The following is a 72,089-nucleotide window of genomic DNA, read 5'->3' as shown; positions in this document are numbered from 1 at the left end:
CCAAATTAATCTAAAATAAAAACAAATTATTGTAATTTCTCAATTTTCTTTAGACTACCTGGACACTCGGCATTCAGAATGGCTTCAAATCTGTAAGTAACCAAGAAAAGAAAAGGCAAAATGTGTCTCCCTAGTAGAAAAAGAACCCTCCCGGAGACAGGCCTGTCAATCTGCTCACAGAAGTTACGGCACCTTTTAACTGGCACAGCTCTTAAAGGGCCAGCGGCTTCTCACCAAAGCCAACAGGTGTGGAAGAAAATAAAGAAAAAATGAAATAAAATAGGCAGAGGATATTTAAGGACGATCATAAAATCCCAGTCTAAGTACTAACTCTACTGCTACATCTGTGTGATCTTGGGCAAGTCACTTAAGGTCTCTGAGCCTCAATTTTCTCATCAATAAATAAGAAAATAGCTGTGTTCAAGGGCTTGGGGACACAAGCCCATGGCAGTGTTCGGGAAGAGCTTCTGACCCAGTGGCAGTCAGGAAGTGTTTCCGTGTTTTTGTGATGACAAATTACTTTTCCTTGGCAGCTTTATAGATTTAATTAGAGAGAATCGCTGTAGATAGTAGATAGATTATACAGAGAGGTTAAGGCTAGGAGGTACTTGCAGTCTACAAGCTGGGAGCCCTCTAATGCAAGGGAGGTTGGTATTTTAAACCCACTGTGTACTCCTTAAGACAGAGAGGACAAACAGGCTTCACTCTGAGTGGCTAACTCAGACTAACCATTAACAGATGCCTGCAGGGCTTTGGTGGGAAGGATTCTGAAGCTGAGTCTTGAATCCAAAGGTAGAAGGGATGTGGCTGACTGCAATGTGTGCCCTGATCGCAGGACAGGAAGTGATGGCACGTTCCTTTCCGGGTCTTCTATGCACAAAGGACTCACCTGCCGTGACTGTGGTAGCCAACTTCACAAGAGAAACTCAGACACGTAATAGTACTTCTTAAATCAAGAAGTAATTTGGTAAAGAATGACTTCATTTAAAAAATATCTAACAAAAATGCCAACAGTGATCAGATCCAATGGCATGACAAAGACAACCTGAAACCAGAGGAAGAGGCCGGGACGGGAGACTCTGTTGGACAGCCCAGGGGCTGACTTTTAACCTTTGTTAAGTTTCATGTCCACTAGGAAGCTTGAAGAAATAAGAACCCGCTCCCCTGCTCCTCTAACCGCCCCTTACTATATATTATGCACAGAGAAATCAGTAGTTCAAAGCCCACAGTATTTTCCCACAAAGAACATTCCCAAATACCACTCCCAATGCTAGGGAGAGTTCAGATCAGAGTGGCCTACCACAGACTTCTTAGCCTGGGGCTGCTCTAGCACAGGCCTCTGCTTGCACCCTCCTGGCCTGTGGGCAGTGTTTGTTGATGCAAATCTTCAAAGGCTTCATTCTGATAATAATATTCCACAAATCCTTCTCTACTCCACCCTACTTTTTAAAAAAATTTTCTTATGTTTATGCTATTACAGTTGTCCCAATTTTTCCCCTTTTGCCCCCCTCCACCCAGCCCACCCCTCTCGCCCTCAGTCAATCCCCTCTCCATTGTCCATGTCCATGAGTCATTCATACATGTTCTTTGACTAGTCCCTTCCCCTTCCTTCCATCCTTTCCCCCTCCCTCTTCCTCTCCTACAACTCTCTGTCCCATGTTTCCATGCCTCTGGTTCTATTTTTCTCATTACTTTATTCTGTTCATTAGATTCCAGTTATAAGTGAGGTCATATGGTATTTCTTTCACTGATTGGCTTATTTCACTTGGCATACTGTTCTCCAGTTCCAATCATGCTGTCCCAAAAGGTAGGACTTCCTTCTTTCTGCTGCATAGTATTCCATTGTACAAATGGACCACATTTTTATAATCCACTCATCTACTGATGGGCACTTGGGCTGTTTCCAACACTTGGATTTGTAAATAGTGCTGCTATGAACATAGAGGTGCATAAGTTCTTTTGAACTGGCGTTTCAGGATTCTCAAGAGTATATTCCCAGCAATGCAATCACTAGGTCACATCCACTCTACTTTCTTAATCAGCTGACAATCGTAATTGCACTCTCTAATTGTAGGTTTATATCTTTAATAACCTGGCCAAACTTAAAACACACAGAGAAGGGCTCTGTATCTACACACAGTAATACCTATCTCTTCCTTCCAAATCCTATGTGGAATCTGATCGAGTGCCTTAGGAATTCCTAGAATAGAGCAGGAATGTGTCCTTCATGTGTCCCTGGCTAGGGCACTACCTCTTTTGGCCAAGAGTAACAAAGACTGGGTTTACCCTCCTGCCTTAAACAACTAAGGAACTTCAGAAATTATATGAAATCATGATCTTTTTAGACACTGAAAAATAATCAGCACAGGACTCTGACTTCCCTGAGGGAAGGGAAACAAGGCCAGGGCAGGTCCTGGACTGTTCCAGCTTACTGCTTAGCAGCAGTTCCCAGAGCACAAGATAGGGAGGAAAATTTCTAAGAGTTCTGGGAGGCCAGGATGGCTAGAATTTGGGATAGGAACAGTACATGTTTCCACAAGCCACAGTGCCGCCATGCTATAGAAGTGGCATTCTCAGAAGGGTGCTGCCTTATTGAGGATAGATTAGCACTAAAGACTGCTCTGGACCTGGCGTAACAAAGCTTAAAGGCAGGTCTTAAAAGGAGGAAACTGATTCCAAGTAATTTAACTGCTCACCAGAACAAATCTCAACACTATGTAAAAGAATACAGTGAAATCTAACACCCAACAGGGTAAAAGTCACAGTATCTGATATCTAGTAAAAATTACCAGGCATACAACAAGGCAGGGAAATATTACCAATAACCAGGAGACAATGCAATAAACAGAAACAGATGCAGGCCCTACAGTATAATGGTTAGCATTCTGGACGCTGAAACAGACACAGAAATCACAAAGATGCTGAAATTATCCAGCAAAGGTATTTCCACAGCTAGTAAAAATACACTGCATATATCTAAGAAAGTAGAAGAAAACATGACATAAGCATGACGAAGAGAGAAATTGAAGATATAAAAAAGATCCAAATGGAACCTCTAGAAATGAAAAATATTATATCTGAACTGCAAAACACATTAATAGCAGTTGAGACAAAGATGTTAAAATAGAAGGAACAAAGACAAGAATAGATAAACTATTCTCCCAGAGGTGGAGAGAAATTCTTCTTTTTAAGAAGACATAATTCTCTCTGAATTGCCATTAAAGTTTGAGAATAATGGACTTAATGTTAGGATTAGCAGTAAGGAAGGGATATGATAATCACTGATTGTTTTCTCTAGATTTGATCTTTGCAGGACTTGACTGAACATGAGACCCAAGACCAGACCGTCCCACAGAAATATAATGCGGTCACATATGTGAGTTTAAGTTTCCTAGTAGCCATATTAAAAAATAGTAAGAAACAGGTAAAATTAATTTTAATATTATAGTCTATACCAAAATATTAAAATTTCACTCATTAATATTTAAATTTTTAATATTTTACATTTCTGTACTAGATCTTTACTTTATGCTTAGAACACATCTCATTCTGACTGGCCACAGTTCGGGTGCTCGATTGCCACATGGAGCTGGTGGCTAACCCTGGACAGCGCGGGCCTAAGCAGTTGTCTCAGTCAGGGTAATGCTAGCCATTCCGACAAACACAAAAATTTCAGTGGCTTAACACCACCCAAGACTTATTTTTAATTCAGGTTACAGTCCAAGGAGGCTGACAGGGAAAAGAACTCTGCTTCATCCACAAACTCGAGCTTCTGCTTGATCAAACTCATGGCTCCAGTGTCTCCTTTCTGAGGACTTTCACTGGACTTCCTTTGTCGGGCCACCTGGTGAACTAACGGGGAGGGCGTACGCTGAGGAGCAGCAGCAACCAGCTCCTACTCTCCTAGGGGCAGATCACAGTTACTGTGAGAGCCAAGACCTCGGCTCGCTCACATTACATTACCAAAGAATGGGAGGGGAAGGAGAAGAGGAATGAAATGTGCTGACCAAAGAACTATCACATCTTGTGGGTGGTTCAGGATGAAGAGTCTTTGGAAAAGAGAAAAATTACAGCTACGCATGACGTGTGTGTCCTTCGACACAGGCAGTGATAGTCTTGCCGCCCCTGTCTTCTCCAAAGAACGTGCAACATAGATTAATATAATTACTACAGATTAATAATAAAATCGGCCAAAAACAATGGTCACTATGGGAAATGACAAACTTCAATACTAGGGGCCTCTTCATGACCTACAACTGTTTAGAAAACCCTTTATTAAAACTGTAAAATAAACCATAGATACATTACACCACACTATACAAATGAGTAACTTAATAAATTAAGGGGGAAAATGCTATAGTACCACACAGATAAAAAAGCCCCTTAGAGTGCCCAATGCCAATCACAATCACCTCCCTACCCCGCAAAGTAATACTACCTGGGCATTTATTACGATCACGTCCTTGTATTTCTTTTAGTTTTAATACCCAACTGTGCACCCGTAGATACCATGGTCTCGCCCAGTTTTTAGAAACTTGGTATGTCCCTTTTAATCTGAAATTCCTCTTCAGGCCTTTCTTTCCCTATCTGTTGAAGAACCCAGGCCATTTGGCCCCTAGGATTTTCCAGTCTTGAATTCTGCTGATTGCGAACTTGTGTTGCAGTTAAACTTATTCCTCTGTCCTATGTATTGAGTTACAAGCTGGCAATTCAGTCTAAAGACTTGAACAGACTCACATTATTCTACCACTTTGGATAAAACCATAGGTGATCTGTAGTCTTTCATCAAGAGACCAAAACATCTGCTTGCCTTTCTTTGTGGCATTAACAGTCCCTGACTGGTGTTCAATGCCTAGATCCAAAACACACTGAACACTGCAAAGTGCAGACACTCTATCATTTGTTTTCATTTACTGGCAGGAATACTTTAAGAAATGCTTCTCTTCATCTGCTGTTTTGCTACCCAGGGATTTAATCTCTTTATTTGCTAGTTTTCAAGACCATGAATTTATTTCCTACAATCAATCCTCCACTGAAGCTCAAATTATGCCATTTTTGGGTTTAAAAAAATTTATTTATGTATTCCCTTTTACTGAATTTACTGGGGTGACACTGGTTAGCAGAATTAAATAGGTTTCAGGTGCACATTTCTACAATACGTCACCTGTACACTGTATTGTGTTCATCACCCGAGTGAAGTCTCCATCCAAATTACATCATTTTTGGCCAGTGGGAGTCCCTTCAACTTAGCTACTGTGTGTCCTTCCTCATGACTTTAGTAGTCTTTGACGGATTCTTTGCTACTAGGAATAAAAGACATCCCAGGCTCATTTTGTTATAATTTCTGCCCCAGACCTAGAATGAATCATTTCTCCAAGAAGCCCTTGTTTCTTTTAGTGGGAAATGGTGTTACAGTAATTCAGGACTATACTCTTGGTGGTAGGTGGTACAGCAAGTGTGTATAAAATGAGAACTACATATAAAATGAGAACTACATGTAACTGTCTACTTTGTTTCAGAGAATCCTGGTCTCAAGGATACCGATTGTGACAAAATTGAAATATCCTATAATTACTCATTTGTTTTATCCCACATTAGCCCTAGATAATACTACCATTACCAATTACTAAAAATATTTTTAAAATTTTACATATGCCTTTTCTGTTTCCCCCTATTTTTCAATTGTTCTGTATCTACGTAAGTTTTTCTGAGTATAAAATCCTTAGTTCACATCTTTCCTGGAGAATCTAAAATGTATTATTCTATTTTCTTCTTGTGTAAAGCAAGGGTCAAAAAGTCTGATAATTATTTAAGTTTTCTTTATAAGTCATTTGCTTTTTTTTCTTAGATGGCTAACAATTTTTTCTATTTTAAAAATGGTTCTGTATTCTTACTAGAATGTCTTGTCTTGGTGTCTGTCCACTGAGATCCTCAGGTCCTTCTAGTTTCAACTCATTTTTTAAAATTGCACTTTTAGGAATGCTTCCTGAAATTATTGTGTTCCATAGTTGTTTTGGTTCTGTGCTTTGAATTTCTTTTAGAAGCTCCTACAATCCATATGTTGGACCTGCTTTGCCTATCTTCAATATTTGATACTTTGAATATTTACCACCATTTCACTTCATTTGAGTTCATATGGCTCTAATTTATGTTGTTCTTCCTCCTTCCATTGGTCCTCTTCCCCCTACAGAATTTGTATGGGATTTGACCATGGTATCTTTTTGTTGTTTTTATGTCTATAAAATTAGTTTTCCTAAATATTTTGAAGGCATGATTCAGAAAAACTTTTCTAACTTTACAAAGATTTGGGGGGTTTTTTGCCCCCTATCATGTTAAAATATAATGGCTACTTGCTTTCTGATGTTGTCTGGTTCTGCTAAACTTCCCCACTTTTGCCTGGACCGTCTCTTCCCTTTATCTTTATCACCCCCTCTTTTATTCTGTTCTCAGAAGGATGTTAAAAACTGACACAGAAACTGATAGGTCGTGACCACACAAACTACCATGTGCATTACCTCATTTCACTATCCTATAAGGTATTCTTATTATCCCCATTATACAGACTGGAAACTGGGACACTTGGAGTATTGAAGTAATTTTCCCAAAGGTACAAATTACTAGTAAGTGGAGCCAGGAATCAGATTTGACAATATGACATTAGAGCCTATGTATCCTGCTCAATTTTGACACTTCTCCAAGCAGGTTCTACTCAGTATGTTGTCTTTTTCTGGAAAAGCAGCATAACTAGTTAGTTTAAAGAGTTTGTATGGCATAGAATGCTCCAGATCTTACTGTGACTTGCACGCATTCCTATGAATTGTGCAAAATCCTGTCCAGTTTTAGATGCAAACCTCAAACTGACCCGCTGTGCTTTCCACAGACCTGCTGGCTATTCTCAGGTCTATCAGACAACCATTGTTTCCCTTTGCTTCCTCCTTCAGAGACCCAAATAATATGCATGTATTTTTGGCTTTGGTGACTTGTTACCCATCTGCTTGTATTTTGAGGCTCATGGGGTTGCTTTGTCACTTAGTTTTGCGGAAAAAATTTTATGCGGGTTTTGGCTTTGTTATCTAGTTTCTCTGCCCATTTATATGTGGAGATTCAGAGAAACTCAAACCGTAACTGCTACTGCCGCCATCTCCCCAGGACCTACAACTTTTTATATACTCACATAAGATTCCTCCCCCAGACCTGCCCAATTTTTCCAAAAATGCCCTTACTTAACCTCCCAAACACTCAAGAGTGCATTACTTTCAATCAGTTTCAATTGCAGGAAAGGGTATGGAAAAAACTCAATCACAAACCACCCCGTTGAAGAAGAGCAGGGCGGGAGAGCATCTAAAACAGTAGTTCCCAGACTCGGCTGTGCACCGCAACTACCTGTGAGTTTAACGTTACTGAAGCCTGGGTCCCAGCCCCTCAGACACTCTGCTTTAATGGTTTACGGTATGGGATTTTAAAAGGTCCCCAGGCTCATGGACAGCATGGTGATTACAGTTAGTAATACTGTATTATATACTCAAAATTTGCTAAGATCCATGCGTTCTCACCATACACACAAAAATTAACTATGGAGTGATGGATGTATTAATTAACTTGACTATGGTAAACATTGTACAATATGTATATTACAACCTATATATAAACAATTTTTATTTGTTAACTGATGCTTTTTTCCCATACCACGAAGCAATTCTCTAGTTCTCTCAGCAGACATACTACACTGGGTGTCTTACAAATAAACTCAATTCTTACACTATCTACCTGGAGACAGCATTGATCTTATAAGTTAAAGGCTCAGTCCCACATCAGACGGCTCAGTGACTACTCCTACTTCAGATGCCAATTCCCAGTCTGGGTTGTTACCTGTGCTTCTGACCAACTGGCTATAAACTGGAAGGCCCCACACCCCCCTTTTCAGGTTCAATTAATTTGCTAGAGTGGCCCACAGACTTCTGGGTAACATTTACTTACATTTACCAATCTGTTATAAAGGATAATATAAAGGTTACAGATGAACAAACAGCCAGACGAAGAGGTATATTAGGTGAGAAACAGAAGGGTCCTGAGTGCAGAACTTCTGTCCCCATGGAACCGGGATGTACCCTCCTCCCAGGATGTGGATGCCTTCATCAACATGGAAGCTCATCAAACCCCACTGTTCAGGATTTTTGTAGAACTTAATCTCCAGCCTCAAACCTTCCCCCTTCCTGACATCAGTGGCTGGGGCTGAAAGTTCCCTAATCACTTGGTCCTTCTGGTGACCAAACTCATTCTGAGGCTACAGAGCGGCCCCACTTTGTCACCTCATTAGCATAAACTCAGGTGTGCTTAAAAAGGCCCCTTATGAGTAATAAAAGATACTCATCACTTCTGTAGATGAAGACTGGCCCAATGTTTGGGTTGAAATCATTTCATCTTTCCCGTAGTTCACAATAACTCTTATATTTAACCCCATCAACCTTTAATCAGTTAACTACGATGAAAAAAATCAATTTTTAAAAAAATTTTTATTTATTGTTGTTCAAGTACAGTTGTCTCCATTTTCCCCCCCCAACTGCCCCCCCCCGCCTCACCCATGCCCACCTCCCACCCTCAAAGCCTCTGGCTTTGTCCATGTGTCCTTTATACATGTTCCTTGACGACCCTTCCCCTTTTTGCCCCGCTAGCCCCAACCCCCTCTCCTCTGGTTACTGTCAGTTTGTTCTTTGTTTCAATGCCTCTGGTTATATTTTGCTCACTTGTTTTGTTGATTAGGTTCCACTTATAATAAAATCAGTTCTTATACCCTGATATCTATCATCAGTGGGGACCAGCTTGTTCCAAACACTGGTTGTGCCCTTACCTTCATTAAAATACATGCTAACTGTTCAGATCAAATGCCTCTCCCTAAGAATATCTATACCTTGCCTCTGTTCCTACTTGTCACATAATACAAGGGGGTTGAGGAGATGAACAAAGAAATAGATTTCTAATAACTTTTTTTCTCATTGAAATACAAATAATCTCTGGGCTCCAGTCTCTATCCATTTGGCACATGTCCTGCCAGACCCCATTAGGGAGAAACTTCCTGAGGTCAGCCATTTAGTCACATTGGCAATTTAAGGTTTTGGGGAAGGAAAAGTACTCATCCGCTTAGGAAAACAGTTTAAAATAACGAAAGTAAATTGATTCCTTCCCTTGGAACAAAGCCCACAGTGGAGCTGCAACAACTTACAAGGACCCACTGTCTTTTCAGCATTACAGGCGCTCTAAGCAACTCGCATCTTTTGACATCATCTGTACCTTCCCCACATCCAGGATTATCCTCAAGTTCCCAGGGCTCTCTAGGACTCATTTCTTAGGTACCCTTCCATCTTGGATTCATGCATCTACCATAAAGTTTCCCATGTGGTACAAATGAAACACATTTCCTTTAAGTAACTCCTTTTCCTCATGCTTTATCCCAGAGGGCCTGTTCTTTCCCGACTTTACTGACACTTCTCACTTTACTAATGTCAATATAGTTGTCTCTCCCATTACCATAGAGCTGACTTTTCTAAACAAAGGGGTGATGCTAACTGAGCTGGTAAATATGCCTTGCCATACCCATTAGCTCCCTATCTTTACCTTTACCTTTAACTTCTCACCAACTGCCTACTGCTTTCTGTCCTAGCACAAGTTTTTCCAGACCAGTAAAACTTCATGGACCTCTGCCATATTCAGAAAAGTCCCCATCCTCCAAGTCATAATTTCTATCCATAATCACATTATATTTGAAGAGAGAGCTCTTTAATAGCAGGTCTCAGCCTTCAGACTGGTATGGGTCTCATCAAGCAATCATGTTTCCTCTCTGCAAATTGGCACAAGCTGTATTCACTGGACCCTTTCCCACTGACTTCTATCTGTGGACTAGATCAGATCACTTTATTCCTGAGAGAGGCACAGTACTACTAAAATTAATCCCTAGATATCACTTGGTTTCAGATAACTCATTTTGAGGGGACAGATCTCTTTAGTCCTTTGTCCAATAAACCAACTGCCTATTACTGAGTGCCTATTAGTACCAGGCAAAAGGGACATGAACATACACAGATGGTTCCTAACCACAGAAAGCTCACCGTCTCTCAATATGCACACACACAAACAAATAACTTTCATTCAACCGCTAACCCTGGTCCATGTGGCTGCAGGCCAGCCTCCTTTCAAGACCCCCTCTCTTTTCAAGTACTGCAGTGGCTTTCATGCATTTAAACCATCAGTGCTCCAAACATGGAGCTTCAAGTCTCAGAACTTTTTTCCTGCTATACATTATAGCCCATGAGAGGCATACACAGTGAGCCGTAAAGGCCATTTCTGACCTAGCTTTGTGTTTTAGGATATACAACACAGAGATGGCCAGGAAATTCAGTGTTTGGTCACTAAGGCTCCATCTGACTTACCATGTTTCTTCCATCTAACGGCATCTGCAGGTGGAATAAACAGTAAGGAGAGGGCATTAAGGAAACAGAACTCTGGAGCATTCTGGTCAAGATAGCAGCGTAGGCAGACATGGCTCACCTCTTTACACAACCACATCAAAATTACAACTAAATACAGAACAACCATCACTCAGAACCATCAGAAATTGAGCTGAATGGAAGTCTGGCAGCTATAGATTAAAGAAACCACATCCATCCATCCAGACTAAGCCAGAAGCTGGTGGCATATCTGAGATTCCATCAACCTGGCTAACACTGGCCCACCTTGGAGGTCCCCAGAGATTCAGTCCCACCAACTTACAGGCCCACCCAAGCCGCTTTTCCATATGAATGGCTGGTCTTGGCTCCTGCAGCACAACTTCCTAAATCCTCTCAAAAAACCAATAGTTGGCTTCAGTGAGCCCCAGGCCCAGCACTAGCAGCAGCCAGCTTAGATGCACAGCTTGGCTTTACCTGGGAATCTCCAAGCCCAGCACAAGTAGCAGCCATCTCATATTGCTTTATAGCTCAGGCAGTGTGACCTTAAGCAAAACACAGGTGGGGGACTGAGCTTGACCTGCACCACCTGGGAAACGCCAGGGCCAGAGCACCCAGCAGGCACCTAAAGACCATGTTGGGGCACCACCACCCAGCCCCTGCACATTTGATCCGCCATGGAGGGTGGAGTTTGGTAATAAATGGTCACAGCCAAACCTTGCAGCTGACTGGCCTGTGTAAATCCATCCCACTGATCTGCCAACAGCAACCAAGGCTCAACTACAAGCAGAGGGCGTACTCAGCCCACGCAAAGGGTGCACCTCGAGTACCCAGCTTGAGTGACAGGGGAGGCTGTGCCACCAGACCCTACAGGACACCTACTACATTAGGCCATACTACCAAGACATGGAGTCAAAGCAGCTCTACCGAACACACAGAAACAAACACAGGGATGCTGCCAAAATGAGGAGGCAAAGAAACATGTCCCAAATGAAAGAATAGATTAAAACTCCAAAATGGAGATAAGCCATCCATTAGATGCAGAGTTCAAAACACTGGCTATAAGGATGCTCAAGGAATATAGTGAGGACCTCAACAGCATAAAAACATCCAGCCAAAAACGAAGGGTACACTAAGTGAAATAAAGAACAATTTTCAGGGAAACAACAGTAGAGTGGATGAAGCCAAGAATCAAATCGATGATTTGGAACATAAGGAAGAAAAAAACCACCAATCAGAACAATAAGGAGAAAAAACAATCCAAAAAAATGAGGAAAGTATAAGCAGCCTTTGGGACAACTTCAAGAGGTCCAAAATTCATACCATAGGGGTGCCAGAAGGAGAGGAGAAAGAGCAAGAAATTGGAAATCTATTTGAAAAAATAATGAAACAAAACTTCCCTAATTTGGTAAAGGACATAGACATACAAATCTAGGAAGCACAGAGTCCCAAACAAGATGGATGCAAAGACACCACACCAAGACACATCATAGTTCAAATGCCAAAGGTTAAAGATAAAGAGAGAATCTTAAAGCAGCAAGAGAAAAGCAAATAGTTACCTATAAAGGAGTTCCCGTAAGACTGTCAGCTGATTTCTCAAAAGAAACTCTGCAGCTAGAAGAGACTGGCAAGGAGTATTCAAAGCGATGAAAAGCAAGGACCACAACCTAGGTTACTCTATCCAGCAAAGCTATCACTTAGAATTGAAGGGCAGATAAAGTGCTTCCCAGACAAGGTAAAACTAAAGGTTTTCATCATTAACAAGCCATTATTTTATGAAATGTTAAAAGGACTTATTTAAGAAAAAGAAGATCAAAACTATGAAAAATAAAATGGCAAAAACACATATCTAACAACTGAATCTAAAAAAACAAACTGAGCAAACGAAGAAAAGAGACAGAATCATGGATATGGAGAGCACTTTGATGGTCATCAGATAGAGGGGGAGGGGAAGAATGGGTGGAGAGGTGAAGGGATTAAGAAGTACAAATAGGTAGTTACAGAATAGCTATGGGGATATAAAGTACAGTATAGGAAATGGAATAGACAAAGAACATATATGTATGACCCATGGACAAAAACAATGATGGGGGGATTGCCTGAGGGAGTGGGGGGTGCTAAGTGGAGGGGGCCAGAGGGGGAAAGAAAAATCAGGACAACTTGTAATAGCATAATCAATAAACTATAATTACAAAAAAAAAAAAACAGAAACAGAACTCTGGAATGCTCTGGTCAGGCTAGAATGAAAGCAGGGGACATAGACAGGCACCCGAAGATCAGTCCACACTCTGACCCGCCTGAAGCCCACAGACTTCCCTCAGAACCTAATGTAAAAACAGCAGTTCTTTATTTTTAACAACCAGTTAGACCAGATTCTTATGGGCGTTATTGCATAAATTACTCTTTCCATCCCATTCCAATTGTTTTTGCTCTTTTTAGTTAATGCTTGTCAAGTTACTAAATAGTACTAATTATTCAGCTATTTAGATAATAAGGAATATAGAGACCAAAGAACAGCATAGATCACTTTGCATTTATTACATGTTTAACTGAATTACTTCAAATTACAGAATTCAACTTCAAAATAAAATAATTAATGCTTGTTATTAATTTGCATTTTTCCCTCCTAAAATTTTAACACAGCAAAACACCTTAAAGACATGTGGATAGGTTCAGTGCACTTTTAGTGGCTCACAATTTTGAGACAAAGACTAAATTTATCCATAAAAATTAAGACAAATAGCTCAATATTTAAAAATATTGACATGAAATAAAGAAAAAATAAAATACTGCATTTTTACCACAACTGTTTTGATAGATGACAGAAAAATATTGTTTAAAATAATGCTCCTCGGCAGAGCCTTTGCTGTGGTTGGCATGGTTGGCACATAGCACTTGGTAACTGCTCAGTTTCCATCCCCAGTATTTTATAAGGACCCTTACTTGGGCCCACTTTCCCCTGAGCCTGATCTGCCTGCCTCCTCAGGGACTACTCTGGGGGGAGCCTGATCATTCTTCTTCCATTTGCTCTGAAGACTTTGCTCTCTTCCCTTTATTCTCCCCAGATTCACACTTGCTGCCACCTGCATTCTGCAGCAAAAGATGCCTGGCACAGAACTCACCCTGCCGCCCCAGCTCTTATTCCAGATGATGTCCCTTCACTTGACAAAATTATGACTATAATGTAAGAAGATGACCTACCGACAGTAATCATTCTCCCTAGTATAGTCACATCTCCTACAACACAAAAGAAGTTAGTGATGTCTGATTTAAAACTTAAAACATTAATTAGTTTAGGCAGAATATATACTGCTCTGAAGTTCTTTCCGACTATTGTTTTTAAAACCATAAAATATAAAAAATTGTAAACATTCTACTGAACATTTCAGTAGAAATTCTGTAACCCTACTTTTTGTGGGTTCAGAAAGAACAGAAGTGATACCACATTCCCTCTGGATGACCCAAAACCATGTTCCTAGCCCTAACCTACCATTACATATCTCCCACCATTTGACAACTCTATAGGCCAAGCATGTCTCTTGTGACAGTTGCGGCAGCCACTCATGAATGTCCTTTTAACAAAGCAGCAGCTCAGTGTCATCTCTCCCAGATAAGCTGTCCACAAGCTTGCAGGGCTCCTTACATCCACTGCCCTATACCCAACCCAGTCTCAGTAACCATGCAAACACATGGAAGTAAGGACACAAAAAACTGGGGGCAACTCTTTTGCTACACGCTGCACCCCCCTGCAAAGTGAGAGGGCACTTCCTATCTCCTTGTCAGAGTAACAGCAGAATCAGGTGGGGGTGCTGCTGACAGAGGTAGGAATAGAGAGGAAGCTGATGAGTCTCACCACCAGTGTCCACCACACCTGCAGAGACAGTACATTCCCTTTACCCTGACCCTGTGGGGAGTGTGAGGATGAATCTCATCTTCTATTTAAAAGGAGAAACCTACACAGGAAATTCCAGTCACTTTTCAGTGCTCTTACAGCAAGTTTTTACTGTGTTTTTAAAAGCATGAAAGTACCAAGGCATTACATTTTTTAAATGAATAACTTAAAATTAATTTTAAAAAATAATGTTCTGTTTTTTAGGAAGGAATACACTAAACACAAATGACTAATGAAATCTATCAGCTCTCAGGAATCCCTTTCGCATCTTTCACATCAGGTATGATTACTGAGATAACCTAAAGCCAGAATTCCACAGCTGGGTGATAAACAGTACCAGTTAACCAGAATATTAAGTGCAATGACTTAAAGCTATATTATCTGAATAGTCTCCATGGTGAAGTGTCATAAAAAGTAAAATAATAAATGTTTCCACAGCACCATAAGGTTTTATAAAATACAATTTCAGTACAATCCAAGATTCTGGTCCATCATTCATATTAGGCTGATAATAGTTCTGACAGAGGCACGTAGGCACAACTATAATATGAGAATGATATATTTTATTGAAGAGCCTGTATGGTATACTGACTCACTGTTTTGGTTGCATCCTCTGAGTACTAGTGGATTTAAAGGCCAGGAAAAATTGTTTTGCCATTTATACTCTAATCACAAATTTTAACTTGCTAAAAGAACCAAAGTGGTAACTGATTGAGATATTTGCCATAGCTAAAAAGTCCTTTTATATGACTGCTTTAGTACTGTGTGTTCTTGTGGGTTTTGTATCTATGTGATATTATTTTGTAAATGACTCTGAGCTTTTAACTTAAGAATACAGTGATTTACTTTTCATTTTAAAAATAAATGCTAACGGAAAACAAATTTTGTAGCCAAATTAAAGTTATTTATAATAAAAACTGTATTACAGATTGGATCTTCCAAAATCCAGCATGCTCATGGATCTCCTGAACTAAGCGTGTGCAGTGCCAACTTAGTTCAACACTGATCTAAGTACAACATAATTAAAAGTAATGACTTGCCTACCAAAAAGCACACACTGCATTCCAAAGCCAAATACAAATTAGGTCCGGGGTTATCAATTCCATGTCTCCCCTCCGTTAATACAGAGAACTCAGACTGGGCTTTACTACAGATCAGCTAGCACTACAGTATATTTGCTATAAAATTACTTATAACAAAATAAATATTTTCAGTTCCTCTACACTAAGTGATATATAAATCATCAGCAGTTTATAACATTAGCTTAGGTCACTCTTTGGGACCCAAACATACTGTACAATCCTGAGTAAGAGGGTAGGGATACAGTTTCTTGGGGATCTTTCTTGATCAGGAATCATAAAGGTAACACATAAAACCACAACTCATAATTATCCCCATTTTCATTAGAAGTACCATGAGTTCTTTTTACTTTGGTAAATAAGTTCATCTATGTAAACCCTTTATTCTGATGGAGTAAAATATAAGAGCTTCTGCTAGGATCCCTCCATCACCTTTTGACACTGATACAGTAAATAGTCAGGAAGACTAGAGCAGGTGGATCTGAACCACAGGGCCAATACGTCACCATGAACTCGGAAATGCAGCAAACAGGGGATGGATGGGAGCTGCTGACAGGCCAACAGCCCTTCATTGCCTACAAAAAAAAATAAATAAATAAAAATTCTTTAATCAAAAGAACTTCAATAGACACTTCTACAAAAAAAGATATACAAATGACCGATAAGCACATGAAAATATATTCAACATCACTGCTCATTAATGAAGTGCAAATCAAAACCACAACGAAATACTTCACATCCATGAGGATGTCGACTACCAAATAAGTAAGTAACAAGTGCTAGTGAGGATATGGAGAAATTTGAACCCTGTACATTGCTGGTGAGGACGTATATGGTGCACTTGCTGTGAAAAACAATATGACAAGTTCTCCAAAAATTAAGTATAGAATTACCATATGATCCAGCAATTCTATCTGGGCATATAACCTAAAGAACTAAAAGCAGGAACTGGAACACAGACTATCTATACATCCATATTCACAGAAGCATTATTCACAATAGCCAAAAAGTGGAAGTAACCCAAGTGTCCATCAACAGATGAATTGATAAACATAATGTGGCATATGCATACAATGGAATAATATTCATCAGGAAATTCTGACACATGCTGCAACATGCGTGAACCTAGAAGACAGTATGCTATGTGAAATAAGCCAGTCACAAAAGGGCAAATATTGTATGAAACCACTTACGTGAGGTACCTAATGTAATCAAATTCATAGAGACAGAAAATGGGATGGTGGGTGTTAGGGACTAGAGAAGGAAAGGAAATGGGGAGCTAATGTTTAACAGGTAAAGTTTTGGTTAGGGAAGAAGAAAAATTCAGGAGATGATGGTGGCAATGGCTACACAACAACATGAATGTACTTAATGCCACTAAACTGTATGATTAAAAGTGGTTAAAATGGTAAATATTGTTATGTACATTTTACCACAAAAATTCTTCAGTAATATCTGAACACACTAATCTAAAAGACACTAGTAATAGGAAATACAGCTCTAAGAAATCTGACACCTGGAAGAGCTGACTTGTGTTCTGACCGTGGGAAAGCCCTTGTAAGCACAGGACAGGCTTTTTGTAACCCTACGAACCTATAATGTCAACAACGTGGAGTCTCAGGTTCTGCTGCAGCGTCTGCAGGGCAGCGGGCAGGGCAGCTTGAGACGCTGACATTTTCACATTTTGCTTCACATCATTGGCAAAGGATAACCAGAGTTTGCCAAAGTCTTCAGTGGATATTTTTAATGGTCTGAAAATAAATTCTTAAAATTAGACTGATATCCAAAAGAATGAAATGATTCTAAACAAATAAACATACATTTCAAATGAATCACAGGAATAAAACAATCATTGTAAATCTGGGTCCCATAAAACTTATGTTTTTAAACCAAGTAGGATGTGAAAGCTAACCATCATCCTCGAACCTGAGGAAAATAATAAAAGGCATGCTATTAAAGTTCAAATGTTTCTTCAATAAATCACCTCCTTCTCTCTTTTTCTGAGTATTTGTGATTCCAATATAATTTTACCAAGTAATTTCATGAATCACTCAAATACAATATAAAACTTTCCCTTCAAGAACACTTTGGATTTGGGGATGAGACACTCTACCAAAAGTCATATACAACAGTATGAATACAAAGACCCAGCACTTTAAGTAAATCAGACCAAGAGAAAGGATTTTAGCAAATGTATTTTAAAAGTGGTTCATGAGACTAAAGACCAAATAGTTAACACTGTGCTATCTCAAGATGGGATTATAGGGAACTTTTATATTCTCCTTTATTTTTCTACAGCATTTGAATTTTTATATGTATATATTGATGTTATAATTAGGAAAATATCTTTAAAGATACAGAGGACTTTATTAATATGCACATAAGAACTGTGTTGTATATATTGTACTTCCTCAGGATCTGAATGCTCACCATGGGAGATACCTCATAGTCAAAGAACATAAGTTATTGTTATACAGCAACGTGGGTATAAATACTTTATGACAGATTAATAGGCATGTTCTTACTAAAAAACGTTAAAGAGCAGTCAAACACTGTAGTAGTGTAACACAAGTGGGTGAGTGGCAATTTAAAAAATTTTATAGATAGTAACTGGTAATCTACATTATTGGTTCAAGCAGCCTTCACTTAAAAAAAGTGTTTTGTTTAAATACAGTATAATACATTCATTACACGAAATGAGAGGTAAGAGGCTGTTTTCAATTATTTTGGTAACACTGTACAGTGCCTAGTATAATGCTAAATACTACATGTCTAATAAAAGTTAAATAATTTTGTTGAGTAATTTTCTTGTAGATCTCTAAAGCTTAGTAAGCAGATTTTATGAAAGAATTAATGAAATAAATGAAATACAAATGAGAGAAATTTTTAAAGTTTTTTAAAAAGTCATGCAAGACTTGGCTGGTGTGTAGCTCAGTAGATTGAATGTGGGCTGCAAACACAAGGGTCGCCGGTTCAACTCCCAGTCAGGGCACTTGCCTGGGTTCTGGGCCAGGTCCCCAGTGGGGGCCACCTGAGAGGCAACCACACACTGATGTTTCTCTCCCTCACTTTCTCCCTCCCTTCCCTTCTCTCTAAAAAGTAAATAAATAAAATCTTTAAAAAATGGCATGTTTAAAATAATAATAATAAAAAAATAAAATAAAAAAGTCATGCAGAATCTTTAAAGTTATTTCAGTTTAAACACTACTTTAGTCTCAGTTTCTCTCCGAAGGTTTCCTGGATCACTAACCAACCCCAAGCTAAACTGGGTGTCATATTATAATCGAACATTGTACATTTATTTTCTCTTCAAAGCACAACTCACAATCATGTATGCATTTGCACAACTGTTCAATGTCCCCTCCCTAACAACAGGCCTGTGTCAAGTCGTGAGCTGCTATCCTCTGCAGCAGCTAGTAGTACTTCTGTCCAGAAAAGAGGCCCAATAAATATTTGCTGAATGAATGAATAACCTCAATTAGCATTCCAGAAAATATTTACCTAATGAAATCTAACAGTGATAGGTTTACTGAAAAGTCGAGCTGAATAACATGAGTATCCATCATTTGATAATTTACAGAACCAGAAAGACTCCCTTCTGTAAAAGGTTTTTCCATCTGCACACTGTATTGAAAGCTTTTGGTGTTCTCTGCTTCTATGACAGGCAAGCAGCACTCAGATTGCTCAGTGATCTGTAAATAAAAGCAATAGACAGTACTGAAGAAGGGATCAACACAGACTATCACATGAATACGAATTTTCTATCTACCTGAAGTGGTATGAAAGCATGGTGTTGTGAGATGATAATAACAAACTCCATTATGAAGATGACTAACAACTTCACTTGAGAAAAAATCACTAGCACAGATAATTAAGAAATAATAGTACACAGGTCAAAAATATGTAACAAATGTCATTACAATGAAAAACTGTAATTTTTTACAAAAGAGGTTATTAAACTCTAGTCTTGCGGCTCTCAGTCCTGGCTAGCACCAGATTTTTAAAGCTAGGAGAGTTAAAAAATAGATATATACAGGTGTCTTCCCTTCTCATTCTCTACCCTTAAGCTCTGGTGGTAGAGCTCTGGCAACTGAATTGGGTTTTGTTGTGTTTTAAGTTCCACTGGTGATTCTAATGCACTTCTAGAGTCGGGAACTTCTGCCCTGGTCAGGCCCAGGTAGTATCACATGCAACACACCTGAGCTCATAATAGAAACTGAGTCAGTTTTGTGGAATACTGATTTGCTGGTCAAGTCTCATGATAGCTCCACCAAGGACAGCCACCCAATAATGCAACTGGCATACTTCCAGAAATCACAATAGCAGTCTCTTAGAGCTAAGGCAGAAGCAACTGATGCCTGAGCACCCAGCATAATGAAAAGGCACACACTATTAATATCTTCACTTTAAATGTGAGGAAACTGAGGCACAAAGCAGGTATATAACTTGACCACGTAACACAGCTAATAAGCAGCAGAAGATTCAAAGCCAAGCGGTCCGAGTCACATGTCTATATTCCTAGCTACTGTGCTCTATCGAAACTCACTTTATTCAGGGTGGGGCAAAAGTAGGTTTACAGTTGTTCATATGGAAAATAATACAATAATTAATACCTAATAATACAAGAATAAACTCTGTGTTTTCTGTACTCACAACTGTAAACTACTTTTGCCCCATCCTGTATTTATGGCCTTCCCCAGTACAACCTTTATGATGTTTCCTTGTCTCCTTTGAATAATTCATCTCTACTCAAAATAATTCAAAACCTGGCAAATCTTTCACCTTTTTTGCTAAAGGTGAAAGAAATGTATAAACCATCAGAAGAGCCAACAGCAGAAACACTAAGTAAGCACTGTACATTTAAGGCAGAAATAGTGAACCATTCATTGTCTTACCTTGAAATTTTCTGCAGGAGCAATTTCTAAGTTAGTACTTTTCAATTCCGAACCACTATTATTGGAAACTAACCACACCATCAATAAACAATCATCTCTCCAAATTTTGTAAGAAGACACTGATATGGTCTCATCATTACAGACCTCCATAAGATCTGAATGTGTGTGTTCAGTGGTTTCTTCCAACAAAGAAGCTAAGGAGATTTCATTGGCAACGGAGGCTGCAGCGGATGGAGGAGGGTGAAAAACTTCCATGTTGTTATCAGCAAACAAAGAAGGTGTAGACAGCCTGCAATTTGAGAGTTTCTCAGCCAAAGGCAGTTCTGTGAGTGATTCAGAATCCAAAAGTTCTGAACTAAGGGTAAATTTCTTTAGTTCTTTGTCTTCTCTATCCTGCAAATTATCCAAATAATAATCTTCTTCATAAGTCACAGTTGATGAAGAACTAAAGGAAGAACAGGTCATATTATGAGCACTGGTTGTTTCTCCACTTTTGGTTTCCTTGAGTTTTGATTTCCTTCTGAACTTGTGAGAGATGGTGTCTGCTTTTCCTAGCTGGAAAATAAAACATCATAATAATAGAAAAAGAAACAATTCTTCTAGTCATGAGTTTTAAATGTCTTTCTATAATTTCAAATGAGCAATTTACTAACTTGCTAAATTTCTACCTATAAAGCACAGATTTAAAAAGAATCAGAGATGAATAAAATTTAAGTCCTGAAATTCTGATAGCTATGTAACTTTGAACTATTAGCCAAATCTTATTTCTCATTAAAAAGACATAAAATGAGAAAAAGAAATAACATTAAAAAAGTCAACTGTGGCCCTGGCCAGGTAGCTCAGTTGGTTAGAGCATTTTCCCGATATGCCAAAGTAGTGGGTTCGATCCCCAGCCAGGGCACATACATGAATCAACCAATAAATGCGTAAGTAAATGGAACAACAAATCAATGTTTCTCTTTCTCTCTCTGTCCCTGTCTCTCCCCCACCCCTCTTCTTCTCTTAAAAAAAAAAGTCAATTGTGAAAAATTCTAAAAACCCATTAATTTCAGAATACTATAGTACAGAACTGCACAAACTAAAAACAGTGAGAAACCTAGCTATTTTTTGAGTTCCTAGAGCTGTCCTACAGAAGGTAAGATATCCTCAAATACAGGGATGGCTCAAACTCTGATTCGGTAATCTATAATTATCATGGTATCATGGCTGTGAGTAAATAAGCAGGGAGGACAAAATGATGTGACCTCAAGAATCAGCTGGCAATGGCTGACTGGAACACACAGCAGGAAACTCTAAGTGACCAGTGATGTTTACTACAAACTCAAGAAACAGGAACAGTAAATTTTTCCATCCTTGAGCTAATCCTCCTGATGAAAGGTCTGTGAATCTATGTAAGAAGAGCTGAGTGTCCCCTTGCCTCTCGAAGTTCTACCTAAAATCAGTAGAGCAGACTGGCACTACTCTAAATCCGAGTCCGTGCCGCCATCCTCCTGGGGGCTGTAACCCGATGTGGCCATCCTTCACGTAATTCTGGCTAACCAGAATTCTAGCTCCCTTTTCATACCTTCTCATTCTCTCAAGTCCCGACATCTCTTCCAACTCTCAGCAGGTAAGTTTGTCTCCTACCTTTCCAGTCAGAAGTCATCAAACAGGAACACTGTTTTAACACAAAAGTGGGGGTGGGTGGGGGAAGGACCTCCACCCCAGTAGCCATGGGACAAACTTATGAATTAGTTTTGAATTAGACACACAGTACTCCCCCCTTGTTTTCCATGGTTTCAGTTATCTGCAGTTTCAGCTACCCAGTCAACCACAATCCAAAAATATACAATGAAAAATTACAGAAATAAACAACTCATAAACTGCACACCACTCCGAGCAGTGTGAAGAAATTCCTCACTGTCCCACCCCATACATCCCAGGATGGGAACCGTCCCTTTTTCTAGCATGTCCATGCCGTATACGATACCCAGCCATCAGTCACTTAGTAGCCGTCTGGGTAACCAGATCACCTGTCTCTACAGTGTAGTGCTGGTACTCAGGTAACCCGTATTTTACTTAATAATGGCCCCAAAACACAAGAGCAGTGGTGCTGGCAACTCAAATATGCCAAAGAGAGCAGTAAAGTGCTTACTCTAAATGAAAAGGTAAAAGTTCTCAACTTAATAAGGAATGAAAAAAATCATAAACTGCGGTTGCTAAGAATAAATCTTCTATTCGAGGAAGGAAAAAGAAATTTGTGCTACTTTTGCTGTAGCAACAGCTACAGTCAGTGATAAGTACTTAGTTAAGAGAAAAGGCATTACATTTGAGGCTGGAAGTCATGGAAACATGTTTTAAATGATGGCAGCATGTCGCACCAGAAAGCATTGAGCCTATATAACGACTTCAGCAAGGGATCCCCTGAAATGAGTGATACCAAGCCATCTACTGCAAGCAAAGGATGGTCTGGCATTTTGTCATCTCACATCACCACAGGAAGGATGAATACAGCACAACAGGATATTCTGGCAGAGATCACATTCAAACAACTTTTATTATAGTATATTGTTATAACTGTTCTCTCTTGTTATTACTTACTGTTGTTAACCTCTTACCTGTGCCTAATTTATAAATTAAACTTTATCATAGGTATGTCTGAATAGGAAAAATCAAAGTATTCATAAGGCTCAGTACTATTCCCAGTTTCAGGCATCTACTGGTGGTCTTGGAACACACCCCCCATGGGTAAGGGGAGACTAATGCGTATGGGACTGCTCATTATTATTCCTCAGGTCACAGATGCTCTCAGTTTCTTCCTTTGTTTTATCTTTTCTTTCTGTTTCTGTGTTTCATTTTGGACAGTTTCTATTACTTTGTCTTCAAGTTTAATATTTTCTTCTGCACTACTATGCCGTTAATCAGAAGCTACACAAGCCAGAAGACAGTGGAGTGACATCTTTGTTAAATTACTTAAACAAAAGAAACAGTCAATCTAGAGCTCATTACCCAGGGAAAATGTCTTTCATTTTTTAATTTTTTTTTTTAATTTTATTTATTTTCAGAGAGAGGTGGAGGGAGGGAAAAAGAGAGGGAGAGAAACATCAATGTGAAAGAGAAACATCACTGACTGGTTGCCTCTCACATGCCCCCATGGGGACCTGGCCCACAACACAGGCATGTGTCCTGACAGGGAATCGAACCAGTAACCTTCTGGTTTGCAGGCCAGCGCTCAATCTACTGAGCTACACCAGCCAGCACGAGAAAATGTCTTTCAACAATGAAGGTAGAAAAAAAGGCGAAGGTGGGGGAAAGAAAACCCTTGACCCTTGGAGTGAACTATGTAAAAAATATTAAGAGTGGACCACTTACCTAAAAATAAAAACTAGTTAAAGTGAAATATATCAATATAGCCCTTGATCGATGTAACTGAGAATTTCAACATTAGAAAAATTGGAAGGGAACAGGATTGGTAGAGAAAAGCAGCCATCCAGAGAAATGAAAATTAAAACCACAGTAAGTTATTACCTCACACCTATCAGAATGGCTATCATCAATAAATCAATAAACAAGTGTTGGCCAGGGTATGGGAATGTAGATTGGTGTAGCCACTATAAAAAACAGTATGGAGAGTCCTCAAAAAACTGAAAAATGGAACAGCCTTTTGACCCAGTGATCCCACTTCTGGGAATATACCTGAAGAAACCCAAAACACTAATTCAAAAGAATATAGGCACCCCTATGTTCATTGCAGCATTATTTACAATAGCCAAGATTTGGAAGCAACCCAAGCGCCCATAAGCAGTTGAGTAGGTAAAAAGTCAGTGGTACAGTTATATAATGGAATACTACTCAGCCATAAAAAAGGAAGGACCGCTTACCTTTTGCGGTAGCATGGATGGACCCGAAAAGTATTGTACTAAGTGAAATAAGCCAGCCAGAGAAACACAAGTACCACACAATTTTACTTATATGTGGAACCTAACGAATAAAATAAACTAACAAAATAGAAACAGACTCATAGACACAGAGAACAGACTGATAGCTGACAGAGGGGTGGAGGGTTGGAGGACTGGGTGAAAAAGGTGAAGGGATTAAACAAAAAAATAAATAAATAAAGACACAGGCAACAGTATATTGACTGCAAGAGGGAAAGACAGGTGTGAGAGTAGAAGAAGGTAAAGGGGAATAAATGGTGACAGAAGGAGACCTGACTTTGGGTGGTGAAGGCAGAATATACAGATGACATATTATAGAATTGTACACTTGAAACCTATACAATTTTATTAACCAATGTCACCCCAATAAATTCATTAATTTTTTTAAAGGAGTCACAATACAGACGGAGCATATACAGTAAGAGCTAAAACGCTGTCTGCTTTGCCTGAGGGACAGACAAAATGTTGGCGTTGAGGAATTAGAGGATGCATGCTAATTTTGTGATCATTTGCTTTCCTCCCTTTCTGCATGCCATCTGAGTTACAGCGCCGTTCCTCACAGATTCAGGGTTCCATAAAACAGGGAAATAACCTCCTTTAAGAAAAACTGTTCTAGTGATTGCTGAGGGGAAACATGTAAGGTGTAACCCAGAAAGAATTTAGCATAAGTTAAATAGAAAAACATTCTAATTACATTTCTGATTTCAAGCCCACCACAAAAAAGTGTGATAATTAGTTTGTTGGCCTGAATGTTCTGCTGAGAAAGTCTCTACCTTTGTGCACTTGTGCAGTAGGCAGCAATCCTTCAATACGAGCGAGGAGGTTCACAAATCAGGGCCCTACATAAGCCTGGGAGCACTGTGACCTCGACACAATCCGATCGGGGTGCACTCTGAGAACCTGACCCATCAGTGTCCCAGCATTCATTGGTCCCCTCACCACAGCCTGCAGGAACAACTCAAAGGCCCAAGATGTGCTGTTGAACTGCAAATGCTGAATGAGACAGTATTAAGATAAGTTGCTTAGTAATACTTTTAAGCTGAATTTGTTTTTTCTTAGGAGGGGATGAATTATCAAGTCTGATAGAAATGGGATCTGGAAAAAGAGAGATACAGGCAGAGTGCAGCCTACAGTCTGGCCTAGTGTTGACAGGGATGGAGAGAAAATCCCACCAAGAAAGAAGAAGGATGAAAGAGCTAGGCCCTAGCTCTGAAGTTAAACTGAACAAAATGTATCTCCAATCACTATTTTGTACTAGGTGGGTTTATCAGCCTACCAACTGGAAAATCACTTGGAATTCTCAGATGCTCAAAAATAGTGACTGTCCTTCACTACAATTTTTCATTCTTTTACTATGAGAATAACATATTAGCATAAAAACTTTTGAAAATCATCATTATCATAATGCCTGAATATAGTTTTTATTTTTGTATAATTTCTTTCAGTCTCAAAACACTTCTATCTTCTTAACAGTTATAGGCAAGATGTAAATAAAATTTTATCTTCTTTTTATCATAAAGCATTTTTTAATTTTATAATGTAGTATTTATCCTTTTTAACGGCTGAGTAATATTCTGAGCTAATATAATTTATGTACCCATTCTCCTGTTAGTCACCTAAATTGATTCCTATTTTTCACTATTAAAGTACCATTTTGAGAAATACTTTTTCCACAGACAAATCAGTATTGTGGAACTATTATTACTGACAGTATTTCCATCAAGCGCCACCCCCCACCCACCACTGACAACTGCCTTCCACCTACTCCAGCGAAGGTTCACTCCAGCGAGAATACCCCTGGTTATATTTGTAACTTTCTTTGGGCCCTGACCCTTGCCCTCACTGACTAGAAAGACTAGAGAGACCACCTGACTGAAGCTAAGCCAATTAGATTTTCTCTTTCAGGAATATAAAGGTGTGTCATTGGTGGGTCTGGAGCTGGGAAAGCCATTTCCCACCTTGTACATAGATGACAGCCAAGAGTTTTTATAGAGCCAGGTTTTTATGTATGAAACAGGAGACACAGATTCTCAGAGGAATGTAACTGGCTACTTACCAAATTGACTGTACTTTCTGATCCTAGCCCAACAAATAATGATGATGCCAGCAGCTGCTTTTCTTTCTCCTCTTTAGATTGGGTAAGGACTTGAGACTGGTCCTTTTTTGTTACAGCTTGATCTACATTCTCCATTATTACACTCTCTTGAGGAACAGGCAGAACTTCAGTGTCATCACTAGTTTTGCTTTCCTTCTTGGGAAGATAGCCTTCTTTCCCCCACAATTTCTTTATACCTTCCAGCTTCAAGCTATTTGTCCTAAGAAGATTGATAATGAAATTAAGTCAAATTAAATAATTGCTAAGTAATGACTTTCTTGGGGCATTTAAAAAAACACATCACTGCGATGGCCTATTTAAGAAACAGCTTTTATATTGTATTCTACATGCCAGAAGTAAAACCTAGATCTCTAGATTTTATTTTAGTTACAGCCAACCTCCCCCTACCCTTCTGCCAAAGGATTTAAGGCAACAGAACTCTAGAATTAGTTTAAATTTCATATCATTTAATCGCTTAAATAAGTTATCCAAAAATAGAACTACTGTAAATCAGTTCCTTTACCCCACTGACTTTTCAAAAATATCTTTAATTCTGATGAGTTAAAGATGAGAAATGACTCTTACGTTTCTTAGCTATAATCATTCAATGAAAGAATTAACCCTACATAAATTCAATAAATAAAATCCTGTTGAAAGCAAAAAACAACAAAAAAATTTCATATTCAGTCCAATGTGTAAACTTCCCTTTAATGCAAAAGGTTTTCTTAACATGAACACTAGCTACATTTTCAACTATTATAATGTACTTTTATAAAAATGAAGTGAGGTTTGATCTATAAAAGAAAAAAGTAAGATTTTTGGAAAAAGCATGAAGGATGGGGAGGGTTTTATACCTGAGGTGAAGAAGACTTAAAGTAGTGACCAGAATTTGGAGTCATCCAAAAGTTACACTAGGAACCTGGAGTGTCTAACACAATCGTAAGTGCCGGCTGAAACAGCCGGAGGCTGCCTGGCTGTGTTCATGTGAGAACTGTGTGTCCTCGGCACTCGGCTCAGTTAAGTAGCCCTGTCATGGTCCAAAATAGCATTTTAAAAATGTGTCCTATGAGATAGGCAGATCATGAAATGAATCTAAAAGAAAGACTCAGAAATGTTTGTACTGATTATTATTCCCTTCTACTTCGTTAGAATCATGATCCATTTGATTTTCTGTATTATGCCAGAAACAAAATTAGTTATACTTCATACTGAGTGACGAACTAATGCTATTAAATACTAATTGGCTGAAAGAAAATCTGAACATTATTAAAGAATGGCATACAGAGAATCAGTCCATTCCTCCCCAATAAATTTTGCTGGTAAATGGTCCTTTACAAGTATCTTCATTTCTCCTTTTCTGTCAGGTACGAGTTTTCTAAAAAGTTGTTTGAATAATAAAAATTTATCTATAAACCTCTTGGAAGAAAACAGATTGTCCCTGCATGAGCAGATCCAAAACTGGTCGTGGGAGCCACTAGTGACCCCCAACAGCGATAGGATGCTCAACGGCAGCAGTTCAAACGGATTCATGAATGGCCACAGTGAAATAGTGTTTCTATAACCCCATTTACCAAGACATATCCTTTAATGATATTTTTAAAAAAGCAAGCCCCCAAGTTTTACTAATAAATGATTCAAATATTAGTTTGACAACAACAAAAAAGCGGGTGTGTTGGACACTAGGGTGCTCCATCCAGATTTCCATGATTTCAGTGAAGGACTTTCCAGTCCCCACTGTCGGTAGTACAACCCCCTCAGGGACTGCCTTAGAGGCAGAGGGCCACCTCACTGAGCATAATGCCCTTTCCAGGGGCAGCCCTCATGCAGTGGCCGATGAACAGAAGAATAGAGCTTTGTCCACCCGTTTTGGCCCAACTCAGTACAACTCTGAAGGGCCATTCTAGCTTCAGAACTTCCCACGAGGTCAGTAAAAGCTGCCATTGGTACTACATTGCATCTGAACTTCTTCCTTTACCCAAACCTGCCTCTTTCCCCTTCCTGTCATAGGTATTGATCCCAAGGGCACTCCTTAATATTCTACACACTAAATTGCATCATGCTGTGTGCTTCTCAGGGAACCCAACCCACAACAACAAGCAAAATGGAAGAAAAATAAACCTGAAAGTAGCCTTGAGCTATTTTAAAGGTTTGTCTGGCTTATTTCATCTGCATAACATGTCTATTATCAACAAATCTCCTCTGCCGTGCATTATATACAGACAGTCAACAAACAGGAAAATAGATGCGAGAGTAGCATGAGGCCTTCACATACAAAATATGATATGAAGCATATTATAAAATAATTTTTTAAACATGAGTCATCTTTGTATCGATTTTTACAATAATAAAAATATAATTTGTGGTTTTATATGGTATAGTTTTGTATTATTTTAAATTAGACCATTCAAACAGAAGTAAATTCTGGCCAAGCAACCTTCAATAGATTAGGGATATATTTTAACTCAGCTCCAGGAATTCCCATATGAGGTAGGGTGCTGCCTGTAATAGGGCTTAAGTTGAGTAATTCTAAATTGGGCTGACTACTGCCTGATTATCAGCTTGGCAGAGACTACAGAAGAGTGACTGTCTCCTCTCTAAAGCTGATTCGCCTTGCCAATTACCACATAGGTTCCTAATCTAAAATAATATATGAGCTGTGGTCCTCTTTGGAAAAGCATTTTAAATTCACCCCTTGTGTTCCATTTTATGGTAATACAGCATATGTGTGACTCTTTTAACTGCTTTGCCAAATGTCATTTCTCTGAGGGTAGCACATGCATGCGTATAAAATTTACAAGGCCCTATCAAGTCCCCCATTCCTAGTTCAATACTAAAAAGCAGATGCTGTCGATTGCTGTGCAGGTAAAAAGGATTAGGTTTCCTCCTTGCGTTTGGAGGATTCCTGTCTCTCCTTCCCTTGCCCCTCAGTTCCCTATTTGAGGCACTTAATAGCTTTCAACTCCAATATCACATGCCTACAAACCGGACCTATTTCCCAGGCTTGGAATACCAAAATTAAATGTCTATGTACCCACAAAGCTGGAAAAAAAGGCTAAGAAAGAGAATTTGAACTTAGGCCACTTCATTCAGCATATTATACTATATTCCTCATAACCTATGTCTTGCTTCTGAGAAATACTTCTTATAACCATCTCCCTGGAAGACCAACAAATACCAAGATGAACATAAAATAAGCTGACTGATTCCTTAATGAAGATATGAAAACTCAAAATTTAAATGTCATCTTTTAAAGGTGTCACCTTTAAGATTTTATCACATTTATTCCAACAATGCTGCCATTACTCAAAACACCTGAACTCTTTTAGAAGCTCCTACACAAATAAGAAAGCCATTTTCATTACTTTATATCACAAAAGGATATTGACCAAAGTCATCCAGATTGACCGGAAATTTTATTTGAAAAACTCAATTTTGGATAATGATGATAATGATGACAATGACTATTCTTTTCTTTTTTGGGGCAATGACTATTAACAATAGCAGCTACCACTTATCAATCACTATGTACTCAACTGTATAAGGGACTCTGCATAATTATCTCATTTTATTAACTTAATCATGTTTCTTCTGAAAGTTATTTATTTATATTTCCAAAATTAAAATCTACTTTAAAAGGGTGAAGGTTTGGCTGCATGTAAGACATTTAGACTTATGTATCACCCATTTTCAAGGTGACTGGAAAGAAGCTCTGAAAGCATTCTAAGTACACAACTTCCTCAAGTGAAGTCAACTACCTTATTTTATGTTCATCTTTACAACTGTCAATCTCCAAGGAGATGGTTATAAAAAGTAGATTATGAGAAATATAGAATTTATGCTCAAAACTCACCTGGGTATATAAGTTTTGATAAACTTCTTTAAACACACACACACATATTTATGTATACGCACACATACATACAATATGTCATAGTAACACATACATCATTACTATGTAAAGCTTGTACACATTCTTGCTGTCTTGGAAATAAGCAAGCTCTCCTAAAGTATAAGGACATACTGTACAGTATCAACACTTTGACAGCAATAAATAAAAACAATGAAAACAACAGCCCATAAAAAATTCAGCTTTCAGGAACTCTTCTACATTTAAAGACATTTAAATGCTCCCATGTTCTCAATTTTAATAAAAAGGAACTTACTCTTTTAGCCCTGTCTCGGCACTATTTCCAGATATATCTGAACCCAGAGAAATGCCAGCAGGAGACTGTCGTCCGGTAAAGCCAGATGAAGAAAAGGAGAGTCCATATGGTTCAAAATTGAGAACTAGAATTTTAAAACAATAACAGAGGCTCATATTTAAAACAAAAGAAAAATTATTTTTTAAAAAGCAAAAATTATCAAAATTACCATTCATCACTGAAATAATTGAAGATGAGAATATAGTGACAATTTTTAAACTGGAAAGGACTTAGGAGATGATCTAACCAGATATCTACATTAATAGTAATAAAGCAGCTATGATTTATTTAATTCTACCTCATACCATTAGTTGATCAAAGACAGTCCTTCATTTTTATTTTATCTCCCTTAAAAGCTGAAAAGAATTCAATTAGGAAAGACAACTAATAAACCAAATCTATGGAACAGTTGCTGCTCTCATGCAAAAATGTTTAAGAAGCTGTGAGTGAAGAGATGACCTTATTTTTGCCTAACAAAATGGCACAATCCTGTACCAAACAGACAGACAGAGCCCTCAATGTGCAATCTCCCTTACTGACGAAGAACAAGGTTTACTCAGGTCCAGATTCCTTGGAGCTGTACACCCAAATGAAGTCAATCAGAGCCATGAAAACTCATGTTGCTATTGTGGTAGAATAGATTCCAATATCCACTCTCTTCTAAGTACAGAACCCTTGATTCTTAGTTAGGTACATGGTCACCCAGAAAAGAGACGGCATTTCCAGCTTCTTTGCCATTTGAGTGAATTCTGACCCATGAAATTGCACACACATTTTGTGAGTAACCTCTGGAAGGAATCCTCCTGGAAGAAAAAAGAGATCTTCCTTCTCTCTCTTTCTCCTCTATATTTAGGAAGCCATATCAATCCTAGGCTGCCTACTTATGAATATCTTTAATGGAAAAGAGTAATAACCTTCTGCTTTGCATAAGATCCCACTATTTTTATTTGTTTTCTAATATGTTTAGCTAAATAAACCTAAACCTAACTGGCACATATATCTTTTGATCTGTCTGGATTACAAAGGACCTTCTTAAATCATAAAAAGTACCTTAGAATACATAAATGTGAACTTCTAGTAACTATTATCCTCATTTTACAAATGAAGAAACTGTGGCAAAGAGTGTGCCATGAACTTACCAAGATTACAAAGATAGGAAATGATACAGACAGAAAAGAAATCGGACACTCTGGTTCCAGAGCTTCTCTCACAACTACTATATTATACTGCCTCCTCCAAAGAAACAGCACCTAGTCCAAAAAGCATTAAATAAAAGTTTGTGCGTTAGCTAAATGAATGATATAAAAGAATCAATGTGTAATACAAAAAAGTAATGGGCTGATTAGTAATCAGGAGAACTGAGTTCTTGATGTAGGTCAGGTGTTAACTAGGTGAATGAATTAAACCTAATTTCTTTGAAGAGTTCAGACCAGGTGAGTAGTTTCCAAATGCTGATTCGATAGCCAGAATCAAGCTGACTTCATAGATTACCCATGCACCTTTTTGTACACACAGCCAAGGTTTCAGAGATTTAGATACAGAAGTGATAGGAATGCGGCTCAAAACCCTGCATTGCTTTTTAAAACTCTCTTTGTGATTATGATTCACAATCATGTTTGGAAACCACCTGTCCAAATCTTTCTAAGGTCCTTTTCATCTAAAATGTCCTTTCATTTTAAGCATTTCAATAACCTAGTTTAACCTTCTATCCTATATTCGCCTCTTTTTAATAGCCTCTGCGACAGTGGGTCATCCAGCCTCTGCATTAACACTTCCAGTAAAAGTGAATAGTTCCAGAAATGTTTCCTGTGCACAAGGCAGAGTTTAAGCCAAAGAGTAAGTAAGCATAGTAGTTTAAGCAAAGGACAAAAAGAATTCAAAATTAGAGGTGAGAGTTTGAGAGAATAGAGAAAAAGGCTAGACATGGAAGAGGACAGTATCTGGAGAAGAGTCGCATAAAATTCTGATCCTATGTCAAAAGAATTAGAGCTTGTCAACTATGGAAAGCCTAGAAAGTTTCATGGTTGAGAATGAAGTTCAAACCACATTATTTTTATTCTTTAGTGAAAATTTCCCAAGATCCTTACAGAAGTGAATGATGAGAAGGGCCAAAGATTTTTAGATGTTAACTAGAAATAAAGGGCAATTCATGCAGAAGAGAAAGCATGAGCTGAAGGGAGCGAGAGTCCTTGGGAGTTACAAGTTATAGGAAGTAACCCAGGTGAAAGATAAAATACAAACTATCCCAGGCTAAAGTAAGAAATTCAATATTTAATCTGTATACTTCATGACTTTAGAGGCCTTGATTGTACTTACACTCCTTTTAGAGGTTTTTTATTATGTAAGTTTCAGGTGTACAATGTTATAATTTGACATCTGTATACACTACTAAGGGATCACCCCCCCAAAATCCAGTTACTATCTGAACACTCCTTCTTTACCTTACCTTATACCACAGTTTCTTTATGCCCAGTCATTTGGCTCTACTTCTCTGGTCATGCCCAGCTGCCTTTTTTTTTTTTTGAGAGACTAACAATTTTAACTTAATCTGGTTTTCTAAAAGCCACAGTTCTGTACACAGGAGATCATACTGCTGTTTCCCCTTGCTATTTCTGGTTCTATCTAACATTGGGGCTACAATATATTCAAATACAACATATTTGAATACTGTCTTAATAGAATAATCCACAATGATTCCTAAATGCTTTTCTTGGGTGGAAACTGGTAATAAAAGTTTGTTCCCTACCATCCCATCTGTTTTTTTTGCCAATTCTTAGTGTCTTACAATAGTTACCTGAAGTTTATTATAAACTTGGTTTCTTATAAACTTGGCATTTTTCTACTCCAGAGAGCTAAGTATCATTCATAAAAGTGACATTTAACTACTACTCTCTGCAAATGACTTATACAAATCTCAGGTAAGATCAGTATCAGAAATGATTGATACTTGAAGGATTCTAGAATTAACAACTTTTCAGGTCAAAAATACCTATTTTTTCCCTACTCTTTATTTCCTGTCTTATAGCCAGCCCGACTGTAAGATATTTAATTTTATAACTTATTCCTCAAGTATTTATTAAGCACTTGTCATGTCCTGTCTCATAACTGATTTCTTTTTCCATGATATAACAAAGTCTAAGCTCATGAAATTTTAATCTTACTTTAGAGAACTTCTGAAAAATAGATTTGGGAAGAGAGGGGAGGAGCCTAATTTGAGAGCTTAACCCCATTTATAATGATAGTTCTATGGGAAAAAGAGTACTTGGCAAAGGAAAACATTAGCTGGGGAATTCCAGAACTATCATATTTACTCAGCCACTTAACTTATTTTAAGAAAGGAGACAGGCAATGCCAGGAATCAGGCTCCTTGTCCTAACTCCCCTTCCCAACCCTACCCCTGAGTAGCAGTAATAACAACTGAGGGTCCCAGACATATTGAAAATAAGGAATACGGAAACTGGACCACGTCTCTCACTCTGGAACTCCAGATTTTCACTCTGGATGTCATAAGGCCTCTATAAGCACTGGAGTCACAGGTCGGGCAATTGTAACTTCAAAACTTTATTTTTCCCCTCACATATTTTATCAATACAGAGTGGGGGAAAGGAGGTTTATAGTTATTCATAGGGAAAAATACAATAATTAATAAATGGTAATACAAGAATAAACTCTGTGTTTTGCTATGCACAATTGTAAAATCTTTTGTCCCACCCCTGTATATGAGGCATTAATGGGAAGGAAACTGATTACCCTTTGAAAGAAAATTGAATTTTCTAGGCCATTTGGTATCACTGTGCTAATATGTCAATAACTTTAAAAGAGCAAATACTCATACAAAAAGGTAACATCAAGCCTATTATTAGTGTTTATACTTTTTGGTCTCATTTAGTATCAATCATTTAGTTGTACTCATATGCCTAGCACAGAGCCTGGAAACTATTCAGTACTCAACAAAATCACTGAATAATGAACTGAAGCAAAAAAGACCTTTCAGTGTTACATTTTCCAGTATTAACATTCTGAACTCCTATACAGATAACATTGAATAGTCTCCTTTTATTCATAGGCATACTTTCCACCCACCATCCAAATATCGCAGTAGTTTTCTCTTTTGTAAAATCATGACAGAAACCTTTCCCTGACAGCCTACATTACTTAAATGTAGGTTCATTCTTTCTTTTCTTAGCTGTTCCAAACTTCACCAAGTAGGTATTTTGTTGTAGGAAGTGCTCTAGCACACTTCGGATACACAAGACTGCTTACAATGAAAATGAAAACTCACTAGTCCACAGCAACCTGAGTTTTTTCTAAAACTCTGTCACAGCTTTGCGCACACTAGTATCTGTCAGCCCTCTCTCACAGTGCCCAGTCAGGGTACACAAGTCACAAACAGATTTAAGGAGGGAAAATAACAGTAAATATCTTCAATTATTTGCTTACATGCATAAAACAAGGTGTCCCTTTAATCTAGTTTCTAAACTTATAAAAAATTACCTTTCTCCTGAGAAAGCTTTTCCTCCTGCCGTTGGTGGTGAGGTTTGTAAGGTGCTGCCCCCTGACTGAGTTCTTCAGCCACGAAACCATCCAGAAAAGATAAGGAAGCATCTACCTGTATCAAATTGAAGCAAAAATAAGGAATTAGAAAAATTTAACCTGAACAGTAGACTATACATTCACGTAACTACTTTCAACCCACATATACCCTAAAAACAATTTTTAGGTGAAAAAAAAAAACTTCAATTCTAAAAGTGCTACCTAACTTTCTAGTTTCCTGAAACATCTATAATCAAATCACTGAGCAAAGTCATTTGTAGTTATTAATTTCACTGCACTGAGGAATACATTTTTGAACATCCAGTATATTAGGGCACCAAATTAGGTCCTGTGATTGAGAGGAAGGAAGCCACAGTTCCTGCCTTCACGAGATTTGTAACCTACCAGAGGAGAAGATACATACGCTATGAACTATGATCTATATTAGTTTCCTGCTGCTGGGGGATAAAAACAAGGTGCTGACAACACTGGTTCCTTCTGGAGGCTCGTGGGGAGAGTAAGTTCCGGTCTCTCCCAGTGTCTGAGCACTGCTTGGCTTAGGCCACGTGGCTCTGATCTCTGCTTCTACTGCTACTTTGCCTTCTCGTCACTGAACTCTTGTCTCACTTTTCTAAGGACCCTTGTGATTATCTCATGCCTACTTGGAAAATACAGGATAATCTCCATCACAAAATCCTTAACTTAATCACACCTACAAAGTACCTTTTACCCTGTAAGGTAACATACACACAGGTTCCAGGGATTGAGAAGAGGACCTCTTGGGAAGCTGTTATTTGGCTTCCCACAGTGTCTTTGATTTAACTATTCAATTCCTTTCTACCTGAAAATGCTTTTTCACAAATCTATGGAAAATTACTTAATTTATTTAATTTTAGCAGGAATAGAAAAGTACAAGAGAATGATTTAAATGAAAAAAAGAAGAAATGAGGAATCAGTAAGGGGAAAAAGAGAGAAAAAGTAAGGAGAGAAAGAAAAATGAGATATAGACAGGAGGACATAGTAGTGATGACCTCAGAGACCAGAGACTTGCTTCTCCTGATTTAGCCAAATGTATCCAAACAGCCCAGATAATTTAGAACAGCAGGTAACTCTCAAACATTTAAGTGGCATGTCACACTCTGAATTTGGAAAGGTTTAGTTTCAACAAGATTCTTGACGAAAATGGGAAGTTTGGCTATTTCATAGTTTAATTTTATATGTAGCATATTTATTCATCATTTCAATGAATGTCTCTGAAATGTCTACCAAATGTTAAAGCAAGGCCTCTGTCTTTAAGGAACTATAGAAAGAACTAATGAATCAAGATTTAAAATTAATACAAGTCATGAAAATCTAATTCAGAATTAGCGGGAATACTGCCCACCCCCTCCTCTTTGTCAACTACATGGCATCTAAACACATAAAAATTTGGGCACATCTGGTTTCCTTGTGGAAGTTTTCTGATTTGTATCAGTCAGAGGGAGAGACTGGTACAAATTCAGAGAGTGAGTAGTAACTGAGTGTTTTGGGTTAAGAGGGGTGGGGGAAAGAAAGGTGGGTGGTCAGGTTCCAAAGTAGTGAAGACTTTAGACAGCAGATGGACAAAATAAAATGGAGAACTGTATTTTACATTCTCAAAGAGAGAGAGTAATATAATAAAGTGACAGAGAAGTTCAAAGGAGATAAAAATTCTAATTTATTATATATTAAAAGAGATTGTCAAAGACTATAAATCCCTTCACTGAAGTTCTCCAGAGAAAATACACCTCAATTCCTGACTATTTAGAATCACTACGAAACTGAAGCTCTCAAATTCTCTCACACACTAATTTGAGAAAAATTCCGATCTTCATCTTAAGTGCTACAGAAACGGTATTTTGATATATTCCATTTAAAGATTATGCAATTTTTTAAAAGATGGAACGCAGATGTCTTACCACCATGTCTTCACAACTTTTATTAACTGGAAGCAAGCTCTTCATAAGTTCCACATTCTCATGTAAATGCTTTAATTCAAATGCATGCTGTCTCATGCAAGTATCCAAAGATACAGTAAATTCCTGGATTAATCTCTCAACAATGTTAGATGAGTGAGCTTGAGGTGTCAACTTGGTCACGGCAGCAAATAACCAGGCTTTTGTTTCTGAAGAAATGGAGTCATTCATAAGTAACTTATACAGCTTGGTTATAACTTCCTCTGGTGTCTCCTTATCTGAGAGGTAGGAATACTCCCCTAATACCTATGAGTAAAACAAGGAGATGTTTATATACAAATACCAAGTTACACAGTAAACTATACTGGGAGATCTAAACAAAGTGGCTACTGCTGAAGTGAGTTTAATCTAAATTAAACATACATTCTCATGGTAAAGAAATTATTAAAGATACAATTGTACATTTAAGGTTCAAAATTATATGAAGAATTGGAACCAATACAAAAATGTTTTCCACATATTTATCATTAACAATATATAAAACATTCACGTTTACAGGTTAGCTTTCTTCTGACCTTCCAGGTTTGGCTGTTGGTTTTTACAAGCACTTTCACATTCTGCTATTATTTTCCAATAAGCATTTAAATGAGTGGTTCTCACATGCTAATACACATAAGAGTCATATGAAGTGTTTCACTAAAATGTAGATGTCTGGGCTTTAACCACAGATATTCTGATTTAGTATGTTTAGTTATACATTTTGAACAAACACCAGCTGATTCAGAGGGAGATGATCCATGATCTTCAAGGAACATTGATCTGTCACTGATGTGTCACATATCCTTTTTCTTACATCTAACTTATCCAGGAGATATATAATCCTACTGGTCTAAAAATCATAATAAACTGAAATTAATGGAGTATGAGATATTTCTTAAGTGTTATTTATGAAGTATTTTCATATCTTTGGTGTAATACTGGCAGCAACAAGAAAAAAAAGGGAGGTGAGGTAACAGTCAAGGGAAGATGTACAGCTCGTAACAAGAAGAGGACAAAAAAGAAATAGGGCTCATTAAGTTCAATCCTCTAAGTAGTGAGATAATTTTTTGAGTGGTTTAATAAAAGTGGTTATCTCTCTAGAAGAGCAGGTAACCTTCATTCCAGTTCAAAAATCAGTGGATTTATATGTGTGAGAAGATGGTAGAAGCATTCTTCCCCTATTCTTCCCACTAAATATACCCAGAAACCCTTGATGTTATACATAAAACACACATAAAAAGACTCTGAAAGGTGAAGAAAACAAGGAATATCGCTAAGGACCTTGGGACCTAAGGAACAATACAGTGAGTTATCTGTTGCCTCATACACCCCAGACTGGGTACTGGAGAGCCAACAGCCTGGAAATACCAGTAGGCTCAAACAAAAATTCCCAGGAAAAGCCTGTCTCTTCAGCTAAGTAGCCAGGAAGACAGAAAACTTTCAGCCAATAACCCTTCAACTCCAGTCAAGCACCACATAGAAAAAACTGCAGCCCTCCCCAAGCCCAAAGGCAGAGTGGAGAGCCAAGACTTCAACCCTACCAGGCTGTCACAGGAACCACAAGTCCTCCACAAGGATGGTGACAGAGAAGGCCGAGTGGGGGGTCAGGCCTTTCACCCCCACCAAGCTATAGAGGCCCACTCTTGTGCAGTGTCCGTGAAGACCACACAGAAAGCCTGCACTTCACCTCCACCCGGAATAAAGAGGTGTTCCTTCCCCTCTCTGCTAGGGCAGTGTCAGGGGAAGCCTGTGGAGAGTCATGATTTCCACCACTGCTCAGCAATAACAAGGCCACCCCTTCAGAGCGTCAGTGGAGGTCACATGGTTATAATCTCAACATCCTTGTCTCAATGCCACCTCCAAAAGAATTTAATCAACATTTATAGAACACACCACTCAACAACAGCAGAATACCCATTCTTTTCAAGAACCCACAGACTGTATCATAGATCATAAAACAAACCTCAACTATTTTTTTAAAGATTTTATTTATTTACTTTTTAGAGAGAGGGGAAGGGAAGAAGAGGAAGAGGGAGAGGAACATCAATGTGTGATACATACATCAATTGGTTGCCTCCCACATGCCTCCAACTGGGGACCTGGCCTGCAACCCAGGCATGTGCTCTGACTGGGAATCAAACTGGCAACCTTTTGGTTCACAAGCTGGCACTGAATATACTGATCCACACCAGCCAGAGCCAACCCTCAACAATTTAAAAGGAAATGAAGTCACACAGTATTTTCTCTAACAACAGAATCAACCTAGAAATCAGTAACAGGAAAGATAACAGGAAATTTTCCAAACACTTAAAAACGAAACAGCTCTCTTCTATACAATCGTTCCAGAAAACAGAAGAGGAAAGAACGCCTTCAACTCATTTTATCAAGCCAGTATTCCCTTGATCAGAACAAAGCATGTAGAGTAGAAAAATATGAAAACTGCAGACTTACATCCCTCCTGAAGAGATGCGAAAATTCTTAACAAGGTTTCAAGAAATCTACAAAAAACATCCTAGACTAGTAAGGGACTTCAGCAAGATTGCAGGGTACAAGACGAAAATATAAAAATCTGTTATATTTGTACATACTAGTAGCAGCAAACATATAGCAAACAATATTAAAAATATGCTCTGGCTGGTGTGGCTCAGTAGATTGAGCGCCAGCCTGCAAACCAAAGGGTCGCCTATTCGATTCTCAGTCAGGGTACATGCCTGGGTTTCGGACCAGGTCCCCAGCAGGGGGCACACGAGAGGCATTGATGTTTCTCTCCCTTTCTTTCTCCCTCCCTTCCCCTCTCTCTAAAAATAAATAAATAAAATCTTCAAAAATATATATATATATGTATATATACACACTACTGCTCTAAAGAAAATAAAATAGGTATAAATCTAACAAAACATGTACAGGATTTGTATGCTATATATAGAAAGATATAAAAACACTCCAAATATATGGAATGATGTGTCACATTCATGGAGGAAAAAAAAAATCCACCAAATACAATAACCAATTTAGGCAAGGATTATCAATGTTAAAACCACTGCTGAAACATGGAGTTGAGGAAGAAACATTCACACAGCTTCCCAGAATCACCTCACAGATTGGTTATAAACTACTAAGGAGAAAACGTACCTTTAAAAGGACACACATCTGAAGGTCAACATCTTCACCAAAAAAAAAAAAAAAAAAAAAAAAAAAGAAACTTCCAATCACCAATAATTGGAGGAACTGAAATTATGTGCATCCTAATATGATGTACTGGGAAGTACATAATATTGCTGATGTACTAGTCTAGCTAACAATGTTTAACTGAACCAGAAACAATCAGACACATTGAGAAATGCTGGACATTCTATGTCCACAGTATTCATCCAAAAAAAATCAATGTTATAAAAACAAAAAAAACCCAGGCTCATTATAAATTTTTAAAAAGACTGAAAAGACGTAAGTAACTAAATACAATCTGTAAACCCTGACTGGATCTAGGATCAGAGGGGTAGAAAAACAACCACAAGAGACATTTTTTGGACAACTAAATAAATCTGAATATGAACTGTATATTATGTGATATTAATAAATTAATGTTATACTTCTTAGGTATAAAATAGTTTTATCATTACCTAGAACAATGTCATTCTTATGAGATTCATGCTGAATTTTGGGGGGTAAAGTGTCACGATGTCTGCAACTCAATTTTGAATGGTTCAGCAAAGCAAACTGTATACACCGGTAGACCTAGACATAGGTGTTGATACATTAAGGCAAAGGTGATTAAAAATAATAACTGTGAGTCTAGAAGAAACGCATAGGGGTTCTTGTTATACTAGTCTTTCAACTGCCCCATAGATAAGAAAATTAAAATTCTTAAATAAAAGTCTGGGTAAAATTTAAGTTAACATGCTAAGTTTTGGCAAAACTTAAAATATTAAAATGTGCTTATCCTATGACCCAGCAGTTGCACTTCTCCAAATCTCCCCCATAAAGAAGTGCTCACCCATATACGCAAGAAAGAATACACAAAGGTGATGGGACGTATGTGATCACATGTGATTAAATTACCTGCACACAATATTTTGACTTTCATCTTACAAACAGATGATCTCCCTTGTTGGCTTTGATGAAGCAAATAGCCATGTTGAGAGGCCCACATAGCAAGAAATTAAAGGCTGTTCAAGGAGCCTACAATTGACAGTATGAACCTCAAACCTGTAGTTTTAGAGCCAAAGAAACTGATTTCTGAGCTTGGAAGTAGATCCTTCACCAGTCAAGCTTCAAATGTGACAGCAGCCCCAGCCAAAATCCTGGCTGCAACCCTAAGAGGCCCTACCCAGAGAACCTAGCTAAGACATGCCTACACTCCTGACTCACAGAAATTATGAGATAATACATGTATGTTGTTTTAAGCATTGTCTGTGGTAACATTTTGCAGCAACTGTTAACTAATATATCACAAATACATGAGTGTTCGCACAAATATAGATTCACCAAAGAAACACAACAAACACCCATATTTAAAAGACTAGACAAGTGAGGTGGCAGGGAGAATGAACAGACAAGTAAACAGCTAAGTGATAGAAGGCCGTCACTGGGGAAAAAACTGACAGCTGAAGGAGTTAGCCAAGCAGAACTGAATGATTTCTGAAGGAAATATACTGTATTTGGTTTTATAAAAAAAGAATGTTATAAACATTTATGACTGAATGTACTTTGCTCACCCAACTCATAACTTGAAGAAATCTCTGTGGATAGAACACATTTTCCTCATCTAGTAAAGTGAGATACGACTGAACGGCATAAAGTCTTAATTGTTGATCTTCTGCTTCATCATCAAAACCTACAAAGAAATTGATGTATCATTTTAATTTCCATTAAATTCTCTAAGGACTCTGTAATAAAACATATAATTTTAAAATCTTTACTTTATAAAATGCAATAGTTTATTCACCTTCCGCTAGCAGTCTCAGGAAGTTATTGGGAATATCAGGATGCATTACATCTCCTCCCACTGAAAACACAGCATTCATTGTCTGAATAAACCACGCATTATCAGGAGCATATGTGTCCACAGTGTTAAGAACAAGTACACTTCCAAATGCCACTTACTATTCTTTCTGCATCAACCTTTTAAAAATAACCCCCAATTCATCCTAGTTTAGCATTTTTACTTTTAACTTCTGCTAATAAACTGTTCTATACTCCAGTTTTATGTAAAATAGATGCTCAGTAAATCTATTTAATACATTTAAAACAACAGTTCATGTTGCTTTATCTAGCACTCTGTCTTGTACAAATAGGCATCCAATAAATAAATGTAAAATACTTGAAAGAAATGCTCCAGTGAACTACAGACAAAAATGGAAAATGATATACACTTCAGAGAAACTAAATGTTGTGCTTTGTCTACTTGGACAAGTAAGTTGTTTAACCTCCAACTAATTTGTTGCTCTTCAGTTCTAACACTTTGCCATTATGCTGGCCAGAGCTACAGCACTGGCTAGAACTAAAGTAATTTCTAACATAATTTGATTAACAGTATTCATTCATTCTTAGCTTTAACAATAGACATCTTAAAAGAAAGGAATATGCTTGTGACCTGTAGTAGTTCCTCTGAATTTTAAAAAACTAATGTGAAGTAACACATGAATAGATTTCCCAACCACCTACTTTCTTGTGACAATTTCTAATATAAACAATACAGGGGTAAGCAAAAACAGATACACAAAACACAGAGCTTATTCTTGTATTATTGTTTATTAATTATTGTATTATTTTCCATACAGTGTAAACCTACTTTTGCCAACCCCTGTAAAGAATCAATTTTAGCATCCTGATTCTGCCCCCCACAAAAAAAACAGCAGCGAGAACTTTTACTCAGAAAAGAAGCTGAGTAAGAAGTCAAAGACAAGGAGGGAATGAGAGAAATCAGGCAGGGGTTCCTATATTTTCTCGCCCACAATACTGACCAACTGAATGAAAAGAGCCAAGAAAAAAGCCATCCCCCAGGAAGTCTACACTAATTCCTGGTTTTGACAAGAGAGGCTTGTACATCAGGAATGGAAGTGATTGCGGGGCCTCTGAACTCCATCTGCATGTGAACATATCTATACCAATCATTTTAAAATTACTGTGTAACTAAAGGTATTTTATGATTATGGTTCAAACAAAGGATATTTCTCAGCCAGCTCAGCTATTTTGCCAACCAAATTGATGATAATATACTCTTCTTTGCTCTGATGTAAATACTCAAGCATTTTCTGCACAATCACTGTTACATTCTGAGCATTAGTAATTCTGTAAAGAAGTTCCAGAGTCTGTTTAAGAAAAATAAAGAGTATTATGAAATTATGCATGATAACACCAATAAATACAGTAACATACATAACATGGTTGATTCTTTCACTTTTACATAGATCTCCTGACCAGGTCAGTTAATAGGTGCTAAAGAAATGCACAGAACTTAATAAAGGCAACTTTGTTAGAAAGAAACACTACCAAAACAGCAGCAAACAGCATGTCAGTGGGTTGGTCAGCTAAGGGCAAAGGTTCTCTGATGAATGCACAAAGGTTGGTGGCTCAAGTGCTTCAAAGCATAGCAAGAATCTCAGGTATCAAAGAATTGTTTTATAGCTGAGGAACATACCTCTTACTGCCTCAGGTAACATGAAGTCCCACCAGTACCAAAACAAGCTCCCATTTGGCTGGCTTTCTAAGGCCCCACATTAAGGTTCTCAAAGCATCATAGCTCTCAGAAATCAACGTGAGACCAAGGGCATTACTGAGAAAAGATCCTTTACTGGTGTTTTAAAACCAACAATATTAGCAGCAAGAGAATTTCCATATATCCTACTTGTCAAGCTTGTTCAAAATTTCCTGCAGGTCCTTTCTAATTTTTCAATCCTCACAGCCAGGACTTCAAGTACAAAGTTGTAACAGATTTTGGAAGATTTTTTTAAAAAGCTGTTTCAGTTAAGCCTTAACTCTACTTCAAGTCTATAAACACAAAGGTTCCCCCATCAACAGCTTTCAATTTAAGAAGCTGCTTCAGACATGCTCCCTACATGTAGACCCTAAATTATATGTTACTTATATTTTTAGATAATCTACACCAAATTTATTTTCTACTCTAACACCACGAAATGTAGCATTTCTAGGACTCAGGTATGGTACTAGAAATTGCATAAACAGAGGTCTTTACTGTTAGCTCCTTCTTGCCTTCTTTCTCCCTGTATGAAAGAAAGGTAATAAAACCAGGTAAAAGGAAATCCCAGCCCCAAGCAGCAAGTCAGTCCATACCCAAGGACCAAAGTTCTTGCCATACCAACAGCAGTCAGAAGTGACAGTGGCACTGAGGAGACTACTGCAGTGACTTCTTGAGGCACCACTGACACTCAGTACCTTCCCCAAAGAGCTCAAACTACTTTTCTCACTGCAGGTACTAGGCCGAACATATCACAATAGATCATTTTAATGGTCGCCTATTTTCCCTTTGACTCTGATTTTTAAATGAGAGACCAGTAATTCAATATAACAATAAGATAACTGCACCTAAGTCAACCTCGTCCAATTTAGTAGTCACCCACAGAAAGAAAATGAATGCTCTATATCTGTTCAAAGTTGAAGAGCTGTATAATCATATGTTATTGCCCCTTGGTACCTACTCATTTTTCTACGATGCCTACACATAGAAATTAGTACATCTATAAATTCCCAGATTCATTCAAGGAAGGTAACAATTTCCGAAGATTGAAAATATGAACGCAAAAAATGTGTGTGCATATACATACACACACACATGCAGATGGCAATTATCAAAAATAGTTTTGTTTCAAAAGTAGTATCTTTTAAAATTCAAAATTCATAATCTTATCTTTTAAAATTACAATCGTTTTACAATCATTTAATGTAATGCAGTATTCTCTCAATAAATAGTTTTAACTCATTAAGTAATTTAAACATTTAGTAGGTCTTTTTAACTTTATTACTTTTTAAATCATAAATAAAACTACCATTCTTCTTAACTAGGTCCTATATACCATTTTAAATTAAGGTATAGAGTGATTTCTCTATATGAGAATTAACAGATATACTTATATAGAAAACCAAGCAATTTTACAAAAGGAAAAAGCTGAAAAATTTTAAAATAAATTATACATCTTTTCTTTCAAAAAGCTAAAATCATTTTAGGAATGTTTTTATTAATTCTTTCAACACTCCTGCATATGTAGTAGGGAAAGCATTAGCCCATTTCACAGATGTTTCAGAGCATTATGTAATACCCTGGAAACAGTACTGTACGAAAGAACTGGGAATAGAATCCAGGTCTCCTACTGATACAATTCTTGGATCAGAAAGATATTAATAAATCCATATAGGTAATTGGACCTAACTCCTCCAACTCATAATTTAAAATCACTCCTGTGGATAATGACACAGAATTTTTTAGAAAAGTTCCTTAAACTTTGGTAGAAAGAATAAAATGCTCTGAAAAGTTAAAATATAGCCTTGGCCAGTGTGGTTCAGTGGATTGAGTGCCGGCCTGCAAACCAAAGGGTTGCCAGTTCTATTCCCAGTCAGGGTACATGCTTGGGTGGTGGGCCAGGTCAGGTCCCCAGTTTGGGGCACATGAGAGGCAACCACACACTGATGTTTCTCTCCCTCTCTTTCTCCCTCCCTTCCCCTCTGTCTAAAATAAATAAAATCTTTTTTCAAAAAGAGTTAAAATACACATGTGCACACACACACTCTCATACACATTGCCCACCACTTTAATCTCTATTAATAGTAACAAAAAGTTTAAAAATTACAACACTTCACATACACAATTCAAAATATCAGTTTACCTCTCTTTTAATAATGGGATCAGAATGGTCTAAACATTCAATTATTGTCATCTGGTGCTGAAGTGCCAGAGTGGGATCCTGCTGGATAACATAGGTAAGAGCCTTCAGTCCTGAAAACAAAGATCACATTACACAAAGTGACTTGAAACAAGGGGCAAATTTCAAAAGCTCTCTGTAATTTCCGGCAAAAGAACCAATCATCTTACCTAAGTATTTGAGATTTATTTTAGGTGATAGGACAAATTTTCCAATGCACTTGGCAGCCTTCTCAAGTAATTCTGATTTGGGATAAATAGAATAGACTGTATGTACACATTCGAACAGAATAGCTAGAGAAAGAAAACATAAAAATATCAGAGATCATGTTAAGGCATACTAAAAGAACATATCTGTGTAGAAGTCATAACAAAATAAATTAGAAAGCCAGTTTTAGTCAAAATCTTTTTATGGAAAATTTTCAAAGATACAAAGGTTTTCAGGCTTATACAGTTATTAGGATTATGTTACCACAGTATAATATAAAGGCAATTATGTATAGTAACAGATAAAAGTGATACATTCATTCATGCCGAAGCATTTACTGAACAACTCCTACGTGCCAGGCATTGTCCCAGTAGTATGGATACAGCAGTGAACAAAACAGACAAAACCCTGCTCTCAAGAAGCTCACATTCCAAAGGTCACAATAAGTAATATATTCATTGTTCCTACATAACCAGGTATTTCTAACACTTCTTGAATGCTTTAAAATAATTTATTTTCAGGCAGTTTCTACTACTTGTATACAAAACTCTATGTGTGGTTTATTTTAATGTAATTATTTCAAAATGCTCTAGCATTTATTTCAAAGTAGAGCCACTGCTCAAAAACCTCCAAATTACTTCTTTAAAATTAATCTCAAAGAATATACAACAATCTACTGAACATCTTGATAGTGTTCGATATGATTTTCTCATACAGTCAAAATCTGGTAACTGTGACAGAGATCAAAGTGGACACCGAAACTGTTTTCCAAACCCTTGAAAGAGCATGAGTCAAGGAGCGGGGGCTCTGCCATGGTAAAGGAGAATCATTGAGGCACCATTAAGCCCTGCGTGTCCTATGCAATCATAGTATGAGGAGGGAGACAGAGTCAGCAGTCTTAAAAACAGTTCAAATACAAGTTGAAGCATATCAAGTGTCCTTGACAGAATCACTCTTTCTCTATTGCTAAAAGCTTAAAACATAACAATCAGACACTTCGTATACAAGATAGACCCTGAATATTCAACTAGCTATGTTTTACACTAAACTGCCTATCAATTGAGGCACACATAAACATTGTGTAAAAACTTTATATAAACCCTTCCTATAAAAAAAGAGAGAAAAGAAATCACAAATATAAATTACTCATTAAGAAGGGAACTGGATGGCCAGTCCTGGTGTCTGAGTGATTCCCAGAGCCCAGCAAAGGGACCAAGTGTCCAGAGCCCTGAAGACAAGGGGTAACACCCCCAAAATGGACTCATTCCACTCCACCTTCATTGGCTGAGCAGATGCCAAGAGCAAAGGCCGCATCTCCGGATAGCTGACAAACAAATGCAGTACTGCCTCACAAACTGGTTGCTCTCTGAGCTGCCCACAAGTGTATTTGGGGAGAAGCTTCAAGAACAAGTGGAGGAGCAGCCATCCTTCCATGAGACTGGAGAGATCCCGTGACAGAATCTGGAGGTCATGAAGGAGGCAACGGTTCAGGCAGAGGACGCGGCTGCTGAATTACTAGGAAGCTGGAGAAACACTTGAAGGAAAAGAAATGGCTGGCTGCAACTGCCCTCGCATCTTCCAAAAACAGGAGTAGTGTACCACAGGAGTGCGGGGAGACAAGTGAAAAACCCAAAAATAAGAGAAAGCAAAAGCTCCAGAAGGCTCCTCAGGAGAACACAATGGAAGACCCACCTGTCTCGCTACCCAAACCCCAAGAAAAGAAATCTTTTCCCAAGGAGAAGCTGGCTAGTAGTGATCTTGAGGAGACAACTGGCAGCGGAAATCTTCCCCCAAAGAGGAACCAGCAGTTAGTGACCCTCAAGAAGCAGGAAACAAGAGTGTCCCCAAGGAAAAGAGGAAATTCTCTTCAAGGAGGAGCCACTCAGCAGCAGACCAGAAGACGCTGCTGAAAGCAAGGGCAGCAGCTCCAAGAAAAAGAAAAAGCTCCAAAAACTCTCCCAGGAAGATCAGAATGGACAGTGGTACCCTGGTGGGGTACAACCACCCATAGTGACCTACCACCTACACCCCAATAAAAACAAAATTACGAGAAACAAAAAGAAGGGAACTGGGCCCTGGCTCAGTAGCACAGCTGGTTAGAGCATTGTCCAGATACACCAAGGTTGTGGGTTTGATCCCCAGTCAGGGAACATACAAGAATCAACCAATGAATGCATACATGAGTGGAACACACTGATGTTTCTCTCTCTCTAATTACTAAATAAAATTTTTTTTAAAAGAAGGGAACTGACTTTAATTAAAGGAAAACCTACGAAGTTAACTGAACCTAAAAAGACAATTCGTATATTAAAATGTGCTATAAAATGTCTTTACTCTGTTCTAAAAAAAAAGTTGACTTTACAACTTTATGAGCTAAACAAAGAGAGTCTTAACTAATTAATAATCAACTAAGGCAGGAGTGGGCAAACTACCACTAAATGCAGCCCTCAGTCTGTTTTTGCAAGCCTGTAAACTGAGAATGGGTTTTACATTTTTAAATTGAGATGTAATTGACATATATTACTTTCAGGTGTATAATTACATTTTTTTACAGGTTGTAGAGACAAAACAAAACAAACAAAAACACAAAGGAAAATCTGTGACAGAAACTTACGTGACTTACAAAACCTAAAATATTTACTATCTGAACCCCTTTTCAGTAAAAGTTTGCCAAACCCTAAACTAATGTGACAATCCTAAGCAAGAGTTAAAATTATGATGTTCCATTTTCTATGGAACTGACATATTTGCCTTCACGTATTCCTGTCATTCAGAACTCCCTTGCTATCAAATTTTTAGTATAAAAAACTTCTCATTACTCTCCTAAAATCTAAACTTGTATATAGAGATTATCATAAGATTTCTGGAAAGCTATTCTAGGTAAAAATTAATAGTTTAAAAAATGTATTTACCAGTCAACTTAGGTATAAATTAGCTGAAAATGAATTTAATAGGTTTTTTGATTATTTTCCCATATAGAACTAAGTGTCTTTATTCTCCAACTCTGCAAAAATCTGAATGTAAGTCCATGAGTGAAAAAGCAGCGTTCTGCTGTCTTCCCTCTACAGTGGCTAAACGAAAAGCACTTCTGAGGGTTTCTAAACATAAAAACATAATGTGGAACCTTATTTACTTTTCTGGAGCAACCTAGGTTCTAACCAAAATAACATCAAGAAAAAATTACCAAATTAAAAATTTAATAACATTCTACCATCTGTGACACCATGGATTTATCATAAACACTTTGGGTTGGAACATGCACAGAGAAGTTCTACTGCTATCTTATCCTTCAGACTAGACTTCAGTTTTAAGTAAGTTACGTCTCTACCTACTGACAGCACTCTGGCAGAGAGGTGGAGGCACTGCCCCACAGGGTACAAGTCCAGGTTCTCTGCTCGCTCTGCCCGCTTTGACACTTTGAGAGGAGGGAATCCTGGCTTCTCACGGGTGGGACAGCAAGTACCTGCTGACACTGTCCTGCCTGGGAGAGGGAGGAGTGCCTCATTACTGCTCCCTATGCTGCCTCCACTGACACTGAAGGGGTGGCCTTAGCATCCCTGAGCAGTGATGAAAGCCCTGACTCTCCACTAGCTTCTTCTAACAACTACTCAGCAAGGAGGGGGAGGGGTACCTTGTTACTACCTCTCCCAGATAATGTGAAATACAGGCTTCCCACATCATCTCTACTGACAGTACAAGGGAGGGTACCCCTATTAACACATGGCAGGGATGAAATTCTTGCTCCCCTCTTGGGTTTCTCTGCCACCAGCCCACCAGAAGGGTTGGGGCGCCTCCCTATACCTGGTGAGGGTGGAAATCTAGGCTCTCCACTAAGTGGGTAGATCCATAGTTTTTTCTGTACGGTGCTTGGCTGGAATAGAGGGGCTATTCTCTAAACGTTTTCCATATTACTAGTTTGCTCTTTTCTTCTTGGGTTATTTTGTCTGCACATGTTGGCATTTCCAGGTTGCTGACTCCCCAATACCCAGTTTGGAGAATGTGAGGCAAGAAAAGAGCTCAGGGCACTCACTGTGGTGTTGCGCCTTGTGTCCCAAGGTCCCTAACCCACCTACTTTCATTTCTCCGCCTTTCAGACTCTTACATTTATTTTACATTTAATGTCCAGGGTTTTTAGGAATACTTAGTATGAAAAAAAGGGAAAGGTACTTCCATCTACTTCTGATGGTTCTGTCCCTTGTACTCCATTTTATATAATTCTCCCAATTTATTACTTTACTAAAAATTTCATTCTCATCTTCTCAGTACCCTGCTGAAAAAATCTTCCACACCTCCAGATTTATACAGTATGAGGTCCAAACTCATTTGGCTGCCATGCAAAGACCTCTATATCACAGCCTTTCCACTGCCGTCACTATGAATGGTCCACTCAGGCTAGTGAGTCAATGCTCTCTGAAAGTGTTCTAAACATCTCCACTTCTGCACCTTTTCTCATGTTGCCTCTTCCTAGAACTCCCCTCAGCTTCCCTCTGGCCGTCCAAATCCTACCCATCTTACAGAGTCCTATTACATCAGTAAGTCACAGTGATCACTACCATCTCAGAACTCCTGCCATACGTACTTCCTGTACCACCCCTTTGCGTTCTGCCTTATACTGGTACTGTGCTTTCATAATTAAGTTACCTCTTCCATTACATTATAAATTCCTGAACGCCAAAAATTACATTTTATACTTCTTCATATTCTCTACATCACTTTATACAATGCCTGGCACATAGCAAATACTCAATAAATGTCTGTGATGTGATTTATTTCTTGATTTGACAAGAAAGTTATAATAATGGAACTTTCATAAAAATACAGTTTAGGAAGTATTAAGACTAAAACTCAATCAGATAGATAACTGACAGAAGTAAAATAACTTTACCTTCCTTCCATTCAATTAAGACATATTACTCATTGATTAACCCAGTGCCAGATACTGGGATATGCTGGCGAATAAGACAGACACAGTCCCTTCCCTTATAAAGTTTATAATTTAAAATTTGCATTTTTAAGCAATAAAATATTTATGTAAGGATTACTAGAGAATATTCTACTATTGATAAAATCAGTGTTACCTATAAACTATATCGATACAAATATGGGATAAAAGCAACAATGATGAAAAGGTGAACAAAGGAAACTAAAGGACAGAAGCCATCAGGTTCCTGCGGCAGAGCGAAACACTGCACTGACAGCCTACGACGGAACCGGCCACTGGTGGTGACTGGTGCCAGCAATCTGAGTAAGCGGAGGGCGTCCTAGGGGAAAGTACTTCATCGGGTATACAGTATTCTCCAAACCAAAAGGAACAGGTAACAGTGGTCATCTCCAGAAAGGGGAACTGGGTGGTGGGTGATAAGGATCAAAGGGACACTTACTGTTCACTGTATACCCTTTTGTACTTTTTGAATTTTGAACCATGTGCATATATTACCTATTCAAAAAAATAAAAAAATTAAAACTGAAATGCAATTTAAAAAAATTTCTACAAGAAAAACAAGATTCTTAACTAATTTTAAACAGAAGTCCTCGAGAGCCTTTCAAACTTTTTTCCTCGACACTGACTATATCTCAAAACTTTTTGAATTACTTTAGCTGCCTACCAAAACTCTGATGCTTCTCTGGACCTTCTGACAGCTCTAGCCAAACCACCTGCCTCAGAAAAGGTCATCCTCATCTCTGGCCCCTTACTGTTCTCATTACATAGCAGGATCCTACATAGTATCAACTGTTCTTATACTATACACTCATAAGGGCAGGGGCTGTGTCTACCTTATTCCTCCTTTAATCTCCCACCCTTAACATGGAGGAATGTAAGTCAATCAACTCTCCTCTAGCTATATCTAGTTTACAAATCAAGGTTTTGTTTTGTAGGCATTCAATAAATACTGGCTAAACAATGAATAAACCACTCTTACTGCCTTTAATCACCATTTACACATACAAAATATAAATCTATCCTTTTAAATTTACTAACCCAATTCAATACCATTTGTATTATTTTTCGTGTTCTAGTTTTATGCGTGAAATCCTTCCTCCTACTTCCTATTGCATCTTTGTCAAGCACTTTTATTACAATTAAACTAGTTCAATTTCTGCCCTCTACCCTACATTTCTACAACCATTGCTTTTAAAGATCCACGGTTTACCAGTATCTAAGAGAACCAGTAATGCTCTTCACAGTACTTCACCAGATTCAGAAATGACTTATCTGAGTTGCCTCTCTCAATGCCTTTTCTACTACTCTCCACCACATGCAAAATTCAAACTGTTTTACTTCTATCTTGTAAATATCTCCAAATAACCCAATTTCTTCACAGAGCTTCCTCAGACTGATAGATAAAGAACTAATCGTTCCTCCCTCTGGCCATTTATATTAGAAGTATTTTTGGTTACTTTTCTGAGTTCTCTACTCTCCTCCCCCAATTTATTCTTGTCTATCACTAAATTACTTTTTCAAGTTGTATAAAATTATATACAAAGACCTGTCTCTTCATAAAATAGTATGCTATTATTCTACATATATATCCTATATATCCTTATCTATATCATACTCACCTTTCAATTGTGTTCAAAATATCACTTTTTCATAAACACCTTCTTTGTCCCCCCCCTCTCCTAAGACTAGCTGCTATATTCTCCCACAGCACCCTGTAATTCTCCTTTATAACATTTACAGCACCTGGCCCTTTGCACTTACCTAGTCTTTGAGCTCAGTGATAACACTGTTTTATTCACAGCTGTATTCCAAGTATCTTGCACAGGGCCCGACAAGTAAGAGAAAGCTAAGAAATATCTGACAACTAGTTGACTAATTGATGTATTTAAGAACTGTCTTATTAAGTATGGAACAGGCCTACTAAGTTAATAAACATTTTCAATAAAGCGATAATTTCTCTTAAAAATAAAGTATTAAAAGAGAGACAAATGTAATAATGAAATTAGGTCAACACTTAAGAGAATGCCATAATTTCAAATTATTTCTATTAGTTATTCAATGCTTCCATTGAAAAATAATAACCCAAAGAATCACCTTAAAAATTGACATATAAAATTCTATTGGAATGTGTAGTATTCTAACACAGATTCAGCTACACTACTGAAAAATACTGCTAGTCATTAAAGTAGTATTTACACATTACCTACCATATGTGACATTGTGATTTAACTCGGCTCTTCGTAAGGATTCATCAAGAACATCATACATTAATTCACTTGTTCTGTTTAAAAGATATTTTATTTGCATTAGAATTATAGTATTATAACCCAATGAAACATAGTTTTTCAAACTTCTCTCTCTTTAAAACTGAGGATCTACAGAAAAGAAGTAAAAAAATTTCTTTTTATGAAGCTATGGGAATTTCACTTCTTAAAGATTCCATTTGCTCTTTTTCATGAGTTTCACTTCCTGCTTCATCAAAGTGGACTAGTCAGTGAAAATAAACATAAGTCAAGCAACTCTGTCCTCACCTGCATTTGTAAATCAGGTTTTATTCCATTGAACACACTATCTTTTATAATTTTCTTTATAATAAAACATTTCTGCCTGTTTCAAATTACTACAGTAATACCTCACATATCCAGATTATTCCAGACAGTACATTATCTGTATTTAAGCCACATAATTTTTTTAAGTTTTAAAGTATCCAAATACTACTCTATGAGTAGCACTGAGTTCTTCAGAAAGAAAACTTTATCTTTCACTTATATTAAATATGTGAAATATAAGAAAATACCATTCCTATGGCTTTATGATCACAGATTACTGTTACAATAACTGGGTTGAGGTAGATACTGTAAGGAAATGCAGTGCTTTACAGAGTCGTAGCATTCATCCTCCTGCCTAGAAAAGGCCTCTCCACGATGCCAATGCTAAAACTATGGCTTCTCAGCTGGTATTTTTGTATGTTTTACAAATTCAAAAAACATTAATAGAAATAAAAACTGCCTCAACATAGAATACACACAATAGTCTTGCAGAGAAAGTAAACTGTAAAGCAAACAAGCAAAAAGATTAAATTAACAATGAAATACTACACAGCAGTGAAAGAGAAGAAACTTTTACAGTTTGCAACAACATGGATAGAAGTGGAGAATATTATGCTAAGTGAATTAAGCCAGTCAGTGAAAGGCAAATACCACATGATCTCACTTATATGTGAAATCTAATGAACACAATAAACTGAGGAACCAAATAGTCACAGAAGCTTACAGACACGAAACAGACTGACAGCTGCTGGAGTTGAAGGTAAGCGCTCTCTTAGTCACCTTTGCATGTATTCTCCAAATTCATCCATGAAAGAAGGAAGGAAGATAAGAGTTAGTGCATTTAGTATATTCACTAAAAGCCTCAAAGTTACTTCACTTCCTCTCTCTCCAAAAATCAATAAACACATCCTCAGGTGAAGATTAAAAAAAAAAGTTACTTCACTTTCTGACAATATATGATGTCATTAAATCTTTTGAGACCGGTAAGGTCTAGATGCATTACTATGAAATTTGTGGTTTTAAAAGAGAATCCCAGTGAACTCCAACTAGAGCTCCACAATAAGATAGGCTGGGTTACATAAAATAAATATAGTTAGGACAAACATTTCTAATGTGTGTGTGTCTTCTCCATCACATCCAGGTTTTCACTGTAGGTTTCAATCAGGGGTTGAGGTTCATAAACACAGAAAAATGTAAATAGCCATACCAAGTGCTACAGCCCAGTTAGCATTTATCAGGAGCTCATGGGCAATGGATGCTGGCATGACACTGACAAGGCATTACTAGAAGCAACAGCCTAGAGGCCAATCCCCTCATAAAACTAGGCTAAGAATTAGAATATGGATGAATCCTACTGCATAAAAGAGAACCATACCACATAAAGTCAGAACAATGGTCAGCAGATATTTTGTTAAGACAGAAATACTTTAGAGACTCAAGCCATGGTCCTTGCTCTCAAAGGAACTAGCTGGACTTGCTATTGAACAGTTCAGAAAAAAGTTAAAAATAAAAATAATGTGTGTACACATGCATATACGGAGAATGAGCAAATGCAAATAATTAATGAATCTAGGTAAAAGCCAAAGAGAGCTCCTTGTACTATTCTTAGAACTTTCCTATAAGTTTGAAAATCTACAGGCAAAATGAAAAGCTACAAATATATATATATATATAATTGGAAAGACATCCATAAAAAGTTTAATATAAATTATTGGCTGAAAGAGTAATTCAGACAAATAAATTACCGTATTTTTTAGACTATAAGATGCACTTCACCCCACCCCAAATTTGGGAAGAAAATAGGGTTGCGTCTTATAGTTCAAATGTAGCTTACTTGGCTCGCGGCGGGGGGCCAGTGGTGGAGAGGGACTTTGGGGTTCCCCCCCCTATTTTCCTCCTCTAAAACCTAGGTACATCTTATGGTCTGGTGTGTCTCATAGTCCGAAAAACATGGTAAGAAGGTAAAGCGTTCACATCCAACTAGAGCAAAACTCAGCAAGCTATAGTTTGAAGGCCTCATCCAGCTGATTGTCTATTTTTGTATGGTCGCTGGCTATGAATGGCTTTTACATTTTTAAATGGTTGGGGGAAAAAATCAAAATAATAACATTTCACAACACAGAAACTGTATGAGATTCAAGTTTTAATGTCCACGAAAAGTTTTTCTTTATTAGCTGTGTTCATTTATCTATGTACTGTCTACGGCTGTTTTGGAGCTATACAGCAGCAGAGCTGAAAGGCTGCAGCAGACAACATAGAGCTCACAAAGCCTAAATATTTATTATCTGGCCCTTGACAGAAAAAGTTTCCCAACCCCTCAACTGGAATGGCTAAGAAAGCTTCACAGAAGATATAAAGCTTCAGAGGGACATTTCACCTTGAGTGGGATTTAGATAAGCAGAGAGCCGGGATTACCCCAGCAACCTGAATCTATATACTTCTTTTTTTTTTATAGACTTCTTATAAAGTGGGTTATATAAAGTGATTTATTTATCACTGGGAAGCCAACTAAGCATTGGGAGAATCTGGCTTATCTTAAAACCTCCAGGTGACTATAGCCTAAGGCTATCACACTTACTTAGTTTACCTTTGATCATCTTTCCCTAGAAGTCCTAGTATTCTCAAGAGCTGAATTTGTAACCATGGTGCTGGGACGCTGTGGTAATTGAAATCTACTGGGAGCTTTCCTCCAACCACTTGCTTCAAAATTGTTACAAAACTCCCAGTCAAGTCTTTATATCCAGATGAATTCTCCTACATTCAAAAAACAAAACAAAAAAACAAAAAAGCTTCTCTGTTAAAAATCATGTCTTAATACATGTAAAATAGAGTTGGTTCAAGTGCCATATAGAATCTAACTTAATACATACAACTTAGAAGTTTCTCCCACGATGAAACTGCTCTGGCTACTAGATCCAAAGCTGAATCATCCACCTTTCCCTACTTGTTCCCACACACAGTATAATCACATTTCAAACGTTCTTATAATTACATCTTATATAGAACCTTTAATAGTCAATACCAGCAATTAAATCAAAAAGTAAAATGAACTGGCATACTGAAAAAGGGCTATAATTATCTCTAGTTTTGATGAAAGTTTAGGCCTGTCTGCAATCTCTGAACTTTGTTTGCAAAAGACTTCTCATGTAAATGAGCTAAATTTGTTCTGGGAGGAACAGCAGAGAACACACCCAGGACTACTCAAACATTTAAATCCTCCAAAATCAGTGAATCTGTCTACTAAAACCTAATTTACCCTATAATATTTAAATATGTTCGTGTTTCTGAATGAGTGCACCTTGATTATCTGACTAATCTCTCAGACTGGGGAAATTAAATACACATTCCTCAAAATGAAGATTCATCATTGTAATTTTTATTATACAATAGATCAAGGACAAATTTTTAGAAAGGAAGTAATAGCTCTTTCCAAGTTTAGTAAATGTTAGAGAAAAAATAGGATTTAATATCAAATATCTATTTGTATCATACTACTTTGGAACACAATGCATAAAAGTGAAGATACCTTCAGTTCTATAATTTTAAATCAAATTTAACAGCATATTCCATTTTGTTATGAGGTACTCACGAGATCTCTCACAAATGTGTACTTAGATAGAAAGGATTTCCAGCAATACACTGGGGTTGAATTAGTATAAACCCATGTCACCATTCAGAAAAAAATTTTTTTTACTATACCACTCACCCTCCTAGCTTTTCTAACACAGTATCAGTGTACAGCATCGACGCTGCAGTCTACCTCTTGCACAACCCTAAGGGCTGTCCTCATTTCCATAAGGGGTATGCATCATCCTATGAGGCTGTACAAAAGACAGTTACTGCATGAAAAACCACAAATCTGCAAATATCAATCGCCTTCCTACCTACCATTTTTCTATGTTTCTTGAGTAACATGAAGAAATTTTAGGCATTAAAAAATAAAGTTTAATTCTGTCATGTGCCTACAACTCATGTTATCAACAACTTGCAAAAATTACTAATTATAAGTGAGTAATACAAACTTAAAATGTTAAGCATGTGACTGAAAAATCTGAGGTTTTTAAATTCCATAATTATATTCCGTAAGTAGTTGTCTGCCAGCTACTTAGAACCTGTTGAAATGTCCAACTTACCTTAATCATCCTGTGGTATATGTGCAGGGAAGCAGCCATGACCCCAACATCTCTGTCACAAAGTGCCTTCCGAAACTTGATGTGGATATGTTGTACTTGATTAGGAGCAATGAGATGGAATTTGTATAAAGCCAGAACAGCTTTTCTTCGTATTATCTCCCTAAAGACAAAAAATGAAATCTAAACAAACCATCTGAATTGTCAGGCATTTAATCTGAACAGATTATGGATCAACTGATTTCAATATATTAGCTATCACCTTAATATAAAAAGAAAAAATTATACATTTATTATTAATTTATTTTAATCTACCAAATTATAAAAAGCGGTATCTCTAGGAGGTAAGATGTCAAGAGACTTTAACTGCCCATGTTATATATTTATCTAATTATAGAATTTCTTGTTAACAGGCATGTATTACTTTTGAAAAAAGAACAAACAAGAAAAATAAATAAATTCGTTACCGTAATTCCCTAATTCCATTTTTGAAAGCCCCATCTCCAGCAATTGGGAAAAGAATCAACAGTAAGCTTAAACCAGTAAAGGGTAATTACAGCTAGTAACATTGAAGAACTTTTTTTATTAGTGTTAAAAGTCTCTCTAACATTCTAGCATTTTATGTATATTTTTTATATCATGAATGAGCATCCTCCAAATATTTTAAGGGGGCAGGGAAGTACAGGATTCACAGTTAACAATGTTACTCCTCTCCTTGCCCAGGTCTTGTTTCAAAAACCTCATTGCAATAAGGAGGAAAGCGCAGATGTCTAGCATACAAGAAGTAAAAATAGAGTTCCTATCCTATCTATGTTCATAATATAGTTTCCAAGAGTATATATTCCTTATTATTCTCTCTCATGCCATTTCTACACAACTCATATTCAGACTATGCTGGCATTGCTCAGAGCAGCAGCAAATGTCACAAAAGTATTTACTTTTACTTTTATGTATTGCTATTACTTAAAATCATATAATATCAAAATTGAAATTACTCAGTGCCACCCTCTGTGTTCTACTTAAGGATATCTTTCATAAAATTCCTAACAAATGGTTCTCTAGCTTCTGCTAAATTCCATTAACAAGCAACTTACTATCTTCTAGGCAAACTATACCGTGATACAAAATTATTTTCACATAGAAAGAATTAACAACAAATTTGCCATTGGTATTAATACTATGGTGACTGTAAATGACATCCTATGTATAGCTCTTGGGTATTATTAACCAGTATAGGTTCTGGGGAAGAACAGGTAAACGAGGTCAGGAAGAACAAACTCTGAACAGGCTAAGGAATACATGTCCCTCAGTGGCGGCACTAACACACATTGTCAAGAGCACTGTTCGGGCTCTAAGTCTGGCATGCTGAAATACAGCCAAAATTCAAAGTCAAGTCCACCCCCTGTACCTGTAGCTCTGTCCCGTATTCTTTAGCCCTTCGCTCTATGACATGGAATTAGAGCTAGCCTTAACTGCAGAAACAGAGCTTCAAAATTCTAACTTGTAGAAAACAGGAGTCCAGGATTTGAAATTAGAGTAGATGGGAAGCAATGAGGAAAAAATTGAAAGGGTAAAGAGGAAGCAAAAAGAAAAAAAAAATTCTCAGAAAAATTTCTCACAGAGTCAGCAAATATGATTACCACAAAAGAATGGTGGTATGAAAATTTCATATAAAAATATCCTCTGCTATGATCAGATCACCCTGCAATTATCTAAGAAAAGCTATTATTTTATCTCCAATAATTAATTATCAATACTCATCATTTGTTCAAAATGCAGACTTGACATAACAAAACACTGCAACAAGTCTGAGCTTTAAAGGTCACAAAGTTAAGGGGTGTGTTCAAAAACAAAATAATTCAAGTGCAGTGAAAAAATAAGCCAAGCATTAAGGAGTTAAAGAACCTTATGAGGTAAGATTATCAAAATACTACAAGTTAAGGTTCATTAGGATATATTCTAAAACAGAATTTGAATGCTGCAGTTTTAATAAAAAAGCATCCCCAATACAGGGAAGATCTGTGCATTGATAATACTTGAATTATTTCCCAAATGTTTTCCATTATTTCACTTCATCCTCAAAACAACTTTGTGAGTATCATGACTTCAACCAACCCCACACAGCCAAGGGAAAACCTGAACCACACTGGTTAGTGGTACAAGTGGGAGGAAAGCCAAGGGTTCCTGACACTGACCTCCTCAGTTTCACCTTAGAGAGCTGCCTAATATTCTTCTAAACCCATGTAAAAATAAGGACGGTGTTATTTGGGATTTTTGCATTTTATCTGACAAAGAATATGCTCTACCTTGGTAGCATTTAGTTATAATCAATTTTTGTGTATAAATGTTTGTTTTGAAATATATAGTATATACACCTATCCCAAAAGAATTTACTTACTTAGAATGTTGAAGTTTATCTTCTATTAATGGAAGAACAGCTGGAATCATTTCTCGAGGGAAAATCTGGCTGACAATAGTGAGGGCCATGCATACTTCCACCAGGTTAGTGCTCTGCAAGTCCTGACGTGATTATAAAGTACAGGAACGATTCAGTGTGAATTCTGAAGTTCGGGGCAGCGAGCTCAACACTGCAATGGTCCCACATACTTCACGGTTTTCTGCTAACTTTATTTTATAGGAATATCCCTGTTTCATTCGACTTGACAGAGTCAACAGAGAAACACAGCAGAAATCAACTAATCCGAAAGGAAACTGTATTCTGCCCTGACACTGGCCAAAGCAGTCTCCTTTCTAACAGCTTTTAAAACTTCTCTAAACTAATAACAAACTAATTTTACAAATTTTTCCTGTTAATCAATATTATCTATGGAAGTTTAAAAGGAAGTAATCCTCAAATACATACAATAAAATGCATGCATTCATACATACTTACACATGAACAAATTTTATAAATCATTCTAATAGGAGCTGAATATATATTTTTGAAAGTCTGGAAAAATTAAAGCTACTAGTAACTTTAGTAGAGTATATGACTTAAAATTCAGGAAGTACTACACACACACACACACACACACAGAAAGACTGACACAAGATAAACATGAAAAAGCTCAACAGTTCAATTATACTTTATTACCAACTTTGACTAAAAATTTAACAGAAAAAATACTGTGAGTATGGATTAAATTGTGTTTTTATTATCTGTACATTCCAGTTACCCAATTACACTCTAGTCTCCTTTAAAATGACTTTTAGAATTTAAAACACTGAAATTATTCAGTTTACAGCTATACTCCTTTAGAACAGATCCTAGAGAAAGAGACAACAGTATGGAAACGCACTGACCTGAGTCTGGAGACCTGAGTTCTAAGTCTAACGCTGCTTTTTCAAATGAAACAGTAGCAGCAGCAATAGTGACTACTACTTTACACAGTGTTGCATCTGACCCTCACAAGTTGGTTAAGTTCTATTATCAGCCCCATTTCGCACATACAGAAACTGATTTAAAAGATCTGTCTAAGCCCATTCTGTAAGCCTACCTTCCTCCAAAAATATCTAATTCAGTATGATTGGGGAAACACGTCAGATGCCTGCAGAAATAATTTAAGACTTCATGATAACCAACACACAATAGAGTACCTTTACAACTGTGTTCACAAGAAGAAGCAACAGTTCATGACTCTCATGTAGAAATAGAGAAACTGCCAAATAACCTGTAAAATTTGAGGGGAAAAGTCTCATTATAATGTTTCCCAAGAAGTTAACAAAGCAATAATATATTCTAAAATTTAAGTATCAAAGATACTAGTTGCAGGTAAATATGAAATATCAACTGCAAAATATGAGCTTCAAAACCTTTATTAAGGAAGATTTCAGTTGCTCTTCATCCTGAAATCTTTCTGAATTTATATTTCACGGGATATACCTAAAACGGAAAACAGGCTATGTGTACCCACTTAAAGTTACAAATGACATTAGGACATATATGTCTTCTATGTTCTGTGCAAATCTTTACACAATCAAGGAAAACATTTTCTATCCGGTAGCCAAACACAGAATTACTTAAAAACTAACAGCTACTATAAGCAGTAATGAGTTACCGGCTAGTTGTGGTTTTGAATGAGCTACCACCTCAAACCAAGCCATATGATGTAAATCATATACTAGCAATACCTTATTTTTCAATATACTGTTGAATGAGTAACAGTTGTTGAGGAAAAAACCTGTCTACTCCATTAAATGTACTAACTTAAATAAGCATTGTTATTTCGGTAACATTAGAACATAAAAAAAGTTCACTTAGGATTGAGGAAATACATTAACACTAAGACAAATGCCAGGTACATGGAATACAGATGCTTCCTGTCATTTTCCTGCCACCCTTCACATTGATAACATTCGTTAGACAGTTCCTGTGAGTCAAGTACACTGCAAGCCTCACCTCATTTAATCCTCACAACAACCCTAAGGAAGCCCCAAAAGGGCAACTGCCAGGGTCTCTGTCTAGTGCTTGGTGGAGCCAGGGCTCAAACCAGCCAGCAGTTCCTGTCTTTAACCCTTAAGTCGTTCCTGTTTTTAACCCTCAGGCTGTTCTGTCTCTCCATAGTGCCTACCCTGAGGCCCTTTCCCTGAACCCCATCTTCATTGTGTTTCGTTCTTTTCAATTCTTTCATTAGGGATTTTAATGTTAACTATCCCCCTCATTACTCATCATCCACACTGTCTGTGTGTGTTGGGGAACATGGGGAAAATGTAGAAAGTTCCTGTTCTCACAACCAAGCAGCAGTGTGACCCATTGTAACATCTTCACCGAGGTCGGAAGAGTGCTATTACTCTCACAATCGTGAAAGGGAAAAAAGAACTAACCAGGTCCAAGAAAGAGATGAGAAAAACCCTGGAGAGCATTAAATCAGAAGTTAGGTCTTATCAGGTTGCTAAGAACTCATCTGTTCAGCTAAGTTATCAATCACCCACACCCAATATCAAAGTATAAGATCAACAAACTAATCCAAATATCATCTCAATGAAACTTTCATTCTATGTTACAAAAAGAAAAAATTCCTGTTTTGATAATCAGGAAACAGAGAAAAAGATATTCTGTGACAAAAAAAAAAAGAAAATGGTTTCAGGAAAACAAAGAATAACGACTATGATTAGAGTGTATTTGCTATGACTAAGAGTGAGGTGTAGCATAAGAATACAGGCTTTGACTCAAAGAAACCTGGGCTCGCATGATGGCCCCACCATTCATTAGCTCTGTGACCTGGGACAAGTGACTTGACCTTTCTTAGCCTCAGTTTTCTCCTCTGTGAAATGAAATACTATCTCACAAGATAAAGCACCTAACACAATGCCTGACTTAGTGGGTACTGAAATTCATTTATTTAACAATATTAATATGAAAAATCAGAAGACATTCTTCATGAGAGAAAGCACCGAAACTAGCCTTAGTAATCTCAGGATAGTTAATGAGGTAACAGTACCAGGAGGAAGGCATGTAAAAGGTTTAAATGCTGTCATAAAAAACAACCTCCACTCGTTAGTTAGCACACGTGAAGAACATCCGATACCTGCAGGTGTATGTCACTCTAGTTGGCAATATTTTCTTAAGGAAGATCATGAATCTCAGTAAAAATTGCTGTGAAGTCTCCTTTAAGATTAGCCTCCATAATTATAAAATAACACATGTACAAGGTTATTCATTACAACATTATTTATAAGAGAAAAAAATAAAAAACAATGCATATGTCCACTAATAGGTACCTGGTTAAAAAAACGATGATATGCCCATCGACCCAATGAAAATTGTGTAGAAGTATGAAAATGTCAAAATAAGGTGTAAAACAGTCTATATAGTATGCTATCTTTTGTGTAAGAGAATGTGTGTATATACCTATGCATTTGCTTCTTTTTTTTAAAGAAACCAAAGAAAGATTAATCGGAAACTAATGAAAATAGTTACTTATGGGGAAGAGGCAGACTAAGTAGAGGGCCTAGATGTGAACGTGAGACTTCTCTGATTATACCGATAAAAACGTCTTAACTTTTGAACCATGTAACACTTCATGTATTTTAAAAAGAAAATTAAACTGAAAATGAAAAAAAAAATACATGAAATTCTAAGAAGAATACAGAAACAGTTGTACAAAATAGCTATACCACCAACCATCTTAATATTTACTGACTATCTAGTGTTGTCAAAATTTCCTGCCTTTAGGGACCTTAGAATTAGTTTGGGAGCTAAAACATTAACATATGAAAAGACAACACGATAAGGTAACAGATGGCGGGAGCCACCTGAATCAAGTCAAACTTGATTTGAAGCACGAAAAGGGAGAGACAGGATGCCAGAGGACATTCTACTCAGAGGGAATAAAACAAGCCTAGAATTGGAAGAGTATTTTGGGTGGAGTGAGGTTCAACAAGTCTGAGAATCTTTACTAAGACATCTGCCACTCCCACCCCACCATCTGACCGCACAAGTCAGTGTAACTTGTGAAGAATGCTGGTCCTTGACAACAGGACACTATCAACTCCTTTCAAAGGAGAGCGTGTCCTAATCCTGTATTATTCTGAAGTGTCTTGGGATTCTGATTTAAAGCTGAATCTATATGAGTAAAAGATTTAAATCGCTGAAAGGACTTTTCCTAACAGTGCTAAAGTTTGATTATAGAGACAAAATTTTTAAAAAGATGCTTCTAATTCTTACAGCTAACATTTGTGAAACTAAGAACAGGATATTTAAAATTATTCAAGTCAAGCCCCAGCCAGGTGGCTCAGTTGGTTGGAAGGTTGTCACATACACCAAAAGGTTGCAGGGCCGATTCCCGGTCAGGGCACATACCTAGGTTGCAGGTTCTATCCCTAGTCTGAGTATAGGGGAAGCAACCTATCATATTTCTCTCTCTCTGTCTCTCTCCCCCCTCCTGTCTCGCTAAAAATCAATAAACATATGCTCAGGTAAGTATTAAAATTATTCTAATCAATTTCAGTTTTATTCTATAAACATTTTCTGATCATTAAATTGATAGACATTTTTTAATTAGCTTTACTGAGGCATATATAATTTGCATATAAGAAAATTCACCCATTTTCCTTTTTTTTTAAGATTTTATTTTTTATTTTCAAAGAGAAGGCGAGGGAAATATAAAGAGAGGGAGAGATACATCAATGTGAGAGAGAAACAATGCTCATGCCCCAACTGGGACCTGAACCTGCAACCCAGGCACGCTCCCACGCTGGGAATCGACCCAGTGACGCCCCGCTTTGCAGGACAATGCCCATTTCACTAAGCCACACCAGTTGAGGCTCACCCATTTTAGGTGTATAGTTTAATGAATTTTGACAAATATATACAGTCATTGAACCACCATTGCAAGACCAGGCAATTTATAATCTTCTCTATAACTTTAATCTTCTCTATGAATCAGGAAAACTGACTTTATTTATAACCTTTGAGTTTTTGAAGTACTATTACCTTTTTAAAGCTTTGGAAACTACTAGGCAATGTTCTAAAAAACATAATATATGCCCACCATAATTCATTTTATATAGTAGCTAGAACTTGAAGGACAACATTAAGTCTTAAATACACACATACCTAAAGTCTTAAATACATACATACCTACTCTTTTCTCTAAAAGGTTTCCTTGTTGTGCCAACTTGATTGCATGTATGTAGCCAAAGGAAGCATCATATCCAAGCATTTCACAATATATAAGTCTCACCATACACTCCTTCATCATTTTCTGAAAAGCAAAATATCCAGTAACTGTATAAATAAATGGAATGTTTTTAATTTTTTTATTATGTTGTAATCATTTAACAGGAGAGAATCATTTAATCCTGGTACTGGGAGAGGGGGGAATATGTATATATATATATGTATATATATATATATATATGTATATATATTTAAAAAGAAACCATAGGAAAACCTTAGGGGAATAAGATTTAATTCAGGCCACTTGTGTTTAAAGTAATACAAGTTAATTCATTAGCATGATAAGACTACTAAGTACTGAGAAAACAAGTTGATACAATAAGATCCTGGAAGTCACCCTTCAGAGAAGGCTTCTCTTTTCACTCCTTTTCACTAGGAGTGAAATTGTTCATTCAAGCCATTAAGTATCAACCCTGACTTAGTAATACTTACCTCAGAGTTTTTCAAAAGTCATTATTATGAACTTAAAATTATATTACATACATTGTTATTCTCTTATTTTTAGAAAAGTACATTCCCCATTGCAGGAATTCTCTTTACAATTCTCCAACAAACTCATCCAACCTCTTCATGACCACCTCGGGGACACACTACTCTGTAAAGTACGTCCAGAGTTGGATGGCCACATCTATAAAATCTTCCTTCCTAACTTCTATTGTCTCAGTTCTGCTCTCACCAGTTTGCCTGGCAGTAAGAGAAATTATATTTATTGATGCCAATTACAGAAGACAGAAATTTAACAAAGTAAAAAGAGGTAAACTGTTTCGGCTTAACATTGTTTTTTAAACAGCTGAAGTTAATTTAATTTTTTTACCCTCACCCAAGGACATTTCTTCATTTAGAAAAGAGAGGAAGGGGGAAAAAAAGAGAGAAACATCAACTGGTTGCCTCTTGTAAGCTCCCTAACTGGGATCAAACCTGCAGCCCAGGCATGTGCCCTGACTGGGAATGCAACCCACAACCTTTCAGTGTACAGGTCAACGCTCCAAACAACTGAGCCACACTGGCCAGGGCTGCTTAACATTTCTATCAAGTACCATGAAGCACAATAATTTTATACACGTGCACACGCACACACACACACAGATATAACAGATTAGTTATGCTTTGAGTTTCATCCGCCCACGTATCATTGTGATCATAAAAGGAAATACATAGATTCCCTCAGACTTTACAAGTGTTATTCATGAACATGCACGTACGCACGCAAAGTGATCTGTTGGGAACCGCCCTGCCTGGTTTCAGAAGCTGTAACCCCCATGGCTAAGGCTGAGTGAGAGACCTTGGGACCCTAAGCCACTGAGGAGACAAAGCTTATCTCCCTGCAGGAGCACTGCCTCCGCCCACTTTACTTCACCCTGCTTGGCCCCCAGTGCATGACCCATTAGCCAATGACAGGTAAGATTCCTCAAGGGAGGGACAACCTAAAACAGGCACGATCATGAGATGGCCCTCAGGGAAGGACTTGGGGGGCTACAGAAAAAAGGGTGGTAGACCCTCATCCCTCAGCTTTGACATGGCCTGAGCCCTCATTCTGTCTGCTAGAAGTCTCCTAATCTCTTGGCTGCCTTACTTCCCCTGCCTGACTTAAGCCTGAAACAATGACAGAGGGTGGTGCAGTCCTGTGCTGGAAAGGGCAGGTTCCCTGGAGCGATCAGGCCTAAGAAAGAATGCATAAAATCCTGTAAAACCTGCTTTGCTAATACCCTCAATTTTCTGATAAGGGTCCAAGCATGAAATGAGTTTGTTTCCCAAAGTTTTATAGCCCTTTAGCTAACTGACCCTGACTCAGAATAAGCCCTCATAGTTCTTTGAATGTTATCTATTGTTTGATCCTTACTGCCTGACAATGATTGATGAGCTTTACCTGTATTCCTGTGCAAATTGAACCCAACAAAAGCCCACTGAGGAAAAGGCTCTTGTTCTTTCTCCTTTGAGAGATCAGCCACCTTTCCTCCCCAAGCAGATCATGTCTTGGTAGAGTTATTCTTATTCGTGGCGGGCGGGGGGCAGGGGGCACCCCCATGGGCATAGCCCCCCAACAGTGATCACCCAATATTTTTATTAGAGGAGGAGGGAGGACATTCACACAATGACTTACAGAAGGCACTCACTAAATCTTTGCTGAATAAATATTGCTTGGAAAAATCTCATTATGTGAAACCACATTAAAGTTAGGAAAGAAAAAAAAAAACCTAGGTCTTAATCTAACTATTTAGGGACAGTCCTACAAATGACCTGTATGTCGCAGCCACTCATTAAAAAGTTGATGAAATGAATGTTGTTTGAAAAATCTAATTATATTAAACCAATTTTAAAAACTGGATTCTACCCTGGCTGGTGTGGCTCAGTGGATTGAGTGCCGACCTGCCAACCAAAGGGTCGCTGGTTCAATTCCCAGTCAGGGCACATGCCTGGGTTGCAGGCTAGGTCCCCAGTAGGGGGCACGTGAGAGGCAAGCACACATTGATGTTTCTCTTCCTCTCTTTCTCCCTTCCCCTCTCTCTCAAAATAAATAAATAAAATCTTTTTAAAAAAAAAAAAACTGGATTCTGATTAGCTACTGGGCAATAACACACTTAGTTTTACAGCAAGAAAACCATTTTTTTTAATTTTGTCAGTCAGTCAACCTATACTCCAAGATGTATAACAGTAAAATGAGATCTACAATATGTCAATTCGGGTCTGAAAACATTTTTTTTTAAATCCTCACCTGAGGATATGTTTATTGATTTCTTTTTTCTGAGAAAGAGAAAGGTGGGGAGAGAGAGAGAGAAACACAATGTGAGCGAGAAACACTGATGGGCTGCGTCCCCTATGTGCCCAGAGTGGGGATCGAACCTTCAACCTTTTGGTGTATGGGATGATGTTCCAATTAACTGAGCCACCTGGCCATGGCTGAAAATATTATTTTAAATGATATATACTCACCTTTCCCCAGTGTACATTAAAACAGTAAGATCAGCACTGGGGTCCCAGGAGCACTGCCGCATTTATGTCATTACCATCACGTTGGCACCAAGTTGACACGAGCCAAGCAAGTCTTGCTCAGTGTAACAAGTCAACAATAAAAGGCTCAAGTTAATGTCTGACTTGCTGCCATCCATAACTGACTGTGAATATGATAAATTGGACTTTAGCAAGAGATCGATCAGATGTCACTATGGAGTCCACAGTGGACCAGATCTGCAATCCCAATGTGCTGGCACTGACTGTGCAAACTCACCAGTGTGGTTGTGGGAGCAGAGACGGTCGCTTTCAGATTGCTCAGTTCCTGCTGGATTAACTTCTCCTCCTCCTGTAAAGAGTATTAAATGTATGAATAAACTCTCATAAAACAGTATTTTTTAAAAGAAAAGTTATAATATTTTAATAAAAGCAGCATTATTTTAAAGGAAAATTATAAAAATTATGTGCTCAGATTTGCCTAAAGGCATTTCTCCAATCCTCAGAATCATTCCTGGAAAGAATAAATGTTTCCAGTCTAACCCGCCTTCCTCTTTTCTTCACTCAGTTACTGTCTCCTTAATGACATTTCAACAGGAACCGATTTTTTAAAAAAATTAATGGTGGGGAAAAAGAAAAGAAAATCTTCAGATACTGGCCCACAATAAGGTTCTCACCTCACACGTTTCCCTTAAAATTAAAAAGTCTTCATAGAAAAGGAAAACAGGGTAAGACGGCAGAAACGGAGGTCGGTCTGTTTCCCTTACACTATATTCTTCTTCCCTATCCTTTCCTCCTTATTCCTTACAACCTTGCTCTCACCTCCCATCTCTGTCTAACACACAATAAATACACCAAGGTGCTCACTTCTACTCTCTGCATTGTATTTTACCTCCTTAAAAGCACTTGAAAACTGGCCTCATGTTCGGCTAACATAACGCTATCATTAAACCATACACATTGAATCAGCAGATGTCCAGTAGGAGGCTAATCCAGAACTACTGGTAAAGGAATGCCACGTACAGATACCTTATACACAGTTTCAAACTGCGATTTGGAATAAAAAATATTTTTTTAATTTCATTCATTATCTCATAAAAATTAGCAAAGGATAAAACATTAAGACAAACAATAAGTTCACAAATAATAAACTTTGTGCAGCAGACCCTCCCCAGTACAGCATCATCTTATCTCAGTTTTAAAAGAACATTTTAAACACTTAGAGCACCTTCTTTGTCTTTTCTTCTCTCCTGGCACTTACTAGATCGTATATTGCTTTTACCTCCCTCAAGCCCAAGATGAATGACCAACTCCCTGCGAAAATGTGGTTTTCTGTTTCCTCAGTGTCTACCACATAACCTCTTCCAAATATACCTTCTGAACCAATTACGACATGATTCTTTTAAAGATACGAGTTCCTTGAAGTTTTGAATCAGGATCTTACACAACCTGTGCAGCTACCAAAAGTCTGTGGGAACTTAATAACTTGCGAAATAACTGCTCATTTTCAAAGCCCATTTGAGGCAGTGACTTAATCTGCAAATTTTACATTGTGGAGGAATTATGCTTTTTTCTTTGCCCTACCCACCGGTCTAACTAAAGACCTCCATCTCCCCGAAAATATTCGACAACAGGTGCAGAGGTCAGGGTCTGGCCCGGTGTGTGACATTTAACAGTTGAAAGAACTGGGGGAGAGGAAGAACCTGAGCAAGGAAAGAAACTTTGTAGAAGGTAAACGCTGACACTTCTATCGAGCTAGTATTGCCACACGCTTGAGGTCCTATCTGTTCCTCACAACCACCTATGAACTTTGTATTGGTACTTTCCCACTCCAACGCTCAGGAAATAATGGAGGTTCAAAAGTTAGAGATCTGCCCGCAGATCATGGGGGTCAGTGTCAGGGCCAACTGTGGAAACCCGGCCTCCCAGTTGTCAGTCCGGGCGGGAAAGTGACGCTTCCAGACAGACTCAAAGATGGACCGACAGGCACGCAGTCCCTGAGCACCGTGGTGGGGCCACCCCGCAGGCTCGCGGTGGGGCCAGGGCCTCGCAGCGCGGGGTGCCTCCCGGGGCGTCCCCGACCTCCCTCCCGGCCGGCAGGCTCTTACGTGCTTGGACGTGAGCGCTGTGATGCCGCGGATGAGGCCGCCCAGGCGCGAGGAGAAGGACGCCCTGGCGGCCGTGGGCCCGCCACCCCCTTGGTTCTGCAGGAAGAGTCCGGGCAACGCCGTCAGCGTCTTCTCCACTATGTCGCTCATCGCCGCCACCAGCGCCCACGCTCCGGCCGCCGCCCGGCTTCATGCCCGGCTGCTGCCTCGCCACCTGCCCGGCCTCCGTACGCACTTCCTGTTTGTTTGAAGAAGAAATCTTTATTCGTGTCCCGCGTGGACAAGCACAACGTAGTTCTCAGCAGAGGCCACAGGAGGGCGCGAGAGTCCGCGATGGTGGGAGAGGCCGCTGAACAGCGGGCGCTTAAGGTCGACTTGAGAAGGAGTAGAAGAACTTAAGGGACAGGACCGGTTTCAAGGGCATCCCGGTCCGGCGCATCTCTGAGTCGGTCCTCCTGAGGTGGTCACTCGGACCTGTCCCTCTTACACTCCCTCCTCCAAGGTTTCCCTTTCCATTTAGCCGCCTCCGCGCTGCCGAGACCCCGTCGAAAAGTGCCGATTTCGGGCCCCCATTCGGCCACCGCTCACTGTCTGAGGGGCCACAGGCAATCTGCCACCTCCCTCCATCCGCCACACCTCGAAGAACCAGAGCGTGCGGGCTGGCGCCGCGCAGACCCACGCGCTGCGCTGCCCGGGGCCTGGTGGTTTTGAACGACTGCACAGCTGGCCTGCGGCTGCCTCCTGCGGGGTCAAAGCGCGCTGCGTAGGGGCGACTTGCAGCCGCGGCTGCCGCTCATCCACCCCGTTCTCCTGGGATTTGGGAAACAGCCGGGATGGGAAGTGGTCGCACCGCCAGCCCCTGTCCCGCCCCCCCCCTACTCGGCGGGGGGCAGTTTACAGGTCACCCCCTGGAGTGGACCACCTGGCCCCGCGGATGCGGGAGGATGGGTGTGCCTGTCCTGCCCTCTCCCGGGCGCCGTTCTTCCCGCTGTAGAGCTGATCACGGCGCCACCCCATAAATACTTACCTTGCTATGGAGAGGAAATCCACTGCTGCCACCCCAGTTTCTACCCAGAACAGAAACCAGCACAGCGGCTCTCAAAGTGTGGTGCGGGGACGTCCGCGGGGGCCCGAGAGCCTTCCCGGGGCCCACGAAGTCAAAACTGTGCTCGTGCCACTTAAACGTTATCCGTTGTTTTTACTCGCATCTTCGGGGAAGTGTCCGGGAAAGTTTTCAAGAGTATAAATAACATACAACCGCTCTGTTGGCGGGTGGAATGTGTGCGTGAGTACTGTTGTGTTTTCTCTTCTGGGGTTTGGAACTTACTTTGTGCGTTTCCAGGGATTAACTCACTTTGTGTCCAGTGCTTCTAGCGTGTTCTTATGAGCTATCTTCACTTGCACGTAATCTCTGGAACCTCTTCAATCGTCCAACAGATGGTCGCCCTTGTACCTATGTAGAAACACAAGAAAAAGGTACGTTTTGTTGATTTGCTTTACGAGAAAGAATACCCTTAAATTTATTGAAAACTTTTCTAAATATTTAAATTTTATCTAAAACTGTTATTCTTCTAGACATTAATATTTTATTCTAAAATAAAATGTTTATGAGTTTTGAAAAATTT

At 38.2% G+C, this 72,089-nt stretch overlaps 1 protein-coding gene across 2 annotated transcripts; it reads right to left on the bottom strand.

The window, feature by feature from the left end:
* Positions 1-12,951: 12,951 nt before the first annotated feature.
* On the bottom strand, positions 12,952-70,779 carry AP4E1 (adaptor related protein complex 4 subunit epsilon 1). Of its 2 annotated transcripts, XM_024567710.3 has the most exons (21): positions 70,465-70,749; positions 68,637-68,708; positions 65,312-65,435; positions 61,327-61,400; positions 60,128-60,249; positions 57,733-57,892; positions 56,187-56,353; positions 53,258-53,331; positions 46,072-46,194; positions 45,866-45,975; positions 43,197-43,336; positions 41,971-42,083; positions 41,741-41,859; positions 36,990-37,292; positions 35,014-35,128; positions 30,481-30,604; positions 26,279-26,537; positions 20,306-20,860; positions 18,912-19,102; positions 17,004-17,161; positions 12,952-15,985 (listed from the first exon to the last, which is right to left on the bottom strand). In XM_024567710.3, exons 1-21 carry the CDS (start codon positions 70,612-70,614, stop codon positions 15,825-15,827), a joined length of 3,414 nt encoding a protein of 1,137 aa, XP_024423478.1. In that variant the 5' UTR covers positions 70,615-70,749; the 3' UTR covers positions 12,952-15,824. The 2 variants fall into 2 exon arrangements, with proteins under 2 accessions (XP_024423478.1, XP_045057451.2); XM_045201516.2 differs by lacking the exon at positions 65,312-65,435 and having other exon boundaries at positions 70,465-70,779.
* Between the last annotated feature and the right edge of the window lie 1,310 nt (positions 70,780-72,089).

Source organism: Desmodus rotundus, chromosome 7 (genome assembly GCF_022682495.2).
Source record: "Desmodus rotundus isolate HL8 chromosome 7, HLdesRot8A.1, whole genome shotgun sequence".
Taxonomy (NCBI): Eukaryota; Metazoa; Chordata; class Mammalia; order Chiroptera; family Phyllostomidae; genus Desmodus; species Desmodus rotundus.
Note: the sequence above shows the minus strand (reverse complement) of the source record. Positions and strands in the feature narration are given on the sequence as shown.

What these genes read in the sequence shown, in the direction of transcription:
- AP4E1 (XM_024567710.3), bottom strand. Translation starts at nt 70,614, where the DNA reads ATGAGCGACATAGTGGAGAAGACGCTGACGGCGTTGCCCGGACTCTTC. An exon ending in AATAAATCTCAAATACTTAG is followed by an intron (nt 45,976 to 46,071) that starts GTAAGATGATTG and finishes CTTTGTTTTCAG; the next exon opens with GACTGAAGGCTCTTACCTAT. An exon ending in ATAGCTGAGCTGGCTGAGAA is followed by an intron (nt 42,084 to 43,196) that starts ATATCCTTTGTT and finishes CACTGTGGACAC; the next exon opens with ATATGCTCCTGATAATGCGT.